At 45.0% G+C, this 72,089-nt stretch overlaps 1 protein-coding gene and 1 pseudogene across 18 annotated transcripts in view; one reads left to right on the top strand and one right to left on the bottom strand.

Annotated features, from left to right (window-relative positions):
• Nucleotides 1-310, bottom strand: part of KCNMA1 (potassium calcium-activated channel subfamily M alpha 1) — a 711,615-nt gene extending 711,305 nt beyond the window's left edge. For 8 of the 18 annotated variants that reach the window (XM_064488018.1, XM_064488017.1, XM_064488021.1 and 5 more), the window contains exon 1: nucleotides 1-106. This exon is cut by the window's left edge and continues 458 nt beyond it. The gene's annotated coding sequence lies outside the window, so the exon portion shown is untranslated. The other 10 variants (XM_064488019.1, XM_064488008.1, XM_064488009.1 and 7 more) reach the window with 4 other exon arrangements.
• Nucleotides 311-15,698: 15,388 nt separating this feature from the next.
• Nucleotides 15,699-64,507, top strand: LOC105092499 (E3 ubiquitin-protein ligase RBBP6-like; annotated as a pseudogene).
• Nucleotides 64,508-72,089: the final 7,582 nt, after the last annotated feature.

Below are 72,089 nucleotides of genomic sequence, written 5' to 3'. Positions count from 1 at the left end.
GCTGCTACTGCTGCCGCCGATACCGCCGCGGAGCGCGGGGAGGGGGGCGGGGAGGCGCCTAGGCTCGGGGCGCTGTGCGCGACCTGGCGGGGTGCGTGGAGATATATACAGCGGGCCGCCGCCGCCCGCCCTCCCCCCAGCCGCCGGCCCGCCCGCCCGCCCGGGGGGGGAGGGGGACGGGGAGCGAGGGCGACGGGGAGCGAGGGCAGTTCCCCTCCCTAGCCCGTCCCCCGCTCGCCCGGGGCTGCGCCGGCCCCGAGGGCCGAGAGCGAGGGGGCGCCGCGGACCGCCCGCGCCCGGGGTCTGCGCCGCCCCCGAGCCCGCCCTGGCTCTGCGCGCCTGCCCGGGTGCCCTCGGCGCGGCGCCGCGCCGCTCGCCGTGCGCCACGCGTGTGCGCCGCGCTCCGGCCGGGGACCCCCTCCCCGTGCGTCGCCCACGCCGCTCTGGGCTTATTAGTAGGCAACTCGTTAATAATGTCTCATCAGCCCCCTCCCGGGCGCCCCCTTGTCAGCCCTCCTCCCTCCGCTGCGCTTGGCTCCCGCTCGCCGCCCGGGTGTGCGCCGGGCCGCGGCAGGTTCACCGCGCCCGGCCCGCCGCTGCCGCCGCCGCTAGCCCATGCTCCCGGGATTCCAGAGCCGCGTCGCCACGCCGCTGAGCCTCCTCGGCCTTCGCTAGATCTTCCTCCTCGCTTCCTCAGGCTCCTCCTCGTCCCCGTCCTCGCCGACCAAGCCTCTTCTGCGCGCGACCCGCGCTCCCCGCAGCCGCCAGCAACAGCAGCTGCAGCAACTGGAGCCGGCGCGGGCTCAGGCCGCCCGAGGCAGGAGGGGAGGAGGCTCGGCGTGCTGACTCGCCTCGTCTAGGGGCTGAGCAGGGGGCCGGCAGACCCCTTGGCGGCGTCCTGGCATGCACCCCAGAGCCCGAGTGCGCCAGGTGGAGTCCCAAACCCAGGCGCAGGACCACGCACCTCTCTCCAAGATGCTGCGCCCCCAGCTGAGCTCCCTAAGGTACCCGAGGAGGATGGCCGGGCATCCGTGGCAGGCCATTTTACCCAGAGGACCCTCCAGTGGGGAGGAGCGACAGCTATTGACTGCACAGGCCAGGCGCCCCAAGATCCTCAGGCTTCTGGAATGTGGAGGACCCTTCTCCAGGAAACACTTCCTCGTTCTACCAACCCCCAGTTTGCTGTTCCCTGTCGCCTTCCTAGGTGCCCCAGTGTCCCCCGTGTGGCTGGAAGGCAGGGTCATCTGAGGGGCTGACAAGCGGTCTGTGGCCTTTGACGGTAGCAAGTGGTTTTTCTGCCTTTTCCTTACTAAGCGACAGAGGCTGAGAGTAGGCAGAGATGGGGTGTGGTGGCAGGGCGGGATGGGGGTGCAGGCTCCTATAGACAAGAGAGTTCCCTAAAGTCATATCTTTTTTATCCAGCCTCAGACTCCATCAGGTGAGAAGGGCAGTTCCAGGCTCCATTCAAACCCACATTTCCCCATTTAGGGTCTTCCCTCTCCTCCACTTAAGAGATGATGCAGGGATCTGGGTTTGTTCAGCAGCCTCTGTCCAGCACCACCAGGGGAATCCCCCTTCTGATACTATAAAACTTTGCTCCCTCTGGACACTGTCCTTCCTCATGCTACCAGCTGGACCTCAAGTTTTTCCAGCACTAATTAAAAGGAAGATGATCGCACTCTCCCCTCATTGCCCACAGTGGTTTCCCCAAAGTTTCCAGCTCATTAGTTTAAGCCTAATTGGAATTCTCAGGTTCCTTTCAGCCCTCCCTGTGGTGAAGGCCAAGTTAGCATCCTTCACTGTGTAGGCCTGTTTCTGCCTGAGCCAGAGCTCAGCCCCTCCCATTGCCCTTGGAGACCCTAGGATGCAGAGGAGGAGGGGGCAAGGGAAACCAAGCTGGGCAGAGAGGCTCAAGGGGATGTTTGAAGCTACTGTCTCCTGCTTCATTCAGGGTACATTCACTGGGCTCAAGACACACATCCATTATACACAGTAAAGAGTCAAGGCCAAGGTCAAAGGGAAATGGAATCAGGTAAGAGTGCTCCAGTGTTTAGTCCTCAAAAGTAGTATGTCAAAGGGAGCTACAGACAGTATTTTCCAGAAAATGAAGTTGTCTGTCACCCATATGGTACCTGGAGCCTGGTCCTCCGAGTTCAGAAACCACTCTGAATGCATCCCTGCCACATCAGTCCCATGCGTGCAAAGGCCCTGAGTCCTTCCCAGCACTGGGCTGGAAGAGGGGCAATCAGCCCCAGAAGTGCTGTGAGGAAGGTGACTGCAGCCTTGAGGTTCCTTCTAAATGGCTAGTTTGCTGCCTTTGGGCCTCAGCATATGCCAGGAAAATTAAGGACCAAATCTAAGATTTGAAATTTAAAAACAAAACACTCATAACATGGAAAGAGCAGCAAAGGATAGGACTGTCTCCTCAGTGGGATATGAAACCCCCAGAATGGATTCCCTCGCCCACATAATTGAGCTTCTGCAAACCAACCAATCCCCTCCAGGCTTTCCTGGACTTCCCCCACAGACTGGGCTCCCCTCAGACACCAGTGGGAGCCACTGGTTGCAATGACTTCTATCACCCCAACTGCAGAATCCCCAGCTGCATTTCTCCTCCATCATCACCATCATCTCATTATCCTTCCAGAGGATGCTGGGAGGCCCCTAAGACATCATCTCCTCTGCTCTCTCCATCAGTTGTCTCTTGGCTGATTGAAGCTTTTAGCAACTTCTGTGTTATATAAAACCAAGGCTTAGTCGGGATTCTCAGAGACCCTCACCATCAAAGTCAAGATTCCCACCATAGCTATAACCCCCAGTCCTCACCACCTCCTGGCTGGTAGGTACCAAATGAGAGAGTGCCAACATCCACCACCATCCACCAGAAACAGATCTCATCAGGCCATTACCCAAGCTCTCCCAGAACCTCAAACTTAAAAGTATCATTAGGTACCCTTCATTCATTGTGTTTTCTCATTTGTAAGTTGAAATAAAAACAGGAACTGCCCTGCCTACGTCAAAGGGTTATGTGTAAGAATGGAAAAGAAAACATACAGATCTTGTTTGTAAGTACTGCGACCCCAAAAAGACAGCCCAACTCAGACCAGAGCTTCTGACCCGCAAGCCAGTCTCATATGTATGAGTGTGTGTGCACGCACGTGTGCCATGGGGGAAATGGATGTGGGCAGGATTGTTGCTCCCTGACCCACTTCACTGTCCTCCATCCTGCGAGGCCCCTCAGTTGGGATGAGAGTTGAGGCACAGTGCTTCTGCCCTCAGCTGCAGCCATTACACAGCAACCTGTGCAGACAGACAGACAGACTGGCAGGACAGACTCCAGGGCATGGCAGAGCCGCTCCAGGCTGAATGGGCTCTTTGAACTCTGACACGCATGCCCACTCCTTGCTTCCCAGATCCCTGGGACAGCATTGGGCATGTGAAGGGTATGGAAAAGCATCTACAAATAGCCTCTGTGCATTTCATCTCTTGTTGGGTGTGTCTGCAGGCTGGGAACTTAGGACAACTGCACTGAACTGAAAGCCTATACAAAAGTAGAAATTTCAGTACCAGCCACTATTTATTTTCAATCATATTTATAAGCTTCTCAGTGAGGAGGGAAGCCTATGGCAGCTTTCAAAGCACACAAGTTTCTAAAGGATTCTAATCTGAACAATCCCAACTGATTTAAAAGAAATAAAAGTGCATAAACATACAAACTAAGAAGCAGAGCAACTAAAGTAATGACCAAAAAGAACAAAGAAGTCCATTTACTTAAATGTAGGCCCAATTTCATAAGTAATGTACACTGGATTTCATTTTGATCACGCCGGCACACACTTTTGATACTCTTGACATAATCTAGGTGATTCTTCTGTGAAGAAGCCAGGTGGACTCTGTAGGTGATCTAGCGCCCTCTGGTGGGTCTCTCTGGCACATGACATTATTTTGTGAATGTTCGAAAAGGAGGCTTTAATGAGAACTTTGAGATATGAAAATTCCAAAGAGAAAAGTCTTGCTGTAAAAATCTACAACCACAGTAATATTAATTAGCCAGCTGTCAGGGTTCTATAGCATACACACTGTTGTGATAAAGTTGGCTAACAGGGTTCACACTGTTGCCATGATCTGCTGTCAGATCGTCTAAACTGTAACTACCGTTGGTAACCTACCACTCCCTAAATTATCATTGTATTATCTTCTAAGTGGCTAATAGTACTCCTGCCTTCCTTTCTTAGTCCTTATAATCTCCTTGTGCTGTAAGAAAGGGCAGTAGCTATTCTCCCATTTTACAGGCAAAGAAACTGAGGCTTAGATCCATCAAGCTACCACAAGAGAGCATGTATCTTTGGAGAAATTTATCTCTTTATGATTTACAACAAAGGAGGAAGACCACAGCAGCATACCCCTTGACACCATGCTGAGGGCCTCTGAGTACCAGGATGGAACACTGGTCCCCAGGATGCAGAGAAGGACTCAGAAAGCAAGATTTGAGGGGGTTGTTTACTATAAACATTTTTTCTGATTATAAGAATAATTCAGACTCATAAAGTTTCATAAGAGAATATAAAAATCACCTAGAATCTCACCATCAACAGATAACTATTATTAATATTTTTATATATTTCTTTCACACTCCTTCTCGGGTGTGTATTTTTGCAAAATTAGGGTAAGACTGAACATCTAATTTTTATTCTATTTTCCCTTAACATTAAATTCTAAGCTTTTTTTTTTACCATGTCATTAAATATCATAGAAAACACTTTTTAAAAAATAACTGAATAATACTCTATTAGAAAGGGTACTGCGGACCTTTAGGTTGTTCTAAAACTTAACATCTTTTTAAGTAAGTCCTAAACCTGTGTTAATGAGTCATACTAGTCAACAAGACACCCTGAAGATTTCCACTGGTATTCGTACATCCTAGCCCTAGCGCCTGTCTTCCAGAGCAGGTGCACGTACCAGCCAACATGCCTGTGGGATACTTCCCCGCCTTTCCCCACATCAGGGGCCTCAAATCAGCCAGTTCTGAGTGAAGAATTTGGAGGCCAGGACATAGCACCCACAGAAAAATCCTCCCCTTTTCTAACACAACAAAGCCAGTGCTGCTGGGGAAAATAGTGTCTGTGGTCCCACCGCACATTCTCAGTCATTTTCTCCAGTGCTAGCCAAGATACAAGCTGAGTGAATGTAGTCTTCATTCCCCTTAATTACATCCATGGCTGGGTCAAAGTAGACCCAACTCATGGACCATCCCCTGCTTAGAATTCATCTTCCACTTCCATCCCATCGGACTTCCAGAATAACGATCCTGCAGATTCCTACCTTCATCCCTGTGATCGATGTCACCCCGCCAGAACAGCAGAACTGAGGACCTCGCCCCTGGGAGGTAGGCAGGACGAAAATCCATCCACCCACTTTTCACCAGTGGGAGAAGAATGCACCAAAAGAGATTCTCCACAGGATGCCCCACTTATTCCTCTGACTCCCAGACCAATAGACTTTCTCATCCTTTTCTTAGAGGGGCCTTGATTTGATCTTTGTGAAGACTCTGGTTCAAGATCTGGGCAGTCTAGGAGTTCATCCCTTGTGCCCCAAGGTACTCTAATGACTGCATCAGAAAAGGGATGGACTGTGTAGATGAGTCAAGGGGCTTAATCCTGCCTCTGCCTAGTAGCTCTTGCCACTTTGCAAAAAGGGACAATGCTGAGACCATCCTTCCCACTGATAAACCCTCTTGAGACTAAGGAGAGGTGAGTCAAAAGTCAGACATCTCTGTGGGTTTTGTTGACTTCTAATTTTGACTTACGCCATTGGTGTCTGCTTTTGGCATAACATGATCCAAAGCAGGATCCTTTAGTTTCACACTGACAACTGGCCCCCCTTGAAGTCACATCCTTTCTTCAACTTTAGTATCTATCCCACAGTGGCCAAGCTTCCTGCTTCCCAGAGATGAGATAATAATTTAATGGCTTAACAAATTATAAACCATGGTATTTTAATAAGAGGTAAGGCTATCTGTGTGAAACCAAAAAATTCTGCTTTTGCAATATTTTTTGCAAAAACAAACAAAATAAGACAAGAACCCAACCCAGCAATATCCTGGGAGTTGCAGAAGAATAAGTCACACAGGAAAGACAACTCCTTAAACAGACTGCCGAGTTCAAGAGGAAACTTCATTAAAAGTCTTTATGGAAGGCATTTGCCGTGTTTTGGCAGAACTCTGTTAGATTTTCAGATTATATGAAACACTGTCTTAGAAAAAGTGCCTGAGAACAAGAAGGAGAGGTAAATCCTCACCTATGGGCCACGACCTGAGTGCTTGAGTCTGCCACCAAGGGGAACTTTGCACAGTTGTCCTGCTAATCCAGAAAGAGCTATGCCAATTGCCTACAAGTCCAAACACAGAGAGAAGTGACCTCCAGTTTCTCCAGGTGCTGAAGCTGACTGGGGGCACCCACTGAGCACCTCACCAGCTCTTCCTCCCTAGGGACCTCTGACATGGGCTTATTGGAGCACAGACTTTGGATACTCTAGAAACTTCTAGAAAGATACCTTGCACTATGCAGCTCGGAGAGAGCAGACTGTTAGAGGCAGACAGTGCCGGGCACACAGCTGAGTCTTTACTTTCCAAAAGCCCCAGGGAGCCCCAGGACACAGTTCTAAATGCATTTTCTGCAAGATGGCCTCCTGGATGGGAGGCTTACAGAAACATCCCTTTGTTTATCTATAAATCTCATTCTGTTCTTCCTCACTTGTAACAGAACTGAAAGCTGTAAGTTGAACAAAGTAACGCACAAGCTGCCCTAACAGTCCTGGGAAATCCCTGGGTGATGGAGAGTCATGGACTTAACCGTTTTTGATTTCACTTGCTCTTGACTCTTCTGTCAAGATCTATCTGTCTTGCTGACACTACTGAGACATACTGGTTGGTATGCATAAGTGGCTTTGTGTTTCAGAAGGTAATAGGTATTCTGTTTAAAGTACAATGGCTCAGATGGGAATTCCAGCCCCTTCATCATTAATGTAAAAATTCAATGAGTCATAATCTGGTGGCCCATTGAAATGACTTTCTGTTAAACTCAATGGGAGAGATGATTTGACTCAGAACCAGTATAAAGACTGAACAGAATTTATCCCTACGCTGCACCACCCAGAGAGCTCGCTCCACTCTAATCCATGGCTCTTCCGGGAAGACTGGTGTCATCAGCACCACCTGGAGCTGACATGACAGGCAGAGAAATGGCCTGTGCAGGTAAGGGACCAGAGGGGACACTTTATAGGGCCCCACACTTAATGCCTCTATTCTTATATCACCTTCACAATTTTTACCATATCATCATGCTGCCTTTACTATTACTTAATAGTTGTCTCCAATTGATTCCTTTTACTTATTCAAATTTTTATCACAAGGATATTCTACAACACAACCTTCATGGAAAACCAGCGTTGCCATACAAAGAAGGTAAATCAATGATAAGAAATAAAATTTAAGTAAATAAGACAAAACACAAACATAAGGATAATAAATAGAAGGATACAATAGCCAAGACATGGAAACAACCTAAATGTCCATCAACAGATGACTGGATAAAGAAATCGTAGTGTATTTATACAATGGAATACTACTCAGCCATAAAAAATGATAAAATAATGCCATTTGCAGCAACATGTATGGACCTGGAGATTGTTATTCTAAATGAAGTAAGCCAAGAAAGAGAAAGAAGAATACCATATGATATCACTTGTAAGTGGAATCTAAAAAAAAAAAAAAAAAAAAAAGACAAACAAACTTATTTACATAACAAAAACAGACTCACAGACATAGAAAACAAACATGGTTACTGGGGGAAGGGAGTAGGAAGGGATAAATTGGGAGTTCAAAATATGCAGATACTAGCTAATATATATGTAATAGATAAACAACAAGTTCATACTGTATAGCACAGGGAACTATATTCAATACTTATAGTAATTTATGGTGAAAAAGAATATGAAAATGAATATATATATGTTCATGTATGATTGGGGCATTATGCTGCACACCAGAAATTGACACAACATTGTAAACTGATTATACCTCAATAAAAAGCATATATATATAAGTAAAACAAGAATAAGAAAAGCAAATTTAGAAAAAAAGGGAAAGTGTAAGAACAGACCTAATAAATAAAAATGGTGTTATCAAATCAGAACTTGATGTTGGCAACTGAGGGCCCTTACCCAGAGGCCTGAACGCCCTTTGTTAGAAGGAGAAACTGGTGAATGTCACACTCATGCCTACTGTCTCCGTGGCAACTGGGTTTGAGAAAGGACTGACCAGGCCTGACGTTCTCAGTGAGTGCCCGGATGGAGGATGAGCTGACGTCACCCAGTGTGCCGCCTGGGGCCACACAGCTCATCCTCCGAGGAATACAGCGCTTTCCCTCTTGGGTTAATTCTTATAGGACCCCATAAGTATTACCTTCACTCGACAGATGTGGAAACTGAGGCTCAAATAGGCTACGCACCTACCTCACCCAAAGTCACACAAAGAGCTGGTGTTTGTTCCAAGGCCTTCCTGGGGTCAGTGGACAACAGCACCTCAGTGTCACGCATCCCTCAGCCCCCTCCTTGGATCGTCATAACTCTAGTGCTGGAGGGGTTTTAGAGGTCATTTCCTCTGACTTTTACTTGTGAAATGGAGGAAAGCCAGGCCTGGAAATGTTATGTAACCTGCCCAGATCTTCGCTCACCAGTGACTGAGCTGAAGTGGGAATCCAACCCTCCCCCTTTCTTATCTGTGCCTTTCCTGCCCTCTCAAATGCCACCTGGGCAGCAGATGGGCATGCTGGGGACCTGGGGGGTGGTGAACTTCCCTCACCATCACCACCTCTGCTCCCAGCAGATCTCAGAAATCCCTTCTTGCTGACCTTTCTTTAAAATGCTGATCTGGGTCTCTGTACCCCAGGGGCCCTTTGAAGCACTGGGAGCCCACTGCCAGGTAAGCCCCCACGGTGGGTCAGCACAGAGGACCTCAGAAGTCCCCCGGACTGATGGCCGGCACCCAGGGAGTCCGTCCCCACAGCATCGGGGCTTCTGTGCACCCTGCAGGGTCTGGGCATCCCAGGGAGCCCAGGAAATGCTCCCTAGTGGGGGACTTTTAACTCAGCAGCTGCATCGGGCAGCCCAGCTCCTCGGCCTCTCCCTGGACTCCGGATGCAGCCCGCGGCCAAGAAGGGAGCTTTGAAGAATCTGGGTGGGCTGAGCCCTGGGGCTGCAGGCAAGCCAGGACCTTCTCAGGGCATGGTGGGGGAGGGAGGCAGGAAGGAGTGTCGTGCTGTGCCTTTGGAGAGAAGGAAGGCAGTGGGAGGTGGATGGAGCTATGGAGAAGTTCACAGAAACCAAAGTGTGAGGCAGGGGAGAGGAAATGGGAGAGCAGAGAAGGCCAGGGGAGAAAGGACATGAAAAGTTAAAGGAAGGAAGAGAGAGACAGGAACAGAGAGAGAGAGAGAGAAACAAAGACAGAAGGAGGGAAGGAGGGAGGGAAGAAGGAACGAAGAACAGTAAGGAGACCAGAGACACAGGGAAGACAAAGAGACACACAGCTGCCCAGTTGGTGGCGTCTTCTGGAGGCTCCGCTTCCCTGGCAAAGCTCAGACAGCTTGCAGCTGTCGTAGGAGGCTCCGCAGTAAGAAACAAGTCATTTCCCTTATAAAGGAAAAACACAGAATCCTGGGGGCAAATTCCTGGCAAGTGAACCTTCCCACTCTGGGTTTTCTCCTTTCCCAGGAGAATAAATACTTGAGATGCTCAGTCTACCTGCAAAGCACTGGTCCAGGGAGCCCCTACAGCACGGAGAATCCAACCCTCTAAAGACTAGGGGTCTATACTGGCTAGGGGTGAGCCTGGGCTGTGTGTGTAGGAGGTGAGACAAGGGAGGGCTTGCTTCATTACATGCTCTCTCATCACCAAGATGGGGACTGACCATCAGGGCTCAGCAGGATCCATATCTAGAAACTGTCATCCTGCCAGGAGAGGGTCCAAACAGCCAGGCAGCAACTCCTCGTCACCACATCAGCCTGCAGGGTGACCTGCTTCTCGAAAATCCCAGCCAGCCCAGCCTCCTCACCAGGGAAAGTGACCAGGGCACTCACTGGTCTCTCCAGCTGACTGCAGAGAAGTTGAAAGTCAAGGGAGGAGCCGGGGAGAAGAGCACCTCAACCCAACGCGTCCTATTCCGCTGCTCCAGGGCGCAGCTCCTCAACTGTACAAGGGAAAAACCACTGTCTGTTTCTTAGGCAAACATTTATTAAGCACCCAACATGTGCCAGGTGCTTTGTGCTACTGACTCCTCCATTAGCACGGTCTTCCCATCCTCAGCAGCTCTCGCCACCACCGTGTGCTCGTGGGGTCCCTGGAAGACCTGCCAAGTGTGTTAGTCTTTTGCATCCTAACCCTGAAGTGCCTACAGGCTCCTGCTCTGGAGATGGACAGAGCTGGGTTCAAATTCCAGCTTTGCTCTCCTCTCTGGCTGTGGGGTATGGGTTACATTTCTTAGCTTCTCGAATTTCAATTTCCCCACCCGTATATTAGGGAGAATAAGAGCAGCTCCTCAATAAGTCATTCTAAGGATCAAAGGAAAGACTCCAGATACCCTCCTAGCACAGTCCCTGGCACGTGGGCCGTCTTTGCCTCTCACTGTCCTCGGCCATCTTTAATACAGCAGAAAGGTGGGCGTATGTACCTCTTCCCGCTTTCTCCAAGTCCCTGTCCTCCACACAATGATGCCTCCTTCCACCACAGTGGTCCCTCACCATGTTACTCTTGTCTTCGCTCCCCTGTCTTAACCCAGGAATGATGACAGTCTTGTTTATCCCTCTTTGTTTGTTCCTCAATGTCTTCCTGCAACTGAAGGATTATTCCATCCTCTTTTCCCTGTTTTCAGAACCTTTGCTCTCTTCTCCCGAGGCCAGCTACATTCTCTTGTCCCAAGAATGTATGTCTCAACAACAGTGAAAATCTCAGACTCATAAGCAAAAATACTTAGAGGGACCACAGTGGAGAAATAGGTCCCCTTCCAATAAAAGGTGGGTAAGGAGAGTCAGCTACCTTTTTGTAAATTGTCCATTACATCAACAAAGATAAGACTTTACTAGGCATCTAATATGCACACTAAAGTATATTATGGACACAAATAAAAAAGTGTGTAAAGAAGATACACATCCTCAACTCAAGATGGGAAGGATTCCAAAAGATAAAGCTTCACTGAACAGGAACTCACCATCCAAAATTTCAAAACCCATGAAAAAACAATCACAGCAGGGGCAAATGCCAATAGATTAAAAAAAAAAAAAAAAAAAAAAGCAAGATCAGCTAGGACTGCCAAGGACTTCTGGTAAATGAATAAATGAGAGAGAATATAAAATTAGTAACTTTTAATTATTAAAGGTATAAAAGAAGGAAACAGAAAAGTGGAGGGGGGACCACAATGGAACAAAAGAGAAGCAGATTTGGGGGAAAAAAACAAAAAGAACTTATGGGGGAAAATCTTAATAGTCACTGAAATTTTAAAACTCAGTGAGTAGGATAAACAGCAGATTAGACTCAGTTGGACTATAAGAATTAGACAAATACAACTAGATCTGAGAAATACACCGAGAATGCAGTACACAAAGAGAAAAAGATACCAATAAGAGCATTGACATGACAGGCAGAGCAGATCGAAGGAGAACGTCTATCATATAGTATCTAATGAGAGTTTCAGAAAACAATCAGAGAATGAGGAGAAATAATGTTCAGAGAGACAATGGCTGAGAACTGATGAAAAATAAGACTTCGTAAATTTAGGAAGCAAAAGTTCTAGGCAGGATAAATAAAAAACCCACCCACAGAGGCTTTGTAGAGTAACCACAATTGACCGATGTCAAGCAGTAAAATCCTAAAAGCAACAAGAGAGAAAAGAGGAATCAGCTACGGAGGAGTGACAATTAGGCTTCTCAATAGCAAAGCTGAACCCAGGGACAGCAGAACAGTCTCTTCAAAGGGCTGAGTGAGAATAATAGTCAACTTAGAACTCTCTGCGCAGCTGCACTGTGACTCAACCGTGAGGTTGAAATTAAGTGTTTTTAGACAAAGGAAAACTGAAAGCCTCTGTCACCAGCATCCTCTCCCTGAAAGAAACTTTGAAGGAGGAACCTCAGGGGCAAGAAACAGAACCCGGAAGGGAGGAACGAAAAAGAAACGCTGATAAGCAAAAATACCGCCTGCCTTGTGGGTAATACGCTACAAGCGTTGGTCTCTAAAACAACTACAGTGATATCGGTGACCAGCCTGGGCAGTACCAAACCAGACGGAACCAAGACACCAGATCCAATAGCATGTTAGACAGAGAGTGTGCTTCAGGGTTAAATATATTAAGATTCTCAGATCGTATGCAAGAGGGTTAGAGGTGTGCATTAACTTTGAAGTTAAGTGAAGTAAACACATGTTAACATTTTAGGGGAAACCACGGAAAGAATAAAAATAGAATTGACAGCTCCCAGATCAAAGAGGGATGAAAGGGAAATAAAGAAAGCAGAAAAGAGAGGGGCAAGGCAGAGGCAGCATAAAGTAAGGTAAACAGAAATAAAAAAAGAAAATGGTAGAACATATTCAAATAGATCTAAAGTCACAGTCAGTGTAAACAGATTCAACCAACTGATTAGAAGAAACACTTGATTGGATTTAAATTATTGAGGAATAATTTAAATAATTTCTCAATAATAATAATTATTGAGAAACACATCTATAATTTGAAGATCCAGAAAAGCTGAAAGGTGGGGAGAGACGTGGCAGACAAATTCTAACCAAAAGAAAACAGTTTCACTGTTTTATTATCAGACAAAGTAGACTTAAAGAATAAGGAGAACTGACATAACGTAATGGTGGGTGAAGGGGGAAACCACTGCAAACAGAAAACTGCACGAGCAAAGGCACGGAGGAATGAACAGCACACTTATAAATTCCAGTAGCCCAAATTCAAGCATGGCATAAACAGAGATCCTTCTCTTCCCCCGCAACCATTATACATAACAATTTTCTTTCTTTTGAAACAGTTACAAATTCAACAGATAAGCGTAAAAATTAGCATGAACAGTTTCCATATACTTTTCACCAATCTCCAGATGTTGCCATTTGACCATATTTGTTTTACCATTCTCCCAGACAGGATTTTTTATTGAAGTATAGTTGCTGCACAACACTATATAAGTTACAGGTGTACAATATGGTGATTCACAATTTTCACAGCTTATACTCCATTTACAGTTACTATAAAATACTGGCTATATTCCCCATGTTGTACAATATATCCTTGTAGCTTACTTTATACCTAATGGTTTGCACCTCTTATTCCCCTACCCCCATATGGCCCCTCCCCTCCTCTCTCCCCACTGGTAACCACTACTTCATTAACAGAGATCCTTCTTAATTGTAACATTATGTTCTGCTGTTTTTTTAATGTATATTTTTAGTATCCTGGCGCCAGGCACCATGTTAATAATTCTGTATACATTATTTCTACTTCTTTGCTACATCTCACAATGCATGTACTTTGTTAGGACCATTTGGGTTACAGAAAACAACCCCAATTTAAATCAGTCTAAGTGGAAAGTAAGGACAGAGATGGGTCTCCCATTAGAAAAACCCTGAGGAAGGACTCTGACTGGCTCAGTCTGACTCACAGTTCTACCCGACCAAGCCCACCAGTGAGCCCAGGAGGACAGGCCACTGTGACTGGACAAGCCTTGGTCAAGTGTCCAGCCAGCCTGGGGCGTGGAGTATTACAACCAAAACCCCCAGCCAAAACCTCAAAACCTATGTAGAGAAGGGGCATTCCTCCAACAGAAGGGACTGACACACGGATGGGTTCCACAAGAGTAGATTTTATTACTATGATTTTACAAATAAAATTCTGAGACTCAGGCCAAGTGACTGACAAAGCCCCAAGCTCCTACATGGCAGAGCTGATGGGAAGCCAAGACTTTTTTCCTCTAAAAAGCTACACTTCTTCTCCAAGCAATAGACACAGAACTTCATATATGGCAGATTCTCAAGATATATACGAACTGACCCTAAAGAAGCTATCATAAATCATGACAATTGATCACTCTTCTTCATAGTCACTAAAAGTTGTGGAACAAAGAACATGAACGCCAACAACCTCACGGCACACAGGCCCTGCTGGGGTCTTCCACAGATACCGGTGAACTTGGCTTTGTAAGTGATCCTCCTGTCTAGAACCTCTTTGCACCGATAATTTGTACTCTGCAGTTCAGCCCTGAAATCATCTTTAACTGTTTCACAGCTCATCTGAGTCTAGGGCCTCCCTGTCGCCCCCACAGCGCTCAGCTGAGCCAGCAGTTATTTAGCTAAAGCAATCATTCTTAACAGTTCTGAACTCATGGATACATCTGGAAAATTGATGAAACCTATGAGATCCCACCCGCGGCAGGGGAGGGGGGAAAATCAATGCCTGTTTGCGCATATACACAAAACCTTCAGCATCTCTGCAGACCCCCTAAAGTGCATTCACGAAGAATGAACTTCATGAATCAAGAGAGTTAAGAACTGCCTCAGTGAGGGTAGAGGAGAACTTTATCCCTGCCCCCAAGAAATAGTACCGCATGATTTTTAATCAACTTGAAAAGACTGGGGCTAATTTGTGTACACCCATCTGAAGTGGCCAGAGTGTGCCAACCCTCAAGAGGGGACACAGCTCATAGTCTGCTGTTGGCTGCATGGCATCCCCTCAGTTGGGTGCCTACGATGTGCTGGGTACTCCACTGGCCACAAGGGATACAGACTAGAGCAGGACCCTGTCCTGGACCCCTGGGAGCTCAAGCAGATGTGTCAGCGATGACCACTCCAACATGGTCAACACTATGGTGGAGCCGTGCAGAGGTCCCGTGGGAACAAGGTAAGGACAGGGAGGTGAGGGAAGGATTCTTGGGAGAGAGAGTTTCAGTGGAAAGAAGATCAGGTGTCTTTCCTCTGGGGAGGAGAGAAACATCCCTGATGGAAGGAACATGAGCAAAGACCCAAATGCAGGCCAAGTGACATGCTGGGAACTCTAAGCAGGTTGGCATCACTAGAGCAGCAGTTTCCAACCAGGGTGATTTTGCCACTCAACTCCCTACCCCTCACCAGGGACGTCTGGCCAGGTCTGGAGACATTTCTGGTTGTTACATCCAGTAGGAAGGTGTATCTAGTAGGTAGAACCCAGGACTGCTGCTAAACATACTTCAGTGCCCAAAACAGCCTGTAACAACAAAGAGTGATCTGGTCCACAATGCCAATAGTGTTGAGAAGCCTGCCTCAGGGGATGGAGTGTGAATGGGGGAGCGGCAACCTGTATGGGAAACCAATATTCCTGTACCCAAGGAGCTGTTGCCATCAGGCCCTGCCGTCCCTAAAGCAGAGATACGAGACCTGTACCACCTCAGCAGAAGAAAAGAATGGGTGAGGTCTAATCCGTACAGTGAAAATATAAATATATTCTTAGAGCCAGCTTGACGTCTGCACTCACACCTCAGTTGTGTTTGCTGAGCAAGACTCTGCGGTACCTGACACCAACGGAAAGTAACCTGGAGGTCAGGCTGGAGATGATTTGCACGCCCATCTCAGGGAGCAGCAGGTCACCCCAGTTATCCACGGGATTCGGTTCACCTGGTTAGTCCACAATGGGACACAGGGAGGAGAACCGCAGCTGTTACCAAGGGCTGCCTGAGATCAGACGTGATAACCACCGACTGGTGAACTCTCTCTGCAACCCCAAGAACATTTCCTTCAGGAATAAGAAGCTCCAGGTATAAATGTGTCTCTACAGTGAGTTCCCAACTCTAGGAACAGGGGAACAAGTTCCTCAAAAGAGCTGCCAGGAAATGCAAATCAAAACCACAGTGTACAAGGATATATTGTACAAGGCGGGGAATACAGCCAATATTTTATAATAACTACAAGTGGAGTATAACCTTTAAAAATTGTGATTCACTATGTTTTACACCTATAACTTACATAATACTGTACATCAACTATATCTCAATAAAAAGAAAAGCCAAAATGAGGAGTGGCCATCATCAAAAAGTCTACAAATAATAAATGCTGGAGAGGGTGTGGAGAAAAGGGAACCCTCCTACACTGTTGGCAGGAGTGTAAACTGGTGAAGCCACCATGGAAAACGGTATGGAGGTTCCTTAAAAAACTAAAAATAGAGCTACCATATGATCCAGCAATCCCATCCCTGGGTATAGAGTCTGAAAAAACAAAACTCTAACTGAAAAAGATACACACACCTCAGTGTTCACAGCAGCAATGTTTACAATAGCCGAGACATGGAAACAACCCAAGTGACCATCAACAGACAACTGACTTAAGAAGATATGGTGTGTGTGTGTATACACACACACACACGCGTGCGCACACACACACACACATTCAGTGGAATACTACTCAGCCATTAAAAAAGAACAAAATACTGCCATTTGCAGAAACTTGGATGAATCTAGAGAATACTATGCTTAGTTAAGTCAGAGAAAGACAAATGTTATATATCACTTACATGTAGAATCTAAAAAAATAATACAAATGACTATATAAAACAGAAACAGACTTACATAGAAAACAAACTTATGGTTAATAAAGGGAAAGGTAGTGGGGAGGGAAAATTAGGAGTATGGGATTAGCAGAGTCACACTGCTGTATATAAAATAGATAAGCAACAAGGATTTACCGTACAGCACTATATTCAATATCTTGTAATAACCTCTCATGGAATATAATCTGAAAAAAATAACTGAGTCACTATGCTGTACACCTGGAAATAACACAATATAAATCAACTATAGTTCAATTAAAAAACCAAAAATGCTGCCAGGAAGCAGGGGTCACAAAATCCACAAAATCGCAGGAGCAGCATCTCACTGAGGGGTTGCTGAAAGTTGCTTGGAAAAGACACAGGCTAATGGGAGCAACCATTACCAAATGTCACCAATTCACCAGCCAGGGCTGGTGCATCTGAGAGCTGCACAGAAGTCAGTGCTTCCAAAGCCTCTGGTGGAAATCCCCGCCGACACGGCCGGACAGAGCGCCTGCTTGCAGGCACTTGTGTATCAGAGCTCTCGGACCCCACTCTAGCATGAGCCACCTTAGACATCTTTGGAAAAAACATCATGGGTTTCCAGCATGTCCACCACTGAGAGGAAAAGCCAGGTCCCCGCCAACAAATTTCACCAGGGAATGGTCTAGAAACTCTGGGTTAGCTGGGGAGACTTGAATTGTCAGCTCATGCTCAGAACCTGGGTAGAAGAGATGGCTTGGGGTGAGATGGCATTCTGAGATACCATGGCTGACAGTTATGGCAAGAAACAAACAAAACACTACCTTCTCCTCTCCCAACCCCAATGTGACACCCAGATGCGCTAGGCTGGTGTGGGAAATCAGCTGAGACAGGGAAAACAGAACACAATAAGGCCATTTCTTCTGAAACAAACTGGACCTTCAGTTTCCACTAGACATCCCCTAACTCACCCCTCCAGGGAAGCACTTGCACGTCAGTTGCCTCACTCTCTGGGCACAGAGCACCATTAACTTAAAAAATGTATAAACTGTTGTGGTAGAGACAGGTCCTCAGGCATGGTGCTAGGGAAAGGGTAGTTTGGGCTCCATTTATGGAAACACACTGGGCACTCACAGGCTGTGAACTTCCCCAGTGGAATCTTTTGAAAAGGCTTCTCCTTCCATCTGGCAATCCCACCAGCAGCAGACATGTGCCCTGGGAAATGTAGCTCGGAAATTCCATCTGCCAAATACCAGCACTATTTACATCTCAGCTTACTCTTGACTTGGGGTCCCTTCCGTGAAGTCTTTTCAGGATGGAGCCCACAGCTCTACCTCTGGACCCTATTTTTAAATATCCTGTGATCTAATTATTTTTACAACCAAATTTTCATTTGACTGTTGGGTGTCCTCTGGGACCATGTAATTACCCCGGCCCTATTTGCAGGTTTAAGTGCACGGCTCCAAGGTTGTCTGAATACAGGAAAAGGTTTTGTTGTGCGTACGTGTGCATAATGCCTTCATTGCCAAGTCATTCCTAAATCGTTAACCAGTTTAAAGACGTGTTCCATAAAAACCTTCTTCTGGGCTCCATCCAAGGCTGCGGAGCCAGCATGATCCTGGATGGATATTTCAGGAAGGTGAGGAGCAACCGCAAAGAACCGCTGTGCCTAATCATGGCACTTTTCCGGATATTGCAGGAAAATTGCGACCAAAAATACCTCTTGAGGACAGGATGACCGCACGGCCGGGGGCCGACCGGCGGTGTCAAGGTGTTTGGTTTTTCCAAGAATGGCATAGGAGACTCAGAGTTTCCCTTGGAAAGGAGAGTGGATGCCAGGGGAAGCGCTGGCGGTGTAGAAGATAAAGCAAGCTGCCGTGCAAGAACAGCTACCACGGGGCCGTGGTGTGATGGGCAGCACCGCACAGTCAAGGGCAGCATGTGGCAGCACACGGATCTGGGTTCAAACCCCAGCTCTGTGCCTTCCTGGAAGTGTGGCCTTGGACCAGCTAATGAATGCCAGTTTTCTCGCCTGTAAAAATCAAGATCCTTGTGCAGGGAACAAAGAAGACTGTAGATGTCAAGTATTTAGCACAGCAGGTAGTAAACACTTTGAGAATTGGTAGGTGTTAAAAGTATTATTATTATCATAATTGTTTTCTCATGATTAATTCCTGATATCTGCAGAGTGTTTTAGAGTTTGCAAAGGGATTTCCTATTCATTCTTTCTTCTCTTTTTTTTTTCCAGAAAATCTAACTAGGTAATTTATTCATGCAATTTAAAAAAAATCAAAGCAATATAAAAACACACCATGAGAGTCTAGCCCCATCTCTGTGTCTGTCCTCCCTTCCTCACTGCTGCCCCTTCAGGCAACCACTTTCTTTAGCTTCTCCTGTATCCTCCAGCACTCCTTTATGCACATAGAATACGCATGTATTCAGGTACTTCCCCTTCTCCTATGCAAAGGTAGAATTCTATTTACACTATTCTATTCCCTGATGTCTTTACCTTACAATAAATCTCTCACAACTACATCGTATTCCATGGTGTGGTTCTATCCTAGATCTTTTAACCAGCCCCCTCTGAGTGGACTCTTGGGCTGTTCCCAATGCCGACCTTCCATTACTCCTGACACTGCTGCAGTGAAGACCCTCATCCATCGTCATTTTGTACAAGAACAGGCACACTCTGAGAATGAACAGAATAAATAGTGAGATCATCGACTCAAAAGGCATGAGCATCTGTGATTCTGATCGATGTTGCCAACTGCTCCCCATCAGGATTGTACCATTTTGCATCCTCTCTGGCAACAGACCGGAGTTTGACAAAGGGACAGTCCTTCGGCACTCTTTTCATTGTTTCTTCTGCTGCCCACCTCCATGTCTCCAAATGTTATGCCAAGTCACCATTTCTTTTCTTTTACCATTTTAACCATCTTTAAATGTACACGTCAGCGGCATTAAGTCCATTCACAACATCGTGCAACAATCACTCCTATCCATCTCCAGAATTCTTTCATCGTCACACACTGGAGCCCTGTGCCCATTAAATAATAACTCCCCATTCTTCCTTCTTTCCATCCTGTCTGTCCAGGCACTTATCCATGTAGCATGGTTTGAAGGGAACCAAGTCCCCTGCCAAGCCCCCTGGAATACTCCCACTTGCTCTCAGAACCATAACATTCCTTCAATACTAATAGAACAAAGACTTTCATTGTATTATGAAAAAATCAGCCTGGTAGGAAAAAAAATTGCCCTGGAAGAGGAAACCAAAATCTTAAAATTACACAGAATCTGGTGCGTAACTCATTTCTATATGCAGCTTTCCATGCAGGTTGGGGTGAAGGATGCTGCAAAGGGGAGTGCTGATGGTGTAACTCATGGACAGCATGTGGGGTCCAGGGCTCAGAAAGGGAAGGCTGGGTCAAATGACACATTTATCTGCTTACTCCACTAAGGACAAGGCCTGGTTGTCAGATAGAGAAGGGTGAAGTCTATTTTTGCATCAGGCAAGCACTTTGTTTCCTAAGCCCTACAGTCCTGTAGGCATCTCCCTAGCAGGACCACCCTCACCCCAGACTCCCCAGCCTTGTCAAGATTCCTCGTTCCAAGCTCCAGACTGCCCCAAGATCACAAGCCAGAGGCGCTGGAGGGTAGAGAGAGAACAAGTGACAGTAAGCAGAAGCGGTACTAACTGAGATCATGAAGGTGAAGTGCTTAGCAAAGGGGTGGGCATGGTGCCCATCAATGTTCAGTAAACGGTGATGATGATGCAGACGATGAAGATAATGATAATGTAAATAATAGACAAGCCTCCTCCAGTACCGGCTGCTTGACTGGCAGCTCAGCTCCTAACTGCTGCAGCTGCTAACTTCCTTATTCTGACCTAGAACTTGTCCCCTCCAGTTCCCACCCATGGATCTTAGCTCTATTTCTTGAGCCACCCAAGATCTGATTGCCCTTCCTGATACACACACCACCTCGCAGTGGGCTGAAGAGAGTGGTGATGGTCCGTTCTGGCATCTCCTCTTCTTCAGCTGGAACATCCCATCATCCTTCAGACATCTTTCATAAAACTTGGTTTCTAGAGCCTCATCAAATGTTTTGACAGACTGAAACAAGGGAGGCAAGGAGAGAGCGGTTCCTGCCTCATGAAAGGGGGATGGAACACAGCTAAGAAGCAGGTAGAACTTGATGGACCCAGAGACTGACGGAACAGGATCAAAAGTGAGGGACTCCTTGAGTCAGAGACTCAAAGAAATGGGTCCTCAAGTCTCACTCCAGAGTGGAGACCCACGAGGGCACCAGAACCAGGTCAGCGCTGGGCCAACGGAATGCCAGAACTTGATTGGGTTCCAGGACTGAATCCCTGGAGATTCTGTTATTTAAGTGTGTCACTTCTGAGTTTCACCTCACGTGAGCCCATCTAAGCAGGGTATTAGGGAGGCTCACGACACCCTCTCAAGGCCACCCTCTCTATCTTTAGGTGGAGAATTCAGCTGGGATATGATGACTTTGGACGCCACATTCCAGGGGCCAAGTCTCACCTTGACCAGAATAACTCTCTCTGGCTGCCCTGTGATGAGCTGGTTGCAGGTCAGGACAAAGTAGAGGAGCAACGGGCCTTAGAACAGCAGGGAGACGCTGAGGACAGCTCTCCTCTCTTCCCCTGGAAATCCCTGCAGACTCCACAGCCCGTCGGGGAGGGACGGCATCAGCATCAAGTCCACTAATCGACAGTGGTTAATAGTTGGCAGATCCCTGGTGCTGAACTCCAATTCGATTATATGTCTGTGCCCATTTTTTCAGTCCTATGTGATTTTTCAGCTTAAATTATCCAAGTATATATTCAATGCTGCAACTCAGTAGCTTAATTTCCTAAACATTCATTCATTCCTCTCCATGGAGAAAATCTCCTCCACCCATTATCCATCCTCCCTCACATCAATCACTCTTTCCTTCTAAAAACCTCCCCAGAGCAAATGGCACACCAACATCCCCTTTTCTGTGAATCCCCGCAACAATGTCAAGAATGAAGGGAGAAGTTGTCTTTGATGCACGGAACACAGCACCAAGAAAGGAAGTTCATGGCCACTGGTGTCCTCTCTAAGGGTGTCACCACACAGCCGTGTGCAGAGAGCCATCATTGGCTCCTTACTTCTCCCAGTTCACTGACCACAGGGTCAAGCAGCCAACGGCAATATGCCTGGTCAGTGGAACAGTCTCCCATTATGTCAGCAGCATGCCAGGACAGATCCAGGTGGCACAGAGTCGGGACCAGGGAGGATTCTGCTTCACAGTGCACGGAGGTAGAGGCCAAGTTCAGGTTCTGTGTTTTGCCCTGACCCCAGCTGGAGGATATGTGCGGCTGCACATATCCAGCCTTGCTCCCTCCCAGGTTGTGGCTGTAAGTTCTTCCCAGCAAAGTAGCATCTTTATTGATGCTGCCCAATTTTTCTCCCCATCCACCTTCTCTTTTCTTTTTTGGATGGTAGCAACTGCCTGAGTTGGCTCTTATGAGTCAATTCCACCTACTTTTGGTCAAACTCCACTCCTAGCTTGGTGATCTTCCAAGACAAATGCAGAAGCCACAGGAGGCTGGAGAGGTGCCCTGGAGGAGAGTTGCCCAACAGAACTTCAATTAATTTCTCGAGATGCCATCAGGACCTCCAACATGGGAGCAGAGTTCGGTGTCCAAGCCTGGCAGGACACTTGGCTGGCATCCTGTGTAGACATTTAGGATGTCAAGGCCTCTTTACCTCTGCCTTTTAACATGAGAACCGATTCCTGATTCCAACACTTATATACACACAAGAGAGACAAAGCTTTTGACTTCCATATATCTCCTAAAGTCAAGGGGCAGAATGAAAGGAAAGTGAGAGAGGAAGTGAGGATGGCAGAGGCAGAAGCAGAGAGAAAGGTGGGTGAGGCCAACTGCAGAAGCAGAGAGCACATCGTTTCAAGTCTGGCTCTGGTCCACCTCTCATACTCAGACACTTAACTCTGCTCACCCCACATCCTCAAACGTAGGCTCTCCTTGTCCCCAGCATCCACAGTGGCTCTAGGATTTTGATATAAGAAGTTGACAACCTGGATGGAAGAGGGACAAGAGAACTTGTGTGGAGGCCGCAGTTGCTTGTTAAGCACACTGTTTTGATTCTGAATCCATATTTCTTTGGGGTGACTGATGGGCAGGGTATCCCCACTGCCTGACAGTCAGTCTCTACTCCACTTGGTGGAGTCATTCTCTTTACTCTCAACTTGTGATGTCCACACCATGTACCCAGCTTTGCTCCTCTCCCTTTCTTCCTCTTCCCCAGAGGAAAACTGCACAAACCTTCCCAGGCTCAGCTTCTCAATGAGACCCAATGAAACAGCATTCCCTGAATATTGCTCATTTACTTGGCAGCTGGGCATGGTACCCAGGTGGATGCCAGGCACTGCCTAACAAGCCCTGAATCTATTCAAGACTTTACAGTTTGCGAAGCTTTCACATGCAGTATCCTACTCAACTCTCAAAACAACTATTAGTAGCGGCAAGAAGCCAAAGGGTCATCCTCCCTCCATAAAGCTGGCAACAGAAACAGGCATGGAAGCACAGATTTTGGACACACAGACCTGAATTGAAATTTCACCTCTAATAATAATTAGCTTTGTGTGATCTGGGACAGATGCGGGTCTCAGTTTTCCCATCTATAAAATGGGACTATAACCACCCACCTTGCAAGATTTTTATTAGAACTAGAAACAAAATATTTAAGGTGCCTCACAAAGTACGTGTAATGGAGTGTACGCTCCTAAATGGTAACAATTGTGGTGAAGATGATGATGACGGATCATGAAAAGGGAAACAAGAATACTTCATTGACATTTGATTGATGGTAGGCAGCTGCTGGACATTTTGGAAAAAGGAGTGTTGGTGGTATCAGTGACGACAGTGATTATACTAACCAAGATGTTGGTAGTGGTTCTGTTATTTATCTATATTTTCTAATTTTTCTACAGATAATCATGACTAGTATCATTTAAGGAAGAAAATGACTGAAGTCCTTTCAAGTACTCCTGATGAGGGCTTTACTCTTCTACGTCAGGGTCACAGAAAACCCATTGGGAAGCCAGCAGCCAAGGGCAGGCGCTGTCTGGGTGCCCGGCCAGGGCCTTGTTCCCCCTGCTTGGTCTCACTCACCATGTAAGCAAGTCCAGGTAATTGTGCCCGGCAGCCACTGGTCCCCGTGTAATTGTCCCCAAATTGCTCCAGTGGCCTTTCTAGGCAGGAGCTCTTCACAATTAGTCCTCGAGTCAAGATGCTGAAAGACAAGTGATTATTTGGGGGAATTACTTGTCAGCAAGAAGACGCAGCTCTGATTGGACATAATAGAGGCCGTGTGTTAATTACAATCTGCAAGATGCTATCACATCGTCTCTTAATCCACAGGTCATTAGGCATTCCAGCCTCAGCTCCCTGTCGTTACTGTGGGCTTGTTACAATGTGCAAAGAAGACAGCATCTCAAATCAGGACAATTTTAGGACTGTGACGATGCCCCCATATGCAAGCGGTCAGCAAGCATCTTCTTAATGAGCTTAATCTTGCCTTGGATCCAAAGTACCACATGTACCTCTATGAGGGCAGGCATGCCCCCACACACAGAGGCAGGCATTCGCAGAACATCTTGTGAAAAATACTCAAACATGTTCTGATTACATTTCTTGTGCTTTGCCTTCTTTGAGGTTTTTTGCTTTTTGTTTTCTTTTGTTTTTAGTTTTATGTGCTTGTTTGTTTGTTTAGGGGGGTAATTAGGTTTATTTATTTACTTATTTTAATGGAAGTACTCAGGATTGAACCCAGGACCTTGTGCATGCTAAGCACATGCTCTACCACTGAGCTATACCCTCCCCACTCTGGGTTTTGTTGTTTTTTTTTTTTTTTAAGCAACTAAGAATGATTCCTTGAGATGGGAAACCAAAATTGAATAGTCAATATTTCCTGAGGGCCTACTGTGTGTCGAGCCTGTGGTAGGCACAGGAGGGTAACGGAGGAGGAGAACACAGGTCCTTGGGGAATTTGTAATCTAGCTGGATAGGAGGGCTTGCTGCCCACAGAACAAGGAACAAAAAGAGTGACAGTAGCAGGAAAAGAGTGTTGAGCCCTGTTCTAAATGTCTCCTGCATTCTGAGGACAGAAGGAGCTGTGTACCCAGGGAGACCGAGGGGAGAGGCAGACGTTGGGTTTAGCCTAGAGGAATGGATCCAATTGCAGTCTTGGGGCAGAAGCAGGGAGGACGGGCTTCTGTGAGCAGAATGGATGTGAAGGGAGGAGAGAGAGGACGCATGTCTTGATGGGAAACATGATAGGTCTTCATAGTGCTAATCTGATGTTCTTGTTCTTTGGGGCAGATTGAGGAGTTGGGGATAAAACAGACAGGGATTAGGAAGCAATGATGCCCCTGGCTTCAGAAAAGTTTAAGGGGAACTGGTTCCCGCAGTTCTGTTTTATAGCCTAGAACCCCATCTTCCAATCTGGCAGGACCCTTCCATGTCACTATTATCCTTGACTAGGGGTTCTTTGAGCCTGATGAGGGGTAGGTGTTTGGAGATCCTGTGTTAACCTACAGTTTGAGGGGGACCAAATTTCCAAGAGCAGTGGCCTCAGATTTTGTCCCGCTTTGTCCAGCTGGTAAGTGTGAGCTTCCGTTTTCATCCCACGCCACCTCCCAAGCCAAGTCATTTTAGGATCAAGCCACAGGGGCCAGTGCTGGGTCAGCTCTCAGCGACGGGCAGGAGGCTTACTGGGATTAAGGCAAGGCAGGGGACACCAGATTTGGTTTCAAAGTGATCTTCACCAGGATATTGGATTGCGTTTTAAGGAGACACTAACGGAGACAGGGGTGGGAGGTGACCAGCCCTCGGAAAAATAATAACCCCTGGAGATTTTCCACCTTGATAGTGAAATCGAGTCGCCCAATGGCGGGCCACCGCTCACTCGGAATCGCTGCTCCACTTTGCTGGGTTAGAGGGGAGTCCATGACACCAGAAGGCCTGGTACCAGGGCCAGCGAAGGAAAAAGTCACCAGCGGCGCTGTCTCTGAGGCAGCATCGTGGCAGGGAAGGAAGTTGTCCACTGAGCTCCCCAGCTTCCTGAGCCTGTGGACCCCCTTGTGGGGCAGGCAGAAGGGGTCCCCCAGACAGGAAGGGGTGCCAGGAGACCCTCCTACCAGCTTGTCCACTGCCCAAATGCCCACATTAGCAATTCCTTCTCCATAGACAGCCTGGAAGGCTTCCAGGCCTCCGAGGACCCCTTCGTGGTGTGTGTGTTGGGGGCGAGGGGGAAGGTATGGGGCAGGTGTTGGGGGCAGTGAGTGGTTGATTGAAAGGCCTCGTGGGATCAGAAGCCAGTCTGGGCTCAGGGAGGGGATGAAAAAATAGCTACACTTTATCACCATTTTCGTCAAGCTCCATGTTCAGGGAACGTGGCCTTCAGGATTGCTGACTTAGAAGTCACCCTCTCACACGGAGCCTGGGTTTGATCCCTGGGGCTCTGCTTACCGCCAGACCACACTGTTTACCCATCCCATTCAGAGCCCACTTCTGCCTTCCCTGGGTCCCGCACACCCCTCCAACTTGCCTTCCAGGCAGCCTCCCAGATCCTGTCCCCTGCTGGGACCCAGCGCTGCTACCCTGGGTTGCTCTGTCTGCGTGAGACTACACGTTCCCAAGGGAGGGCAGCGGGGAGCAACCAGAGAGCATGGTCATGGCCGACCCAGGGCTGGAATTCCAGCCCTGACACAGGTGAGCCGGGCACCTGGTAACCCTCACTCTCTGAGACTGCTTCTGGACATCTTCACAGCTCACTCTTGAGCTGTGATGACGACTAAAGGAAATATGATGCATGTGAGGTGGCCAAAGGCACACAGTAGGTGCTACATTATTTCTCTCCCTTCAGAACGTGGGCCCCTGAGGGTAAGGACTGGGTGTGCTTTTTCTCTCCTCCGAACCATCCCAAAGTGGCCACAACAGGACTGTGTGTGCAGGGAGGGCGGGTGGCCCATGCCCAGAGGTCTGCATTACTCTCCACAGAACCACCAACCCAGGGGCCAACGTAGCATCACTGTCCGGGCTCCAAGACTCAGCAGCTCAGGACTGTTCATCTGGATAACGAGTTGAGAATTGTCCAGGCTGCCACCCCTCACACCCCCCACCCCCAGCCCTAGCCCACCTTCCCAGACCCCCTCCACAAACCTACCCTTTGCTGGCAGGGGCAAAATCAACAGCATCTTCTTGGGGGCCCAACTTCCCTCAGTCACTCTCTTCCAAGGGACAGCTTTTTTCAGTCACATTTCATTATCAAGACGGAAAATCTCCAGAGCTGCTTTCCAAGGGATGGCCAGCTAAGTAGCAGCACAGCTCAACGGAAAGAACTAGAAGGCTACAACGGAATCCTGCTCTGCCACTTTTTAGCTGAGCAACCTTGAGCCAGTTGCTTAACCTCTCTGAGCCTCTTTTCCCATATCTGCAAAAAAAGGATTAAGAAGAAAAAATGGGGCAGGGTTTTCAATGAGAGGGTAAAGCAAGATAATGAATATGAGGGCTTTGTTCCTAGAAAGGACTGTAAAAACAGGAGAGGTGGTTGTTAGGAAGGACACATTTTACAGGAGACAGCCCGCAGCTATCTGCCATCGTGTCATTTCACTGCCCACGTACTGCTTATGTGTTTCCCATGTAACAGGCAGGGCACGAGGCAGGAGGAGAACAGAAAGACCTGCTTCTGCCCTGGAAAGAGGAGACAGATAGTGAGTGTATCCTATGCCGTGGGATCAGTGCTATGAGGGGTGGAGAAGGGGGAGGTTAGGGAGCTGAGGCGACCGGGGTTACTGTGGTACAGGGCATGGCCAGGGAGGGCCTTTCCAGCAGGCCTGCCTGTCCCCAGAGGCCTCCCCTAGCAAACTCCCCAACTTCCTCCGAGAGGGTTTGATGGCAGCCAATAGAGGATAAAAGACTCCCTCCTATTGGTTGGTAGATTCCTGCCACCAACATCATTGTGGAACATCATTCCTCAAGTACAAGCCAGTGCAACTAGATAAAGAGAAAAATAAGACATAAATACATTAGAAATAAGGAAGTAGATGTAATATGACTTGCAGATGGTATGATTATATATCCAAATCAATGGGAAAACTTTAGAAATAAGAAGAGAACTGAGCTGGGTGGTTTCTTCTTATACAAAAGACAGCTAGAGAATATACTGGAAGAAAAGATTCCTTTTATAACAAGAAAAAGCACAATAAAATACCTGAGAATAAATTTCACATGAACTGTGTAGAAACTAGATGAAAAAAAGCTTTAACCTCTCACTGAGGAATTTTAATAATATTTGCATAAATTAAAAGGTATATATTCTTGAATACAAATTTTCAGTGTAGTAAAAATTTCAGTTTCCTCATTTAAAGCAATGCCAGTCAAAGTATCAATATAATTTCTTTTGACAAGACAAACTTACTCAAAAGTTTATCTGCAAAACAAATATATGAGGATAGTCAGGGAAATGATGGAGGAAAATGAAGATAGACTTCCTTACTAGATAATTAAAAGTACTCATTGTCAGTCTACAGTAAGTAATACACTTTGGGACAGTGCATTAATAGACAAATCCACTGAACAGAAGAGAGTCCATATATAAACCCAAATGCATATCAGAATTTGGTATAAATAAAATGCAATTCAAATCAGTATTAAAAATTAAATCAGACTAATGGGTTGGGAACAATGGCCTAATCACGGGGTAGAGGCGATAAACTGGAGACTTAATACTTTAGGTTGAAATAAATTACAGATGGAGCAAGATTTCAACAAAAAAATGTAAATTTTTAAAGTTCTAGAAAGATACAGATGTGACTTTCAAAATAATCTTGGAGTAAGGAGATTCTCTTCAGGTAACACAAAAGCCAATAGTCAATTTAAAAAAATGCCATGTAAGAAAAATTATAAATCTGTTTGGTTAAAAAATAAATAACACAGAAAAGGTCAAAAAGCAAACACTATACATATTTAATACCTAAGTTAGAATCGGCTACTTGCTAGGTATTTTGTGTACCAGTTGGCAGAGGTTAACTACTACTATTTTCTAAAAAAAGATAGACCCTCAAATGCATAAGGGCTCAAGCTCAGTGGTTTCAATGAATGGCACAGAACAGGGCAGCTGCCCTCCTCCAAATCATCCAGAGACCAGGCTGACAGGGGTCTTACCAGCTTTGATGCCATCAAGGCAGAGGGCTGGTGGGAAATTTTCATAGGCTGGGCCCCCAGTAGCACAGATCATCCCTGCTGGAAGCCCATTGGCTAGAGCTCAGTCACATGGCCCCACCCACCCTAAAAGGGGCCAGAAAACGGAGCATCTAGCTGACAACCTCTTCCCAGGAGCAGCTTCACACATCAGAAGAGAGAGAGCACACGTCTTTGATGAACACTCAGCCATCGTAGCCTCATTGTGAATTTATGTCACACACAGAAAAGCAAAGGGCAAATATTGCTAACTTAAATAGAGTTCCACAAGTTTGTTTTAAAAGACAAGCAAAGCAAAGGATATGAACCCGCTGTTCATAGAAAAATAAGTCCCAATACTCATTGAACACATGAAAAATGCTAAAGCTCACTCAAAATTAAAGAAATTAAAATAAAAACAACAATTAGACAACACTTTTTACCTACCAGACTGGTAAAGATGAAGAAGTTTGGTAATAGTGGACACGCAATACACGTTTTTAAATACACACTTTTAAATTAGTGCAACAATTTTGGAGAACAATTTGCAATAGCAATAAAAATTTCACATACATCTATCTGTTCTTTGACTCAACAATTCCAAAGTAAGATATGTATCCTGTGGATATTCTGGTTAAAGTACGGCAAGGAGTATGAGTTAGGAAGCTCATGGGAGCATTTTGAGTAAAAAAGCAAAATGAACAGGCGAAAAACAGAAAAAACTTCTATGGCTACCAGTAAGAAACATAAGGGTTAAGACATATGGTACAATGGATACCATGCAATATAGAAGAAGGGCGATGTGGAACTATTTGTGCTAATACAAAAAGATCTTCAAGATACCCAGACGCAGCTCACTTAGTCTTTTCCTAACAGGCTTACCAAATCATTCAATGCTCTTAGTCTTTCTGTAAAAGCAACCACGTGATGAGCACGGCCCACTCTCCCACACTCCAAGACCCTCCTCCATCAAGTTGAGTAAGATGCTTAGAAGGAGTCACTTTTGTTTGTTCCCAAATCTATGTATGCCTTCACTGTTAATTCATAACTAAATACTACAAAAACTAATTAGGTATGAGTACAAAAAAGAAAAGTCAGTTTTGTGGAAGCTAAGGTGAACGCTTTGGAAATGCTCAATAAAAGGGAGCTTCTAAAAAAAAAAAAAAACCAAGATGATGTCAGAATAGGTGTGTGAGACAACTATACAAGACAGCGGGGGAGAGTAATCACTACCTGGGAGGGTTCTGTCATCATCGCTTCCAAAATATCTTCAGCTTCTCATTCCGCATTAAAGAACGGAAACTGCAAATTGTAGATCACGTATTAGGGACGTGGTTTTCGCTGAAAGGCAATACAGGACTCCAGTTAGCTGACGCACACGCGGGAGAAGAGCCTTAGCCCCACACCGTAAGTGCATCTGCTGATATCTGATGAAACGAAGGATTCAATGATACATTTTGTAGGTATGATAATGTTATTGTTGTTACGTTTGTTTGTTTTAAAGAGCCCTTATCTTTTAGAGATGCTGTTTTATTGAGCGTGGGCTGCCAGAACAAAACGCCATAGACTAGGTGGCTGGAACAACAGGAATCTTATCTTTCATAGTTTGAGAGACTGGAAATCCAAGATGATGGTACCAGCAAGGCCAGTGCCTGGTGAGAGCTCTCCCCTTGGGTTATAGACAGACGCCTTCTCACTGTGTCCTCACATGGCCTTTCCTTGATGCATGTCAGTGGCGAGAGAAGAAAGCTCCCTGGTGTCTCTTCTTACAAGGGTGCTAATCCCATCATGAGAGTCCCATCCTCATGACCTCGTCTAACCCTAACTACTTCACAAAGGACCCGTCTCCAAAAACCATCACACTGGGGGCTGGGGCTTCAACATATGAATTTTGGAGGACACTGTTCAGTCCATAGCAGATGCAGACTGAAATATTAGGGATTAAGTAAAATTCCATCTGGGATTTACTTCAAAGTAACAGCAGGTTGGAGAGACAGATACAGATGAAACAAGGTTGGCTATGATTTGATAATTTTTGGAGCTGGATGAAGGGCACATGAGGGTTCAGTATACTGTTCTGCCGATTTTGTATATGTTTTAAATTTTCTGTAATGAAAAAATTTTTAATTGCTAAATTAATATATGTTAGTGTATTGTAAATTAATACAACATTTAAAGTATGCATATATGAATTTTATAATTACCCTCTTACCTTGCCCTTTAACCAGTATCAGCTACATCATTAAAGGAAAAATAAAAGGGCATATAGATCCAGTGTTACTATATTGCACTTAACATGCTAGTACTATGCATCTGTTGTATATTTAAATTTTACCCCAACCCTCAGGCACAAGAAACTCTACTTTCTTTAGTATTTTTTTGGAAACCAAACTTAATCTGTTCCAAGTCCCCATGCCTCAAAGGTGATACAAATGTTAATTGCAGGCATTCTGGGATATCTCGCCCCACCTGGGGACATTCAGTAAATTATCATCGCTATCCTCCTCCCCACATCAGGGAGATGGTGATGAGACACTGCAACACCCTCACAGTAGCAGAGAACTCCTTTCTCCTGGTGCCAGAGGTCACTAGCATCCTCCTTCCTCAATTCAAATTCCCGAACAGCAGCCACCACTGCCCATTTCTCCCGTCCCCAGCCTTCACACAGGGCACCTGCTGGGCGCACTGAGCCCTGAGACGCTGACATGGGCAGGTCAGGACTTCCTTTCTCCCAGGTGTCTCCCAGACCTCATTCTCCCTGCTCAGGAGGCTGAGAGGCAGCCGAGAAAAAGATGCAGCGACTAAATGTGCTCAAGTCTTTAAGGGGTCTGAGGCCCTTTGGGGACAACCTGGGAAAAACCCCTCTGCTCCTACATGTCTCTCCCAGTAACATTTTTTTAACCAAATTTTGCTTTTATCATTGATAGTTTAGAAAAGTTCCTTTCAGCTTCACAGATTATTATTGGTGATGTCATGTACATCTTCAGAATTGGTACCACATTTGGGAAGACCTCTGTCAAGGTTCTTTCCTGTATCAGCTGAACAATGGTAGGGCATTTCAAGTTTTCTTAAGTGCACAAGCCAGTGGTTTTTATTAGGCTCCCAATTACCTTTTCAAATGCACTTCTTTGAGCCTCCAGAATGTGATTTCTAAGAGTCATCGGTTAAAATGCTGCTTCCTTGGGGGAAGAGGATGCAAGGCCATCATCTTTCTTGGAAGTAGACACTGGTTTGCAGGTGGGAGAGAAAAGAGAACCAACCACTGTCAAACACCTACTATGTGCTATGGACCTGAGACCATTTTCATCCCACATACTTTATCCTCTCTGCACTGTTGGGAGGTAAATGTTCTTATCCGTTTCCTTTTAGTTGTGAAAGGGACTACTACTCGGTTGCATGTGGGGGTGCTGGGATTGGAACCCAAGACGTCGTAGGTACTTAGCTTGTGCTGTGGGGCTGCAGGCTCCGGGACCACAGGCAGCCCACAGTTCAGGCAGGGGGAGCTTTGCCCACCCCTCTGCTGGGCTGAGCACTTGTCTGGGGTACCTGGGCCCATCCATAATTTTTTTCCATTCTATTTAGAAAGTTTCCATCACCTACTTAGTTTTAAGTAGCAACCAGGACCATCGGACCATGGGCAATAATATATTTTAGGAATGTTGAGGAAATAAAAATAAAACATGGAAAGAGATCCATTCACAGGGCCTGGGACTTAGTAGGTCTTTAATTAGCCATAGTCTTCAACATAACTGTCATAATTCCCTTTTTTCCGCACTCCTCTCCTTCCCCTCAAGAAAGCATTTCAAACTGCAGAGGTTAACTGGCTCCTCCTGCCTCCCCACCGTCCAATTTGGGCTGCTAATGATCAGATGTTCGTGGAGATCAGAGGGAGTGGGGAGAGGAGAGGCAGGGGACCCGTGCACAGGCTCCCTCCAGGAGAGGGCATCCCACAGGCCCGGCCACCTGGTGTCATGGAACGGACACCTCTTCTCAAGTGCACAGCCGGGGCCCGGCCTGCGTCTCTGCTAGTCTCATTTGTTGACTGTAAATGTTGGCTTAGCTGGGCTACGTCCCTTCCCTGGGCCTCAGTTCCCTTCCTGTAAAATAAAAGGGTTGGGCCAGATGGTATTTACTTTCCCTTTCAGCCCTTTCATCAAGAGCTACTCCGAGCGCCCACTGTGTGCCGCCCTGCTAGGCAGTGGAACACAGCCGAGGACAAGACTCCACAGGCACTTCCCGTGTGCTGCTTAGCTTTAGAACGCTCTCGCAGCCCGGGATCCCGGAGTCTCAGGGTCCTTGACATGTGTCTCCATTCCTATTCAGAGGCACCTTCAGCACCAGCCACTGGTCCTCTACGGGGAGAAACCAGAGGACGTTCACAGCTCACCCCACTCAGGAAGAAAATGTGACCGAACTCCAGTTAGGCCCCTGCTCCCTGCCCACCTCCCTTCTGCAGCTTCCTGGAGGCTCCCTGCCCTGCCTGGGGATGCTGACCCGGCCAGGAAAGGAAAGTAAGCTTCCTGACTCTTAAGCCCTTGCCACAGCCATGAGGTCACTCAGCAGCTGCCGGGAACGGGTGTTAAGTGCCCGCAAAGTCACCTATGGGAAGGGCAGCAAGGGGGCTGGGGGTGCTCCCTGGGAGACTCAGCTTCCAGGGCACGAGGTCACGCAGTGCAGGCTGAGGACGACCCCCGGGGACAGGAAGATGGCGAGGTGGGTCCTGAAAGACCTTCTTGCCTCTGCTCTGATGACCCGGCTAGTGTGCCACCAGTGCAAGTATCCCAGGCCTGCTCCAAGCAAAGGAGGCCTGATGAATAAAACCTGTGGCAGCCAGGAGTCAAAGCCCAGGAAGCCACCTCATGCCAAATGCATGTCTGTTTCTTGTCCACTGAGAGAGGCCACAGCCTAGTGGTCAAGCACACAAGCTCTGCAGGCACATGCCTGGGTTCAAATTCTGGCTTTCCTACCTACACACTGTGTGATTCTGGGGAGGTTACTTAACCTCTCTGTGACTCAGTTTTCTTCTCTATAAAGTGGAGATGATAGTAACTTCTATCTCATAGGGTTGTTGTGGGGATTAAATAAAGTTTTACATTTTGTTTGTGTGTGTGTGTGTGTGTGTGTGTATAAAATCCCATTTAATCCTTATATATATAATCATCTTATATGTATAAACCCCTCATGTGTATATGTATGTGTGTGTGTGTATATATATATAAAATATATATCATTTACAACAGTGACTGGCACATAGTCATTGCCACCACATATCTGTTGTGTTGCTAGTATTATTACTATTTCCTTATTTCCTTCAATATAATCCTTTATTTTATATAACATGTAAAGCTCACAAACTCCCTTCACATTCATTGTCTCACACCCAAATTTATAAACTATATTCATTCATCTGCAAGAAGGTATGCCTCATGAGAGCAAGGAATTTTTCACTGTTTTATTCACTGCTGTATCCACCAAGCCTAGAACAGAGCCTGGCACAAAGTAGATGCTGAAGGAATATTTGCTGAATGGATGGATGACTTCAACAAACAATTTTAGAAAGACTATTATATGCCAGGCACTGAAGATTGAAAGGCTAAAAATTATGGTACTTGCCTTTTGGAAAAAGACCTAAATTGACTGATAATTCACTGGTAGAGTGATGGAATGCCTGACTCCATGAAATAGCAGCCAGGACAGCATGGTTCTCGGTGCTGGTTTTGCCCCAGCATCCCTGAGGGACCAGACCCCGCCCAAGCAGAGATGATGGCTCTATAGCTCAGGGAGCCTCCAGGGAAGGGTTGAGGGGAGGGAGGGAGTTGTAGGCACACACTGTGCCCAGTCTCTTGGGAACTATTATAGTTTTGTTTTATTTTTTACTATTACATCTTAAATGAACTGGTTCCACATTTCCATGGAGTCCTCTCTGCCCTTGCCTTCTTAAGTCTATTTTGGTTTGAGTTTTTTGCATCATCTAAAACAGACTGTCCCCTCTTCCTGTTGTGCTCAATAGTTTTCATACAGGAGCCTGAACAAATCCACCTCCCTAGACACAGTAGGAGGAATGGTGGAACAACATGCTTTTCTTCCCTCAAGTCATTGCTCCTCATCTTTGTCCTTGATATTGTGGATAAAGCAGCGATTTGGGAATTGAGGGACTTGGAGTTAAACCCCAGGTGTGCACCAGGGAAATTCAAATCAAAGTCAAAAGGAGATACCACTTTAGGTAGATACCATTCATTAGGATGGCTAAAACAAAAACACAGACAATGACAAGTGTTGGCAAGGATACTGGGAAACTGGAACCCTCTTACATTGCTCTTGGGAATGCAAAATGGTGCAGCTGTTGAGGAAAACTGTCAGTTCCTCAAAAGATTAAATAGAGAGGTATCATATGACTCGGCAATGCACTTCTAGGTATATACCTAGGACAAATGAAAACATAGGTCCACACAGAAACTTGTATGCAAATGTTCACAGCAGCATTATTCACAATAACCAAAAAGTGGAACCAATCCAAATATTGACCAACTAAAGAATGGATGAATAAAACTCGGCACATCCACACAATGGAATTGTAAAAAGGAATGCAGTTCTGATAGATGCTACAACATGCATGGACCTTGAAAATGTTATGCCAAGTTAAAGAAGCCAGACACAAAAGACCACATAGCATATGATTCTGTTTCTGTGAAATGCCCAGAACAGGCAAATCCATAGAGACGGAAAGGAGATTAACGGTTTCCAGGAGGAAATCCATTCCTAAAATGCAGCTAGTTGAAACATGGTCATCTTATTAAGTCCTTACCACACTCTGAGAAGAAACAAAACTTTATTTAAAAGCCACCAGGGATTGCCTGTTTAAAGGATTCCTTATAGAAACCCTTTCTGTGTAAAGAGCATAATCACCTACTAATTTACGTTTCCTTCCTCCGCCCAAGTTTTCACATCGTGAACTTGCTTTGAGCCAGGTGTTGCTGTATTCTGGCTTAGGTGCTGAGCTTAACAGGGCATCATCCTGTCGATTGCCTGCTGGTGAAAATATTTCAAAGCACTTTTCCAATTATAAACAAAGCCCCAAATGAAACCTGCTTCTCTGACTCTCACTCTCAGTGATAAATTGGCTCCCCCACCACCATCCCTTCTTTTGAAAGTGCCCCTGGACCAAATCAAATAAGGACGGGCTCCATCTCAGAGCACTGAGTAAGGAGCCAGACAATAATCTTTTCATGGAACTCTGTTTTTTAAACTGACATTTAGCTTACGTGAAGCTCCCAAAGCAGCCAGACTTGGAAAGGAGGAAGCTGGGGTTGGGGGGGCCACGGAGAGGCTCTAAGGAGTTCGGAGACAGAAGCCTAGCAGGAGAGGAGGCTTCTCCCACAGGGCCAGCAGATGCTTACGGTGGATCCCATCTCCCTCCCTGGATGACGGCTGTTGAAAGCCCACCCTGAGAAATGATACAGGAGGTGAAGAATCCTGTGAGAATGAAGGTGGAAAGAACGTTAGAGCTGTAAGGGACCCTCACAATGGTTCTCCAGCCAAGCACCTCGTTTTACAGATGGCAGAACGGGGGTGAGGGGCATCTTTCCCCCCGCCACGTGAGGCTGTAGGGGGAAGGAAACAACCAAGGGGCACGGGGTCCAGGTGATTGGGGGTGATGCCCCCGTGAGCAGGCATTAGATGGAACCACTCAGGGAGCAGCATGCTCACTTTTCAGTTCATCCCCAATGCTTCTAATGATCTTAAGGGAAAGCCTTTTGAGGAGCAGTTCTCCCTTTAGCATTTCTCTAACTTCCATTCTGACCTAGACAACAAGGCAGGCGACAGTACCCAGCTAGGATTTGGTAATAGTTTGTGGTGGTGGTGATTTCGAGCATTATTCTCCATCTATACTACAAGATTCTGGCTTTCTTTTATAGAAACTGATTTCAAGTTTTCTTTAAACATTTATTTATTTGTGTCCAAAAGAGTGAATTATTTAAAGAAAAAATAATATATAAATACATAAATATTTAAATGGGTCCCAGATATGTCAAAAATCTGGAAGATGATACATGGATGGTAAGTATTAATCTCGTACAAACCTACAACAGTTGTATAAATTGAATTCCTCCTCTGAATTACACACACACACACACACACACACACACACACACACATGATCCCTGACAAGTGTTTATCCAGTCTCAGCTTGGATATCACCAGTGATGGAACGTTTACTAGCTTTCCAGTGAGTTTCTACAATCTACGGTAGGAGAGCTCCAGCTATTCAAAATTTAAAGTGTTTATTTAATGCTTCTCAGCAACAGCAAATCTCACCCCCTCCCCTCCCCTAGCAGCCCTATTCCCGCCCCTTGTTGAATGGACAGGATTTGGCCGTCTGCCTGGCATATCTAGGGCCAAGCTCTGTGGGTCACTGGTGCCCAACACAGGGCAAACCTGAACTTGGGGACAGGTGCTTGATAATAACTCTGAGGTCCCAGCTGGAAGAAAAGAGCTTTCTCTCTGCATTTGTGTTTGGTGGAGGGAAGGGAAAGGCCACGTGGCCTCCCACACAGCCCTTGCAGGCAGCAACCTGGCTGTGTGCTTCGAGTTCTGGGGCCGCAGAGAGGCTGTAACCTCCCTGAACACAGATCTCTAGAACCTCCTAAACTTTTGTGGAAGCCTCTCATACAGAGGGAACGTGAAGATCCTGGGTCAGCCCCTCAAGGTTCTCACTGACCCACCCCCCCGCAACACACACACACACACACACACACACACACACACACACACACTGACTCACTCATGGGGCCCTGAAACAGGGAGCGAAATAGCCTTCCTTTCCACACCTGACTCCTGGCCCATCATCTTCTAGCCTGGCCACCATGCCTTTTCAGGGATACCTGTGACCCTCCTGCTGCCAGGTGAGTCCTTCGACCCCTCCCCATCCTGGGCCTGCTTCCTTCCTGTCAGCTTCAGGGAGTCCTCAGGGCAGCTCCCAGCTGCAACCTTCCTTCCTCCCTGGCCCTAGTGTCCCCAGCTGCCTTCTCCCCTCCTGTAATCAGGTCACAGGCTGCTTTCTTTCATCCTGGCTTAGCTGCCAATCAGTACACACCCCAGTGAGCACGACCGACAGACAGAGGAGGTAAGAGTTTCCAGGCCTTGCATAGAGGTCCCGCCTGCTGGGCGCTGGAGCCATCCACCATCCCCTCCATGGTTCAGGAAGTCTTCGGCTGGGCTGTGACATTCATCCTTGCACTTCCCTCCCCCTCCCCCGTTGCAGGGCCTCTTCCCTCACTCAGGAAAAAGTGATTAAGGTCAGTCGTGTCATCCTGCGCCAGCTCAGGAGTCCCTGGAATCATAGCTCCCATCCTCCCAGCTGGCTTTCAGCTCATGGACACCTTCTGGGGCCATCCTCCCTCAATGGCAGGCACTGGGAGGTCCTGGCCTGGGGGCAGGCTGTGAACACCTGGGAATTTTCCAAACCTTGGGGATAATATCTATACAAAGAGTTCAGTTTGGTTTTTCTTCTTGAGCCTTTTTTCAACTGACCTGAAGCAAAAAGGTAAAATGCGGCTCCTTACCCTTTACCCAGAATTTGAAGCCAAAAGTAATTTATAGAGCTCACATTCCAACTCAGAGTTGATTCAAATCTCCTGGACCCCACCCCCCACCACAGGATCAGAGCCACCAGCCATCAACTGGCTGGTGTAGCCTGGAGCAATGTCCTCTGGGCCAATTCCCTCTCTGACAGTCCTTAGAAGGTGACAGCCTCTGCTGTCCTAGCCCACTCCCGTCCACCTGGCAATCCTGCACATGGTGGCAGAAAGCCTGCATTGGGAGTGCCGATCAGACACTCCTAGAAAGGGACACAGCGGGAAGCATGTCCAGCCCAGTCCGCAAGGCAGGCAGAACGGAGCAAACTCCCCGAAGTCAGCCCACCTTCAGATTCCCAGAGAAGCTGTGCTGCCCCTCGGACAAAGGCGAAGCCGAGAAGCGAGGAGGAGAGAAGATGGACGTTGTTAATCCCAAGACTCTCTCCTTCTCCTGAGCAGTGTGAAAAATGGTGCAATCTTTCAGGGGACACTTGGCAATGCCAATCAAAGGCTTTCACATACAGGCAAAACTAATTTATATTTAAAATAAGTTATCAAAACAGCAGTTACTGGGATTGGGGGTGGACTGACTGGGATGGGGCCTGAGGGAATTTACTGGAGTGATAAGATTCATTGTATGCAAGTTTTACCTCAAAACTGAAAACAAATATTAAACTCTGAAGCAGCACTGTTCGATAGAACATTCTCAGGGATGGAAATTCCCTGCATCTGTCTTGTCCAGTACAGCCCCTAGCAGTCATGGTGGCTACAGAGCACCTGAAATTAGGCAGCTGAATCAGGTGCTGTGACACACGGCTCTCAGGCATCCTCCCAGCCCTGCAGCTGGTGGCGCAGGGCAACCTCCTCACTAGAGACAAAAGTGGCCGTGGATACGGAGCAGTGAAGGGACACACCCAAGGTCTGGCACAGAGCAATGAGATGGCCAAGGGCAGCAAGTTCCAAATCCCCCAATTTAGGGCTGCACACCTGGGCCCCTCACATCCCAGTGGGAGAGAAAAGCCTTAGAGCTGGGGGTAAGGACAGAGCTGGAGGACCAAAAAGCCCTGGGGGTCTCAGCCAGATGCAGAGGTGCCGAAGGCCCAGCTCAGAGAAGACAAACTTCTTTCTGAAGGGGACAACCTTTGAGCTAACAATGACAATGCTCTAGTCCATTTTAACACTTTAAAAGTATAAAGGTGCTTTCACAGAGTCTCTCATTCCTTCCTCACAACTTGGAAGATAATCATCCATCCTGCCTGCCTGCCTGCCTGCCTGCCTTTCCTTCCTTTCTCCCTTCCTCTCTTCCTTCCTTCCATCCATCCCTCCCATCCAGATGGTGGCAGCACATAAGATGCAGGGGTCAAAAGTCTGGGCTTTGGAGTCAGACCGCCAGGGTCTGAATTCTGACTTATCAGCACACGACTCTGTGACATGGCTTTGTAAAGAACAAGGCTGGAACTGGGGTTGAGGAGGGAACAGTTCAGAAGCCCGGAGGAGGGAGAGAACGAGAGCTGAGTGGAGCTGGCCACACCCCACAGGACGGGGAGGACGGCGTCATCAGCGGGCACTTCTCTCTCAGAGCGAGCACCTGAGCTTCGGTCCACACTCGCCTCCGAGCTGTGTGCCCTTAGGGACAGATTACCTTTAGCTCATGAATCTCCCACCTGAAAAATGTCGCCTTCCTGAGCCGAACGGGGTGATGAATCAGTAGGATCATGACCACCATATTAATGATCCATCTCCTGCCGCCCAGCGAGCAGCATGCCACCCCTTCTTTCTGGAGGCTGCAGTTGACAGCGGAGCTTTCCAGGATCAAATCAATGTAGGGAAAAGGGACTTCTGGGCCCCCCGATCTTCCCACCAGCCTGTCAGGGTGGGAAGATGGAAAGCCAACCGCTGGTAAACCAGGTGTGTGTCTCTGTGTGTGAGAGAGAGACAGAGAGTCTTTACATTACACTTATGAGCTACTTGGATTCTTACAAAACCCTACAAGGGCAGATATTTTCACTCCTATTTTTTGAGATGAGAATTAAGTCAGAAGGGGCTAAATGACCTGCCCAGGATAAGCTGTGTTAAAGCGCGCTGTGTGCTATTAGCGTGCGTCAAGTAAGACGTGCCTGGAAAGTCCCCTGAAAGCACTGCTTTTAATCAGAAGGGGCATCGCTGAAGTCACAGCCAGGTGTCTGCCGGACAGAGTCCTCCTGGCTTCACTACCTTTGGCCCCAGACCCAGGCACTGCCGTCGTACTGTCTCTCTGGAACAACTCCCCCACCTGATGGCTGGCACACTCAGCTCTGGTGGGCAGACATTATGGAGATGCCCACCATGCCAAGCACCACACCTGGGGCAGGGTGGGAGGGGGTGGGAGCTAGGAGATAAAGACGCACGAGATGCAGAAGCTGGCTTCCAGAAGGTAAAAGGCATCCAGCTTAGACACCAGGGCTCCAGACTGAGCTATCATTCATGTCCACAACTGGGGAGAACGATTTGTTACTTGGGCTGCAAAGATAATGCTTTGTAAGTTTAAGTGAGACTCTGTGTCTTAATTATGGTAATAGCTATCATTACGGAGCACCTCCTGTTCGCCAGACCCTGTGCTAAGTGCTTTCTACAGCACAGCCTCAATTAAGCCTCATCTGAATCGACAGAACCTTGCGAAACAGACACCGCTATCACCACCGACTTACACACGAGGAAGCTGATGCCTGCCAGAAAGCCACTCATCTCAGTGCGTAAATGGTAAACTCAGGATTTGAACCCAGGCAACGTGATTCCAAAGCCTCATGCTGAACTGTCAGTGTAGATTTCACACACTAGAAGACTTTTTCCTGAGCCTGTGTGCATCTAACACATATGAAAATTCAAGTGCCTTTTCAGAGGCAGTACATGGCAAGTGGAACATCTCAGTAAAAAACCTGTATGAACAAAATAAAGCAAAGCAAAACAAAACAAAACAAAACAAAGTGTGGAGGGTATAGCTCGTGGTAGAGTGCATGCCTAGCATGCACAAGGTCCTGGGTTCAATCCCCAGTGCCTCCAATAAAATAAATAAGTAAATAAATAAACCTAATTACCTGCTCCCAAAACAAAAAACAAACAAAAACCTGTAATGATTAGCTTTAGCCACAAAAGTGTAAAAAAGGTCTTCATTGGTTTACTGATCCCCTGCCCAAGCCCAAATGAACAATTTAGCCACATTTTTGTCCACAGCAGTGACATAAATCAACCAAAACAAATCCTTGTGTATCTGAGCATACAGGGGTCCCAGGCTGCCCTCTGGGTCCTGAACTTCATTGTTCCATTTCCTGGTCAGTTCAGAGGGCCCCTAGGCTGGATATCCCGCCATGCCCAGGACATATTACACAGTGTAGGGGGGACAAGGGCTTGAAAATAGGACTCTGTCCTTTAGCAGCCGTGTGTCTTGGAGTAGTCACTTCCACTCCCTGCAGCCTAGTCATATCTGTCAAATAAGTTCTAGAACGCTGCCCGTCCCTCAGTGCAGCAGAGATGACACCATGACAGGTAACTCTGTCACTGGCTGATCACCTGCTAAGTGCCAGGCACTGTTCCTGCCTTACCTAATTTGGTCCACACAGCAACCCTGGAAGGCAGATACTACAACAAACTGCACTTTACAGGTGAGGAAGGTGAGACCCAGGGGGATAAATGATTTGTGCAGTTAGACAACCAGCAAGTGGCATACCCACGTTCATTCTCCTCAAGGCCTTGCCCTTGAACCACTGCCAGGTCTGCGGGCACCCCGCAGAGCTCTGCAGAAGATAAGGGCCGTGCAGGTGAATGGAATGGCTCCCAGCACCTGGTCTCACTGGGCAGCCTGGTTCCCACCTAATCCTGTCCTCTTGGTCTTAAGCTGACTCACTCAGAGGCATAGAACAATCCATCTCTTCCAGCTTTAAAAGTCCACTTCTGCCTGATGGTACTCATCTCTGGAAACCTACACAGACTCCTCGACTTGGTAGCCAGCTTTACGCAGCCCTCAACGCAGGGTAGGTGTATGACAGATGTGGATACAGCAACTCATTAATGTTCTGCTCCCCTGGCAGTGGAATCCTGCCGCTGCCGGTGTGTGGAGGCCCCATCAGATGCTGGTTCTCCAGGCGCCAGGGCAGAATGTGTCCACTTTCCCCGGCTCACACTGGCAGGTCTGTGCAATCACCTGAAACCAAGCAAGTCCTGAAACATCAGACAGATCGATTGTTGAGCTGCACTGGCAGGAGCTCATTAAGGATCTGCTTCCTCAGAGAGTCTCCTCTCCCCAGCCCTCAGCCCATTCTCTCCCTTAACCATCCTCACCCCAAACACACTTAGAAGTGCACGTATGGAGTGCCAGGCCCTGTTCTAAATGCTTGACATGTATTCACTCATTCATCCTTATGACTGTTCTTGATCACTGTGCTAGGTTTGCTGGGAAAGCTCTGGTTTATATCATTACATCATGTCCCATCATATTGTTGAATCAGTGAAACAACTACATGGTAAAAAACACAAAAGAGATAAAAGGATTTAAGTCAGCCCATATCCAGGATGGGCTACAACAGCTTTTATACACGGACCAGAATGGGCTCCTGCTTTCTCCCTGCAGCCCAGCCAGCTCTGCACTGGCTGCCGGCAGTGACCCCGACCAGAGCCAGAGACTTGCAGCCCCTGGGGCAGGACGGGAGGGCCGGGACTAAGATGGTGTTTCCCAAACTTGGATTGCCAGGACCACTGCCTCAGTTTTTGTCCTCTTCACCTAGCACTTCTAATTTTTAATGGTTTGCTTAAAAATTATATTTAAATTAGTTCATTTTAATTTAAATAATTTTTAAAGGAAACTTAGTATGACTATCCCAAAGGAGACAGTATGTAGTTGCAAAGAACACTGGCTCTGGATGGAATCCAAGCTCGGCCCTTCCCTCCCTGTTACTCTTTGAGTATTTACTAAAATTCTCTGGACCTCAGTTTCTGTATCTGAAAAAATGGGGGCCCTAGGACCTCTGTCACAGGGTTATTGGTGAGGAGTAATTCACAACACTGCTTGGAATTTGACGTTGGCTGCTACTTAGGAGACAACTGCAAAAATAAACACAAAGAAAAGCAAACAATTTATTAAATTAACCAGATGCTGCCTTTCTGAAGCCCAGTTTTCTCTTTATCAGAGATAGAGATAAACAAAGGTTAGAGAAGTTTTGAAAACTTATAAACACTAAACGAGACTTTCTTCTTAATGTGGTCAGAAGTATGGAAGAGAATTGAAAGGGGAGTAACGGTCTTGCCTTGTGAGACACTGTCATCAGAGCCACTCCTGTGTCCCACCTAGAATCGTCTTGTGTACTGTCTGTCACTTGGTCCACACTGGGAAACGCTGGGTCAAGCAGTCATTTCCTCGGGCGGGCTCAGGGGAGGCACCCGTCTCTAGCAGAGAGGTTTGCTGACTCTTCCAGCTCCTCCATCACACTACCCCTGTTCGGCTGTGCCCATCTTCCCCAGGTGAGAATTTCGATGTTTAATGAGAGCTATTATTTGTCGGGGAATGTTGGCATGTGGACAGTCTAGAGGCAAGGAACGGGGTTGCAACCAGCCTGCGAAGGGGCAGCTTTGCCAATTTAGCCGATCGGTATTAAAGGTGGAACCTTAGTGGTCCTTTGCACACACTGTGGCATTTCAGAGGAGGATTTCATATTCACTTTCTTACTGAGTTCACCAACCTGGTGAAAAATTCAGGCAGAAAATGATAAAACTAAGACAAACCACAATCAGCTTAAACTGGGCAAGGAAGTAGATGACATTAAGGAATTAAGAGTTAATACAGCTGGATATGATGATCTAATGGCTATGCTTTTTTAAAGTCCCTATCTATTAGAGAAATATAGTAATGTTTCAGGTTTGACTTTTTTTTCCTTTTTTCAATTTTTATTTTATATATTTGAGGCTGTCATTAAATGCATATAAATTTGAACTGCTTCAGTTTTCAAATTTGCCTTCTATATGGAGTTTAAACATTTAAAAAGAAATAACACTCATCTTTTACTATAAATTTTTCCAGAAATTAGGAAAAAAAGAAACACAATCCAACTCATATTATGAGGCCTACGAATACTTATACCAAAACTGACCCAAAAAGTAGTATGACAAAGGAAAACTGTAGGCCAAATCTTGTTCTTGAGATTTAATATTTTATTAATGCAAAATTCATTAATAAAATATTAGCAACTATTAATGTCAAGAGTCTATAAAAAGGATAATATACCAAGATGACACTGAGTTTATTCCAAGAATATGAAGATGATTTAACATTGTGCCATATACTATATTAACAAAATAAAGGATAAAAATCATGTTATCACCTCAATAGATTGAGAAAAAGCATTTGAGAAAATTCAACATTGATTCATACTTAAAAAAAAAAAGCCTCAGCCAAAAAGAAATAGAAGGAAACTCCCTTATCAGATAAAGGCAATCTACATAAAAATGCACAATAAACTTCAACTGTTTTAGACACCCAGCAGAAAGCAAATAAAACACTCAGATGGGGTGATCTGAAGAGAGATTTATACAGTAACTGTTTACAGAGATGGGGTAGAATTTAAAGAAACTGACAATGGATAATGTATTATCCTGGGGCTAGTAATGGATGGAAGAACTTAGAGGCAAGAGAAGGGAGCAATTACTATAAAATGAAACAAGGGGCTGTACACAGAGGGCTATATGACATAAGCTTTGGCCTTTGGCAGAAGGACACACCTGAACTGTAGGACATGGCAGTGAGGTGGTCGCAGATATAAATACCGCAGTTCAATTCTCCTCCCCTCTACCCTACCTCACGTCAGTGTCTTTAATTGGCCCCAAGCAATCTAAAGCAAAAAGGCAATGGGGTCCACTGGCGGTCTGCAAACTGCCTCCTGGGGCACCGCACAGATGGAAAAGTTTGGAGAATGAATCTAGGGCCGTGAAGTACACAGCACAGCGTAATTTACTAGTAAAATACGGAAAGTTTGCCATTTGAGATTTGGAACAAAACAAATACATTCACTTTTATTTTCAACACTGTACAGGAAGTAGTCAGCGCAGTAAGACAAACAGAAGAAATAAAAGGTACAAGGATTAAAAAGGAAGAAATAAAACAATCAGGAACAGATTATTTGATTGTATACAGAGAAAATCCAAAATAATGTGCAAATAAATTGTCAGAATTAATAATGGGTTTAGATAAACAATTTCATACTGTACAGCACAGGGAACTATATTCAATATCATATAGTAACCTATAGTGACAAAGAATGTGAAAATAAATATGTGAATGTTCATGTATGACTGAAGCATTATGCAGTACACTAGAAATTGACACAACATTGTAAATTGACTATACTTCAATAAAAAAATACATATATATACAAAGATTTTTTTAAAAATGAGTTTAGGTAGATTGCTCAATGAAAGGTCAATATACAAGAATCAACTGCATTTGTCCATACTAGCAACAAAGAGGAAAAAATATCAAATATCTAGGAATTAATCTAACTATAAGTAAGACCTTACAGAAAATGATGACACACTATGAAGATAAATAAAAGAAGATGAAATTAAACAAAGCTGTATACCAGGTTTATGAATTGGGAGACTTATATTTTAAAGATAATTCTTCCCAAGCTGATCTGTAGATCTAATATAATCTTGATTAAATCCTAATAGGGAAACTTTTAGAAGATGTTTTCCAAACCTGTGTGAAGTAGATCTGCCCATCATGGGGTAAACTGTGCTAGCCATGAGCGTATCTTACAGACCTTCAACTACAGAGAGAGCAGCTGACCAAGGTCCTCAGCTACTGTTCTGAAATTCATCATCGAGTTTGTGCTAAGGCCACACCTCTCACGGGCTGCTCCTGGTCAATGACTGAAATCATTTAGGGATACTGAAACAGACCTTTTCTTGGGAGGCATAGGACCCTTCTGATGGCCAGCTTTGGCTCTGGGAATCCCCAGTAATCTTGTCAAACCTTTCTTTGACTGCGCAGTGGCCTAGAAAGATTCCATCCAATCTTGCCTTATCCCCTTTACTTGGAATCAGACTTGTGTTGCAGTCTGACATTTCTCCCAGCCTTAGCAAGCTCCCTCTCTATTTTCTCCCACATAAGCTTCTCCCTTAATAAAATGTATTTATTAATGTTAATACCATCTTGGTGTCTTCTTCTTGGAGGACCCAATAACACAATAGCCAAGAAGTTTAAGAAGAAATTGGGGGAACACACTCTACTTAATATCAAGATTTGTTATAAAAGCACAGTAATTAAAACAGTGTTTTGACACAGGTTTAAAGAAATTGATCCAAAGAATAGAACAGAGAGCCTAGAAACCTTGCAATGCACGCACATACACAGACAATTTAACAAATGTGGCTCTAAAGGAGAGCGGGAAAGAGACAATATTATAATAAATAATGCTGGAATATTGGATTTCTGTATGAGGGGGGAATGAAACAACACCTATTTCACACTTCATACAAAAGTCAATTCCAGGTGTACTGTAAACCTGAATGTAAAAGAAAACAATAAAGCTTCTAGAAAATAATACAGGAAACCGTCTTCACAACCCAGTGCAGGAAAAATCTTCCTAATCAGGACACAAAAAGCACTAACCAATAAGGAAAAGATTGCTATTCAGACCTCGTTAAATTAAGAACATTTTCACAAAACAACCATTTAAAGGTTGGAAAGGCAAACCACAGAGAGGGAGAAGATCTTTGCAATACATACAACTGATGATGGCATCATACCCAAAACATAAAAAGAACTCCTATGAAATTGCAAGAAACAAACACTCCAAAAGAGAAAAATGGCAAGAATCTTGAACAAGCAATTCACAGGAGGAGCCCCGCTCCATTCAATATCAGAGAACGGCAAATTAAAATCACAGTGAGACATCACTATATACCCATCAGAATGTACAGGAAGTGCAAAAGTACCAAGACTGAAAAATATACAGGAGTTACAAAAACGGGCAAATGTATACTGTTTGAACTGATGAATCCAAGTGTGGGTGAGGATGTGAAGCGACAGGAACTCTCACATTGAGAGCAGGAGTATAATTTTGGTAGGACACTTTGGAAAACAGGTTGGCACGACATACTATAGTTGAAGATAGGCATACCCTAGAATTCAGCAATTCTACTTCTAGGTGGAACAAAATGCATATTCAGAGAAACATGATTCTTACAGTCCCAAAATGGAAATTACTCAGATGTCTATTAATAGCAGAATGGATAAAACACATGGTAATGCATGGTAACTTCATGCAACGGACTATACCAAAATGAAAATGTGGCAGACTACTACTGCTCTAAGTATATGCATGAATTTCTCAAACATAATGTTAGGACACACATTTCAAAAAAAAAAAACAGTAAGATTCTATTTATTAAAAAATCAGAATTAAGCAACACTGTATCATTCAGAGGTGAGTACATACATGGTAGAATTATGAAGAAAAGCATGATTACCGTGAAGTCAGGGTAGTGGTATCCTCGAGGGGAAAGGGAGTGTGGTGTGAGTGGGAAGAGGCATGAGGTGGGGTTTACCGAGACGCTGACAAAGAGCAATAATTACACGTGTGTTTGCTTTTTTTGTTATTTATTGACCCATAAAGTTTTGCGTCGTGAACTTTTCTCAATGTTTGTCTCACTTCAAAATAAATAAGCTTGACTTGGTTAATTGGTTTGGCAATGAGAACTAGCTTTCTCATCTAGGATATCTGGGGAATATTTCCCAAGGTTTGGATGAAAATATGTTTAAAGCATTCATTGAGACAAAAGCATTTCATCAAAAATATTATGTTAGTAAGAATAAACTGAAATTTGTGTTTGGATTTTTCCCAGATCTTTTTCAGAATATCAGTTCAAACAAATGTCTCTCTGTAAAGGAATGAGAGGGCAATTAATAGTCATTTGATAGGTCTTAGTACAAGCCTTTTTGATATACTTCCCAGAAACTGAAAACATGAATTACTCCAATGATTGGGTTGCAAATCCTTTGTGAATCAATGATTTCTAATTCTTTGCTTTCAACAAAACTTGACAACTTAAACTAGTAGCTGATACAATGTTTAAAATGACTTTTGATGACATATCATTATGTGATTTTTAAGCATGTAACTCACAAAAAGTTCAAAGAATTTTATGACAATGTTATAATAAAATATGTTCCATCCCTATTTACTGTTTATGTGAACAAGGTTTCCTAGTGCTTATCTCTATAAAAATAATCAATAGGGAGAGAAATTAGCTGTGCTCTGTCTCATCCTAGCAACAAGAAATATTCAACCATGAATAAATGAACCAATTAATTTTTAAATGTTATTAAGATGTGGATTTCCATTTTTCTTATGTTTATGCTTGTTATGTATAAAAATTTTAATTCATTCATATTGTTTACTCAACTGTATATTCGTTAAGATTGTAATATAGCTCAATCCAGGACACATATTCAATCTTTGAAGATATATGATCACAAGAAATAATAAAAGATTTTAATTTGTGTGTGTGTGTGTGTTTAATTTTATTGCAGAGACACAAAATAATCTACAAAAACTGCCAAGCATAAAAAACATGTTCGAAGGAAATTCTGTAAGCTGCACAGAATAGAAACAAGAGTTCAAGAAGAAAAATGAATCATCTAAAATTTGACTGTTAAAGAGTTTGTTCATGTATTTTTCAAAAAAAATTTTAATAGAGGTACTGGGGACTGAACCCAGGACCTCGTGCATGCTAAGCACACACTCTTCCACTGAGCTATACCCTCACCCTGTTCATGTGTTTCTAAAAGGATGATAATTAAGTATAAGCATACTATGAAATTTAATTTCTTCAAATACATTTTAAAGTGACATGACAGTTTTAGAATGTTAAGAGTTTCATTAAGTCAGAATTTGCAACTACTTAAACTTATCAAAAATTTCCAATGTCAACTTAAAAATGTGCACCAAGGTACATAGTGCTGGGTTCTGGCAAGTGCTTCCAGGCAGAAAGCCAGGCAATCGGAGGGCTCAACTCTCAGTTAAACCAGGCCTAAGCTAACTACTGGTGCGTGATATTCCCCTGGCCATGTGGTTCTGAAATGGGAATTTAAGGGGCGAGGAGGAGGGGAATGTATCTTCCCCTCTCCTAATGTTTCCCTCCCTTGGAGGAAAATCTATTAATGTGGTTGCTGACCTCTCTCTACCCCTTTACTCATTTTGCCTTGGGAGAAGCAGTCTCCTATCTAAGAGGAAGTCAGGGAAGATGACGCAGGGCGTGCTCAGCTCAGCTCATCTCCTCTCCACAGCGAGCCGCCCAGGGAGAGCGCACTCTGCCTTCTCCACACCAGGAGATGCCTGCCGTGGCAGGCTTCCCATATCAGAGACCTCAGCTGTGTAAATCGGCCTAAGTCGGGGGTTCTGGAAGCAGGTCTGTTGTGTTTTACACTCAGTTATAGCCTCCAAGAGTACATTTTACCCTTCAGTTTTATGTACCAACATTCGTATGACTCAGAAGGAATGCTGCCTCCTGAGGGGAGGGGTGCTCCTCAGAGACCATTACACACACGACCCAGTTCAGACCTGGGACACACAAGGGCAGGTGTCGTGGATGATCTGGGGAAACTCTTCCCTCCTCAAGAATCTTTTTCTGTGGTTGTAGTGAGAACAGGGCATCCTGCAGCCACCTCAGCCCAAGCCTCAGGGTGAAGCCAGCACCGGAAGGAGGACAGAGCCGAGAGCAGCACAGAGAAACCTCGGTGCCAATGCCTGTCCAGGCTTTGGACTTTGCAATTACAGGAGCCAGTATGTCTCCTTTATGATTTAAGTCAGTTTGAATTTTGCTTTCTTTCACTCGGTCACTAAAAGCACCCTAGGAGACACAGTTCTTATTCAGATTAAAAGTACTTTTTACTTTTATTACCTCATTTGATTCTCTCGAAGTGGTCAAGGGTTATGGCAGATGAGGAAACTGAGAGCTAGAAACGTAAATGACTTGCTTAAGATCACATGGTAGAAAAATAGTAACAAGGATGGGACCCAAACCCAGGCTGTGGCCCTTTGTGATTGGGGGCCTGGGTCCCAGAGCCCTCTCCCCACCCACACCCGCCCCTGTACACACACACACCCGCAGCCCTGGGCTGGGACAGGCCTCAGTTATTACTTCTGACTGTCCATGTTCAGGGTGCAGGCTGTGCTCAGAAAAGTCCTGATGCCTAGCCCAGGGTGCCCAGCCCACTGAGTCCTGCAGGGCAGCAGGGGTTGCACGGCCATCCTGGCCGTCCCCAGGGAAGAACGGACCCTAAGGCCTCAGTGGTTTAGGGCGAGGCTCACAAACCACCACACTCCCTGCTACAGTTTTGCTGCTCCCCTGGGCTTTTCTCCTGGCCACTAGCCCCAAAGATAATGCCAATAACTGGTGCTTCTCCAGACGGGCTTCTCCGGGCTGCCAGGGACGGCAGCTCCGGGAGCCTGGCCTGGCCTGTAGACTAGCGCCATCGCCTGGTGGGGAGCGGGAGTGACATGCTCCTTTTCAACTCTCCTCCATCCAAGTCCCCAGAGCCAGGGGCCTTTCCCAGAGCCCTTGCTGTGACCCCTGACCTCTGGGAGTATGTGAAGGGGACAGAGACGTGAGGCACAATATCCACACACAGAGCCTATCGTCTGGTTGGGGAAAAGTGTCAGGCCAAAGGAGGGCAAAGGTGCTCAAGACGAAACACCAGCCAGCGGAGGTAAGCTTCTGTGCAAACAGGTCTGCTGACTCGGGAGGAGGTGAGGAGAGGCAGATGCCGGGGCCCGGCTCAGCCTCCGGCAGAAGGTGCCTCTAACACAGGAGTGAGTGTACGTGTGCGCTTTGGAGCTGGACAAGCTAGGTTTGAATCTCAGCTTATCCATAAGCCAGGAGTGTGTGTGGGGCCTCTAGCAAGTTACTGTTCTTCTCGCAGGCACATTTCCCGAGTCGGTAAGAGAGGGTAAGAACACTTGCCATCACAACTTGTGTTGTTGTGGGGACTAAATTAAACACTGGACGTGGAGCACTCGACATGGTGCTCAGAACAGAATCTGTTCTTAAAAGAAACCCATTAATAATAGGGAACCAGAGATCAAGAATGATTACTTTTAAAAATACAAATTAGAACAGATTCCATTTCATTTCTATAAGAACATCCCTCTTGGTTCTTACTCGTGTTCTTGAGTAGCAGAGAAAGGAGCAGAGTGGCCAGAGCGGAGGAGGGGCTGGCCCGGCGCTCTGCACCTATTTTACTTAAGCCGCAGCCTTGGAGAGAGCCTGTAGAAATGCCACCGAGCGCTGTGGAGGGGGCAAGGACCAGGCGCACGAGCACTGCCGGCTTGGGAGAGGCCCTCCCTGTTCCCTGTTATCTAGGCGCGCCATCTCCTGTAATCCTCACAACGCCCGCGAGTAAGTGCTATTACTGTCTCTACTTTAGAGGTGCGGAAGCTGGGGCACCCAGAGACTAGGGGACCAGCGCAAGGTCACACTGCTTCGAAGTAGTGAAACTGGGATTGGAGCAGAGCAGTCTGGTCCCAGAGCTGCTCTACTCCCAAACAATAGACAAGAACTGCCTCTGTGACCTGGGAAGTGTTCATTCCCATTTCTAATAAAAAATAAAAAATAAAATAATTTTAAAAATAATAAATCTTTTAAAAATCCCCATTTCTCAGATGAGAAAACTGCTGTTCAGAGAGGTGACATAACTTTTGCAAGTTCACACAGCAGTCACTGGCAGAGAGAGGATAGTCCTATTGGCAGAGATAGGATAGGAGTTTAAGCTGTGATTTTTAGGCAACTGAGTCTCCTATTTAATTAAACTTGGGATCCAGAAAGTAAAAGCCAGCCCCTCCCCAGTAGTGGGAACTGTAAAAGGTGAGCCGAGGGCCCTGTCAGCAGCCATATTTCCCACAATGCAGCAGAAGCTGGTGTCTGGTGAGAGACAGTAAAACCACACAGAGAGAGGCAAAAACAAGGCTCTGCTGCCAGACTCAGGTCCTGGTTCCAGCCATTTCTGAAGTCCAGCTGCACCTTGCCCTTTCAAAGATTTGGCTGTTCAAATTCAGAATTTGATTCCAAGAGCCAATAAAGCCTCTCTGTGTCCCCAAGTTGTTGTGAGTTGGGTGTCAGGCATTTGCTCAACCAAAATGAGTTCTTGAAGAGAAGGTGGCATTTAGAAACAAGCTGAAACCAGAAGGCTGGGGCACCGGGAAGAATGACAGAGGGGCAAAGAGAAGGTGAGCGAGGCAGAGTACCGATGGGCACAAAGCTAGGAGGGCCATTAGCTCACCCTCCTCAACCCCAGTGCTGCCCGGTTCCTAAGCCTGGCTCTTAGCCCCCAGACTGCCCCCAAACAGCCATGAAAACATTGCGAACTGGCGCTTTTGAACATTTCCTGTTCCAAACGCACATGAGTTTCACAGCCCTTCTGAATTCCATGTGTAGACACTCATTTATCCAGTTTCTCCTTAGAAAAGGCCCACTTCCAATAAATTTTCATACCAGCTAGAAAAACACCCCCTCTTCCAGAACCCCTGTGTACTCTCCCTGAACATCTGCTCCTCCGGCCCCCCAGGCTACCGCACCAGCCTGGCAGGGTGCTTCTCGGAAGGCAGATGGTACCAGCCCAGAGCTGACCCCCGCCCGGCCCTCAGGAAGGCAGGGCTGCTGATGAGTTTGCCGGGTCTGCGCTGAAGCACCTGGCCCACGCGACCAAGATGGAGTCTGCTTCGTCAAACCGTTCACAGACCAACAGGCAGCCCTCCACACAGGCCACCCCAAGGCTGCTGTTAGTCACCCGGGCATTTAAGTTTTGCTACAGATGAGGAATGAGCCAAGAACATGGAATAATCCTTTCCTTTAGAGAGAGAAAAATGGGACCTGGGGGTGTTACTTGACTTGCCTAAGGTCACCAGCCAGTTGACAAAGAAGCTCTCGCTGGGGCAGGTTTCCTGGTGTTGGTGGCCGTCCTGGTCCAGGCAGCATGCTTGGCATTCTGGCTGTAATCAGTGTCGAGTCACACTCCCCACCTTCTCTTCCCCTCCACCACCCTAATGTCACTTTCCCTCTGAGCCCAAACTAGAGATCTGGTTTAATCCCATCAATCTGTCATTTATTGACTCATTCATTCAATGTGTGGCAGGGACGTGGGTCATCTGACCAAATCCTTCCTGTCCGGTTTCAATGGGCTCTTTGATTCTAAGGAACAGAAAGTGGCTCTAGCTAACTGAAGCAAAAATTTTTTAAAAAGAAAGAAAGAAAGATCTTTTTTGGAGATGGGGAAATTCACAGAATTGAAGAAAAACTGAAGACTTGGGTCCCTCACAGGGCAGGTTCCAGAGATCTTAGGAGCAAGAACCCCTGGGCAGTGTCTTGAGGGTCACACACCCCTATCTCCCACAGCCCCGCTCCCCGCTGGCAGAAAATTAGGTGCCGACTGTTGTCAGTGTTTTGGTGGAATCAAGAGTCAACCCCCAGATAACGCTGAGACCCACTTCAGCACAGAACGCCCTGGAGGGCTTGCTAAACACAGACTGCTGGGCCCTACACCCGAAGTTTCTGATTCTGACATAGGACTCCAGAACTTTGCATTTCTAACAAGCTTCTAAGCAAGCCTGGTGCTGCCGGTTCAGAGACTACACTGTGAGAGCCATCGGTCTAGAGAAACCCAGCCTGAGGTTGTGTGTCACTCTTAGACGAGGAACCCAAGGCTCCTTGAGAAACAGTCCCACCACGGCTGTACTCAGTGCGATCAGCCAAGTCCCACAGGGCTGGACTCAGTGAGATTTCCAAAATAAAGTCAGGACACTGTGACTAAAAGGGAGAATGGATGTCAGTTAGGCAGGAGAAAACACAGACGTGCGTTATTCACACATTTGGGGAAGACTCTCAGGCTTTGCTGTGTCGCTGGGTTTAACAGCCCCCAATTACGCCCACTGCTATTCCCAAGGTTGAGGACTCTCCTTGCAATCTTGAAGGAGAACAAGATCTCCCCCTCAGGCAGGCAACAGGTTTACTGCATGCCTGTTATCCGACAGGCCCAATGTTTTTACTGGCAAAACAGCAGCAAAAAAGGCAAACATCAGCTCTCAAGGAGCTTTAGTGGGTAATCAAAATGAAACTTAGTTCTACAGATAGATCTCTATAGCATGCAACAGTGAGGTTATCACCTCCCCCATTCTAGTTAACATGCTTCTATTAATATGGCCTGAGAAGATCTTAGGTTTCTCAGTAGCCACATCCAACCACTGACATGTTACCATTATTCAAAACCATTTAGTGAACATTTACAGTATATCCAGCCCCATGCCATACATCCTGGGAGTCTCGGTGTCTTACGGGCTGCCATTAGTCTCACTGAAATGTTGATTAACTGGAAAGCAGACAAGATCCCCAGATCCTAAATTGGACACCCAATAATCATCACCTATCCCATTGGGAACACTCAGATCCTCTGCACTAGCAGAACCCAGACTGGGAGGCAGGACCCACAGGTTGAGCAGTCTGGCTTCACATCTCTATGTTGTAATATGGAGTCTGCTGCTCTGGAGCCTCCCCCAACCACAGAAGACAGGGCTCCCTACCCCCCACTTTCTCTAAGGGCTTTATGAATGGTCAGCTCTGAGTTGGGAGTCAGGAGAAGAGCTGAAGCATTGAAGACTCCTGCACTGGAAGAGCCTTAACAATCACCTTAGCCTGATCATCTCATTCAACAAAAGACCTTTGGTGTGCTCAGGTTCACACAATTGATAGATGACAATCAGATTCCAGAACCCAGGTCCTCCCCTGCCTTAAAATCCAGTGTTCTCTCTAGCACACCACGAGAAGAGGAGGTAGTGAAGCAAGGGAGAGACAGAGAGAAGGCATCACATTTACACATGAACTAGTCCACTCAGGAGACATGGATGGAAAAGGGCAAGAAAAGACACTTACATGTCATTAAGCAGTTGATGCAATTTAAGCAGCATATCAGGGGAGAACCTTTGGTGCCTATAACAAAAGAGTCTGAGACAGAGCATTCCTCAGCTGGCCCAGCCACAGAAACAGTGGGCAAACACAGCTCAAAGCTCAGAAAGCTTTTGTTCTTAAACTTGCAATTGGCAAGGGAGCAAGACAAGGAGCAAAATCTCAGGGAGTCAGGGCACTGGGGCCAGTTGCATTAAGGTGATCTGTTGGTCAGAGGGTCCAGATACAGTTACTCTGAGAGGAAAGAAGGCTTGTTAACCAGCTCTGCGGGAGAAAGGAAATGAGGACTGTCTCTTTCCACGCCAGAGCTCCATTTAACACGTGCAAAAGGAATGTAGAGACTGTGTGTGCACGGGTGTGGAGCATCTGGGTGGATAAAAGGAAGGAAGGCGCTTCTGTCCTGGAGCACCTGATCTTCTGGTGCCCGGTTTTCCCAAGAGAAACGCTGAATTTCCTGGGCTGGTCATCGTAAGAGCTAATACGTGTGCAGTGCTTACTACTTGCCAGACATTGTTCTGAGCACTCTGTAGACATTAACTCCTCACAATAACACTCTGAGGGTACAATTACTATCCCCATTTTACATCCGAGTAAATTTTGCCACAGAGAGGCTGAGGAGGTTGTCCAAGGTCACACAACCAGTGCACCTAAGCTGGGACTGAAGCCAGGCCGTCTGGCTAGCAGAGCTGGCGAGTTGCTGCTGATGCGGCGTGCCCATACAAATCCTCAGGGCGCCCCACTGCTCGGGCTTCTGACCTGCCTAAACTCTCCAACTTGAACTATCGCTGATATCACCACAAAGCACCTCAACACATTCTGGCGATGATAAAATGTTTTGATGGTTTTGCTTGTTGCTTAGAGAGCTCTTACATAGAGCCCAAATGCAATGTTTTAAGGTTTCTTAAAAGACGTAGAATTGGCACATCAGTATAGTGTATGAACAGTCATTTATTTTCTTCCTGTTTCACACAACCCATGATGTAATGAGGAGTTGCATTTGACCCTCAACTCAAGGAGCGACCACCTCTGAATCCTAAATCAGCCCCAAAGATGATGTGTCTCACCCAGCAACACTTCCTAACCTGGTGCCATGCCGGCCACTCAGGGGATACCAGTGGATCAGATATGATCTCTGTCCTCAATGAATTCACAGTCTCCTGGAACCAGAGTGCAAACAACAGTTACAACACAGTGAGTGGTACCACAGAAAGGTCCAAATGCTTCAGCTACAGAGAGAGAGAGAACCTAGCTCTTTGGAGAGGAGCAGGAAAAGAAGCTGAGGAGCCTGGGGTTTGACTGTACACAGCTAAACAGTCTGGACAGTCTCGCAGGAGGTGGGCAGACACTGAGAGGCTTGAGGTGGGGGCACAGTTTAAAAAGGCCACCCTTCTAGATGTATGGAGGGCAGACTGGAAGGGAGAAGGACCAGGAGGAGCAAAACCAGTTAGGTGATGACTGCAGGTAAGAGGCAGACGCACTGGAGATAGAAAAGAAACCATGGATCAAGGACAAAAAATTAGAGGTGATAAAAATAGGGCCTTTTTCTCCTGTGGGGTTCACTTCAGCTTCAGCTTCATTCATTCCGATCATAGCTGAAGAATCACAGAGACCTCGTTTTTAGGTTAGGTAATTTCAAGCTTCCAGGAAACACCTGATTTCCAGGAAATCAGATCAGAGGACCAGAGTTCAAATCATGTCCATAAAATCATACAACATGCCCTTGGGGAAATCACTTTCTTTCTCCGAAGCTTGGTTGCATCATCTGCAAAGTGGGAATCATGACCTCTGCCCCCAGCCTGTCATGGCATCAGCTCACTTGGGTGCCAAAACCATCTCATCTCTTTTGATCTTTCCTAACAGTAATAATATCAACCTGAACAATTTCCTGAGCACTTACTATGTGCCAGGCACTATTCTAGCATGCATTAACTCATTTGATCCTCACAACAACCTCAGGAAATAGGTAGTTACTATTCTCATTCTGCAGATAAAGAAACTGAGGCAGAAAGAGATGCAGTAACTTGTCAACTCCTCTTAGCGGCAGAACAAGGATGTGAACCCAGTAGAGCCACCTATCATACTGCCTAAGCACTTGCCCTCCCTTCTGTACAGGAAGTCTAGGCTCTCCCTCGGAGCCCTCCCTTCTCCCCGGCATCCTCTAAGAATACTTCAGTCCGGCTATCTGGCAGCCCTCTGCTGCCACTGTTGGGTGCCGTCACAAGGTGTCACTCTCGAAAGCCACTCCCACAAGGTCGGTTCAGGTGGTGTGTTGGTTCCTGTCTGAGCTACAGTGGGGTCCCACACTGGGGCTCTGAGACTTCACTTCTTCCCTACTTCTCAACTACGTGCTTAGATATTGTTCCTCAAGTCACGCTGGGGGTGGGGGGCTCTGAATCCAACAGGTTTTTCAGACTCCCTTTTCCTTTCTGGCTGGTCTCTTTTGGATCCTGGGGGGTCCTTTCCTACCAGAATGCCGTGAGCAGAGCCATGTCATTTGACCTCACCTAACTTCAAGGTTCAGGGAGCCACTGAACTTGAGGGTGAAATACCTTTACACACAGGAGACCCCCCCTCCCCAGGCAACTTGTATAACCTGGTTCATGCCCTCTGAGACTGACTACTAAAGGGGAAAGCAGCATTTTCTTTTCTTTTTTTTTTTTTTAACATTTTTTTATTGAGAAAAGCTGCATTTTCTAAACACACACACATACACACACACTCAAAAAACAAAACAAAACAAAACAAACAATATGCCCTGTTGTACTCCTTTAATGGGTGTAAATTGCCCTTGTCTACACACAGCTAACGGGCTCCACAGCACATGTTCTGCTCACTGACAGGTAGACACGCTAGAAGATTCCTTCTCTATTCACATCTAACGAGGCGATTACATACTTTATAGCCATTAGGAACCCTCCTCTGTACCAGTAAAAGCTTCCCACAACAGATGTTAGGACATTCCAAGGGGCCACCAAGATCTTACGGAGTGTGTTGAAAGTGTGGGCTCAATTTAGAAGGCTGAACACAGTTTTCTGCCCCGGGCAGAGAGAGCCTGAGGTTGAAGTCTGTTATAACCCTCTGCGGAAAACAGTCCCAACAGCAATTCTCGGCCCGAGCAGGGGATGCCACAGAAAACCAGATGCATCCTGAGGTGTCACTATGATGAGTGCAGCTAGATTTAGCAAATAAAAACAGAAAATACCCAGTTAAACTTGAATATCAGATAAACAACCAATAATTTTTTAAATAAACATGCCACCTGCAATACTTGGGACATACTTTCTCTAAAAAAAAGTATTGGCTGTTTATCTGAAACTCAAATGTGACTGATCATCTTGTATTTTTTCAGTCTGAAGTCTGAAGTATAACCATGATCAGAAGCAAATCCAAGTCCTAAGAAAGCAAAGGTCAAAAGTACTTAACAGGTCAACACTTAAAATTTCATGTGTCTACTAAACACTGGTCGAACTTTTTAAAATTTTAAAACAGTGGTTCTTTGAGACTGGCTACCCGTTGGAATTAGCTGAGAATTTCTAAAAATATATATATAGATGCCCATGTCTATCCCTGAGGATTCATATTAAACTGAATCCATATTAATTCACATTAAAGCATTTAATAATTCACATTTTAAGAATTAATAATATTCCTATGAAACAGGCAATGGTAATGCACAAAGGGGATTGAGAACCACTCCCTTAAACTGAAGAGTTGTCTGTACCTGCCTCTTCAGCAGAAGACTTTTCAGAAGTGGTGAAGGAGAGAAGACTGATGTACTTTATTTGCTGTCATAAGCTTCCGTTAAACCCATCACTCACAGTAAGTTCACACTGAAAAGAGCCCTAAATGTATCAGGGAAAAATAGGCACAGAGATAGACCAATTACTGGTAGTTCCTGTTGTAAAAAATAACATTTCTAACCATATTCTTTGTCCTTGTAATTCTACTTTAGAGAATAAATTCTAAGGAAATATTCGGAAGTCCAGACAAATAATTATATGCAAAGATGCTAATTATATTATAATGAGGGGAAGTTGTACTTCCTGTAAATATCATTTCCCTTTAGCCTGAGAACTCTTGTATGATTTCTTGTAATGAAAGCCTACTAGAGCCAAGTTCTCTCAACTTTTTTTTCTGTGGGAAAATGTCTTTAATTTTTTTTTCATTTTTGAATGATTTTTCTTTCCTTTAGCATTTTAAGAAGCAATTCCAATGTCTTCTGGATTCTGCTGTTTTTTATTAGAAGTCAGCCATCATTCTTCTTATTATTATATCCTTAAATGTACATGTCCCTTTTCTCTGACAGTGCTTAAGATACTCTCTTTAACTTTGGTTTCAACAATTTGACTGTGATGTGCCTTGGTATGGTTTTCTTTGTATTTATTCTACTTCGGTTTTCCTGAACTTCTAAGATCTGTGAATATATTAGTATCTTCATTAATTTTTGAAAATTCTCAAGCATAATCCCTTCAAATATCCCTTCTGCCCCACTTTCCCTCTCCTCTCTTTCAAGGATTCTAAATACGTATATACTGTAGTGTTTTATATCGTCCTACAGTTCTCTGAAACTGTGTTGTAATTTTTTAAATTTAATTTAAATTCAATTTAATTTTTCTCTCCTTAGTCATTAGTTTGGATAAATTTTATTAACCTGTCTTCAAGTTCCTGATCTTTCCTTCTGTTGTATCTAGTCTGATGTTAAGTCCTTTAAATAAAATTTCCACTTCCGTTCTAGAATTTCCATTTTATTCTTTTATAGAGTTTCAGATTCTCTGTGGAAATTTCCCATCCTTTCATTTATTTTGCCCATCTTTTCCACTGAACACTTTAATAGAGTTATAATTCTTTGTCTCCTGATTCCAACATCTGGGTCCTTCCTGGTTCTGCTTCTAATGGCTATTTTTCCCTCTTGATTATGGGTCACATCTTCCTGCATTTTTACATGTTTTCTTTGACTGTGTGCTCATTGGTAAAGAACTGGTGGGCACGTGTGTGGGGTTCTCTTCCTTCCTGTCCCTGCTGCTGCTGTGTACTCAGTGAAGACTTAGAAAGAAGCAATGAGTTCTCCAAGGGAAATCTCTCTCTACCTTCATTCTCTGTCCTTTACCTTCATCAGGCCAGGGCCATGCAGTGGGTGAAGCCCTACAGATAAGAACTGGCAGGTAGATGCCATTTTGCATACAGTACGTCATCCCAGCTCATGGAAATGTCAGCCTGCTCAGCTAGTTTCTCAATGCATCTTCAAAACCACCCCATCTACCATGGGTCTGCTCTCCTATCCACCATACCCCTTTGATGAAAGCAGCCTTATGTCTCATTCTCCTAGTAAGGGCTCTTTCCACTCTGGAATTTATTTCATTTTAAATTCTGGCTTAAAAACCAGCTCAGTGGGGCAGGGAGAGGGGAGGCGGGGTATAGCTCAGTGGTAGAGTGTGTGCTTAGCATGCATAAGGTCCTGGGTTCAATCCCTAGTACCGCCAATGAAAAATAAATAAATAAATGAACCTAATTACCTCTCCCTACCTGCAAAAAAAATATATATATATATAAAATAAATTCTAAAGGGTTTTTAACAACTATGATTTTATAGTGCATTCGAGTTACTCACATTGTTACAATGAGAGTCAGAAGTGGTCTCTTACAAATTTCTATATCCTGGAAATGGAAGTCCAAAAGTTTTTCAAAAAGACTTATGAATTGAAAATATGGAGAGAAAGGGTGAGAAGGAAGCCTCTGACATCAGTAGACTATGAGATTATCCATTTCCTCTCCATATCTGAGACCAAATTTAATGCTAAACTGACTCAGGGAAAACACCCCAGGTCACTTGGCTAGGTCTGTATCCCTGCTGAGAAAGCCCAAGAAGGCCAATGTATCAAATGCTCACTGCAACAAAAACACCTGTCTTTAAAAGGCCACGTGTCTTAAAATGGAATGTGGGAAAAATGGAGCAAAAACTAATTTACTCTTATTTCACCAAACAGGATTTCCAATATCATTTAAAATGCCCTTTATCCCCATTCCAATATATTTCCACTTCTTAATCCTGCTAAACTAGAACCAAATCCAGAAGCCCATTTCTCTAACAAACCCGCCAAATACAAAGAGACAGTTTATCTTTACACATGCCAAAAAAACTTGGATCTGCTAGTATTTTTAGCATAAACTATTTCACATGAAGGAAAACAGAAGAGAAAAAAGGAGTCTTACACAAGAGGCCCTTTGTAGCAACAAGTTTTCTGAGCAGGAGAGAGAACACAAAATCTGAAACGAAGACCTTCTTCCCCCAGAATATTCAGGCAACTGTTCTGGGTCTTACTATGTAGAAGGATACAGCTGGTAGAATCAGTAGGAAATTACCTAAAAATCCCCACTTCATTGGTTTTAAACAGTCTAGAAATTTATGGACACAAAAACCTTTTTAAAATCGGATGAGGAGGCACAATGGATGGGGCTACAGCCACATGAGCTTTGACATCCCCAGTGCCCTTCCATCAACAGACACGATTAGAACTGCAAAGATAAAAAAAAAAAACTGTCCAATAGGTGAAGCAGTGCTTAGAGGGAAGATCTAAAAGCAATCACCTAAGTTTCCATATTAAGAAAGTAAAAAGAAAAGATCAGCTTCAACCCAAAATAAATAAAGTGGAAAATGAAGACTAGAATAAGAATACTGAAATAGAAAATGGACAAACAGTAGCAATGAACCAATTAAACCAAAAGCTGTCTTTAAAAAATGTGATAAAACTGATAAACTTCTAAACTTACCAAGCAAAAGCACAAACTACCCATGTCAGAAGTTACAGAGAAGATATAACTACAAGTCCTACAAATATTAACATAATAAAAAGGAATAACATAAACAAATTTATGCCCCAAAACCCATTAACATAATGAAATTACCTATCCTTAAAAAGGGCAAATAACAAAAACTGACATAAGAGAGATCATCTAATGATCAACAGGCACGTGAAAAGATGCTCGTTAATGCTAATTATCAGAGAAATGCAAATCAAAACTGCAGTGAGGTATCACCTCACACCAGTCCAAATGGCCATCATTAAAGTCCACAAACAATAAATGCTGGAGAGAGTGCGAGAAAGGGAAACCCTCCTACACTGCTGGTGGGAAATGTAATTTGGTGTAGCCATTATGGAAAACAGTATGGAGACTCCTTTAAAAACTAGAAACAGACTTACCATATGATCCAGCAATCCCACTCCTGGGCATATATCCGGAGAGAACACTAATTCGAAAAGATACACGAATCCCAATGTTCAGAGCAGCACTATTTACAATAGCCAAGACATAAAGCGACCTAAGTGTCTATCGACAGATGATGGGATAAAGAAGCTGTGTTTTATATATTACAGACACACACTACTCAGCCATAAAAAAGAATGAAATAATGCTATTTGCAGCAACATGGATTAACTAGAGATTATCATACCAAGTGAAGTAAGTCAGACAGAGAAAGACAAACATCATATGATATCACTTATATGTGGAATATAAAAATGATACAAATGAACTTATTTACAAAACAGAAACATACTCAGAGAAATAGAAAACAAATTTATAGTTATCAAATGAGGGGAGAGGGCTAAAATGGGAGTTTGGGATTAGCAGATACAAACTACTATATATAAAACAATAAACAACAAGGTCCTACTGTCTAGCACAGGGAACTACATTCAATAGTTGGTACTAACCTACAATGAAAAAGAATACAAATATATATATAAAACTGAATCACTACGCTGTACACCAGAACCTAACACAACATTGTAAATCAACTTTACGTCAATAAAAAAAGAGATCATCTAAATGATATACTATACTTATAAAAAAAATTCAATTTATTTGAAAAAAAAAAAGAAAATAATAGCCCAGATGGCTTCACTGGTGAAATTTATCAAACATTTAAGGAAGAAATAGCACCAATCTTACACTAAAATTTTCATAATAGAGGTGAAGGGAGCACTTCCCACATCATTTTACGATGCCAACATTATCCTGAAAAGGAAAACAAAGTTATTACAAGAAAAATAAACTACAAATATCTCTCATGAACATAAATTCTTAACAAAATACTAGCAAATTGAATCCAGCAAAGTATAAAAAGGATACTTCTACATGGGATACTACATGGCTTTTTCCCAGCGATGCAGAATTGGCTTAACATTTGGGAAAAAAATCAGTGTAATTCATGACATTAACAGAATAAAAGAGAAAAATCATGATCACCACAAGATACACAAAAAAAAACTTAAACAACTGTTTGTGATTTAAAAACACTCTCAGCAAAACACTGGAACAGAAGGGGACTTTCTCAGCCTAATAAAGGTACCTAGAGGAAAAGACCCTAAAGCTTCTGCATGGGAACAGAAAAATGCACCAAGGGAGGAGAGAGAGTTGCCTAAGAAAAGAACAGGACATTCCAAAAAGAGTAATTCTAGTCCCACAAGAGACAAAAACCCTTCATGATTATAAAGCCGCTTATGACACTACATGCTCAAGGGGAGAGACAAAATCTGTGGATAAAAATCCTTGTAGGGATCATGAGAAGCATATCCAAGAAGCAAGGAACAGCCAAGAATCAAGCAGCAAAACATAACAGTATACATATCCTTAACCCACTAGACACACAGATTGGAAAACTGCAGTTTCATGGGCAAACTGACAGGGATGATCTCCAGCCGAAACCCCAGTTAAGCCACTCCTCCTGACCTTGCCCTGACTTATCAGAGGAACTGGTGAAGCTGCTTCTGACCCAGACTATGAAGAAGGTGGCAGCGAAAGTAACGTTATCTGTAAAAGAAGAGGAAGCTTCAGGGAAAAATGTCTAAGGAACTGAACAGTAACGTGATGGAGCAAGCAAAAGAGTCCGGACACAGCAGCAGTCGGCCAGGCGGGCTTAGCAGGAGTCGGAGCTGAGGCAGCCCCAGTGTCAGCCCAAGTACAAGTCAGAGCCCTTCTGCAAGCCAAGCCCGAGGTCCCAGGAGCAACAGCATCACAAACCACACGATCATTAGGAACGAATTTAACAAAACAGGTACACAAGACCTGTGTACCAAAAAACTGCAAAACACTGCTAAGAGAGAGTCAGGGGGACTTAAGTAAAGAGACGGATATGCCACGTGCACGGAGACTCAATATTGTTAAGATGTCAGTTTTCTCAGAATTCACCTACAGAATCAAAATGATCCCATTCACATTCCAGCAGGCTTTTGGGTAGAAATTGACAAACTTATTTTAAAAGTTACACGGAAATGCAAAGAATTTAGAACAGCCAGGACAATTTTTAAGAGAACAAAGTAAGAGCACATCAAACACTACCTGATTTCAAGACTTCCTAGGAAGTTACGGTAACCAAGGCAATGTGGCAGCCAGTGATTTCCATGAGCCCGAGCTCACTGCTCTACTTCATTTGCTGTAAAATGAGTTCCTTGGTCAGATGTAATGCAAAGTGGAATAACAGCTTTGTGAATAAGGTATTCTGTCAGTGCATGGATGCTAGTTTTGGAAAAAAAAAAATACTACAGGCAGGAAAAGCAAATCCACATCAAGAGTAGGTGTCTATGTCAGTGAGATCAAAATACTGCCCCTTACAGGCTGAAGGTGGCTCACTGATTCTCCCCAAGAATGGTGCTGTGGTAGGGGTTCTCAGTGTTGGCCTCTGCTGTTGGCAGGTTGGCCATTTAGCAGGGACTGTCGACAGAGAGGCTGCAGGAAGTGGACATCCATGTCGTTGAGCCTACGCACAGGCTCCATCACTGCTTCCCTGGCCACTTTGACACTCAGGCTCTCAGGCAAGGACAGACGTTGCTAGGGAAAGAAGCTAACTGCCATCCAGGGAGTAGATCATTTTACTCTCCTGACTATCAAAATCTGCTATAATCACTCTTAGGTGACTACTGGGACAGATCTTCCCATTCTTTGGCCAAAGAGATCTATTCACACACCTCTTCCCCTGAACCTTCCCATTGTGACCATTTAATTGTGTCCCTTCCAAGTCCCTGACCAGCCAGCCAAACCATAGCCACTGTCCATGAACCAGGGTAGACCAATCCCTCTGGTCATGTCCAATTTCAGGCAAATGAATGGCCAGTTGCACTGGGTGAAGTTTTGCCCAGTGGGAGCAATTTCCTCCACTACTGTGCTTTAGGACCAATTAGAATGGCTTCTTGTTCAGATCTCAATACAAACAAACCAACTGCAAAAAAGACATTCATGAGCGATCAGTTACATCCCTAGGGGAAAAAATGAACCTTGACCTAAACTTCACACCTTACATGAAAATTAACTCAAAATGGGTCATAGATTTAAAATGTAAAACTATAAGACTTCTAGAAGAAAGCAGGAGAAAATCTTCTGCACTTAGGGCTTTGTGAAGAGTTCTTAGACATGACACCAAGAGTCCTTAGACATGGCAATCCATACAAGAAAAAAAACTGATAAATAGGACTTCATCAAAATGAAAAACTTTTGCTCTGTAAAAGACCTTAAGAGGATGGAAAGGCAAGCTAGAGACTGAGATTTTTGCAAATCGCATCTGACAAAGGTCTCATCTCTAGAATATATAAAGAATGCTCAAAATTCAACAATAAAAAATCCAAATATTCCAATTAGAAAATGGACAAAAGACATGAAGAAATGTTGCAGCGAAGGGCACATAAAGATGATAAGCACGTGAAAAGATGTCCAACATCAGTAGCCATCCAAGAAATGCAAATTAATACTATGATGAGCTTTTACTACACGGAGAGGCTGAAGCAGAATTTACAAGGCAGAGTCCTCGAGAGGACGGAGCTGTGCAGAGAAAGAGCTCCAAAAATCTGCAAGAGGGGTCTGAATCTTTGGCTGAATATAAATCTAAGCATGCAGACAGAAAAACTCGATGAGCCTGGACAGGAACTACAGGGAAAGGAAATTTTCCAGGGAGCTCTAAGCAAACAATTCTCAGAGCTCACACGGAGCAGGGAATCATTTTATCTCCTATAAGCCAGGGTGGAGAAACTCTGTTGCATACATAGGGGATTTAATATAAATCACCTAAGTGCCATGCCTTAGTAGTATGGCTGAAATAACCCTAGAGGATAGGATAGTCTAGACCTGCTCTTTAAAACTTAGAAAGTAAGTTTCAAAAGAACTGAGATGAACCATGAGTATCTTACCTGCCTACCGAAACAAATCCAAGCACTCTTTAAAATAACGCAACAAAATACAGCACTTCTAATATAAGACTTAAACTTACAAACGTAAGATTTAAAATGCGATGCACAGTTAAAGTAATTGGGTATATGAAGAAGAAAGAAAGTGCTACCTAGAACTAGGGGGAAAATCAGTTAACGGGGAAAAAAAAAATCCAAGTCACATGTATAATGGGAGCATGTCAGCAGCCAACTTAAAGGAGCCCCCAAGGGCCAGGTCAGGGATGATCTGAACAAGGAAATGTAACAATACTAATGGAGTATAACCCACAGGCTAAAATAAACATCCGTGAGTCCACACTGTTATAAATAGTGAATAATGAAGAAGAGAGAGTTCTTCCTTTTAGTAAAATTCCAATTTATACATGTAGAAGAAATGAAGATAGAAAATCACCATTTGGGGAACACCATGGTACTAATTATTGCTGGCAAAACTCCTCAATTGATGCCAAAATCAGTGGGCAAAAAGTATGACAAAAAGGAAATATTTGACTAGTCTCAAAATATGTCCCCAGAAGATACTTAATTGTAAAAGAGAAATGGTAACTTTACAGTCAACAAACCTGGCAGAAAACACTTAAGGAAATGCTGAAAGTAACAATACAATAAGATACATTGACATCCTGTACCTTCTGATAAAATGCACTGAGAGGGCACAACTGACTTCGGCAGTGTTCTTGGCAAAATTGCATCACCTCAACCTAATCATGAGAAAATATCAGACAAAGCCAAATTAAGGAAATACTGTGCAAAATAACACTTTACAGAAGTGCCAAAGTCACGAGCTGCCTCAAATTGGGGGAGACTAAGGGAACAGGACCATGAAATGCAAAGTAGGGTCCTGGATTGTATTTAGGACAGAAAAAAACATCAGATTGGTGAAGTCTGAACAAGGTATGCAGATTCACTAATAGTATTGGATCTATGTCAATTTCTTGGCTCAGATAATTATACTGTGGTTATGTAACATGTTACAAAAATCCCACAGACACCATCACACAGAAGGATGAAAGATCAAATGCTTTCTCCCCTAAGATTAAGAGAATGCCTTTACCAGTTTTATTTAATATTTTACTGAGGACTCTACCCGTTATAATAAAGCAAAAAGAGAGAAATAAGAAGATAAACAGATTGGAAAGGAAGAAGTAAAACTATCCTTATTTACCATTGATGTGATCCTATATGTAGAAAATCCTTAAGAATATATCACAAAGCTACTAGAGGTAATAAGGGCTTAGCAAGGTTGCAGGATACAAGGTTAATAAACAAAAATCAATAGTATTTTCATATACTACATACCAGCAAAGAATGACTGGAAAATGATATAATAGTAGCCAAAAATACGAAATATTTAGGAATAAATTAAAATACATGCAAGATCTGCATACTGAAAGCCTTCAAAGAATTCCTAAAATTTAAAAAGACTGGAATAAATAGATATATCATATTTACTGACTAAAAGACTTGGTAAGGTCAAATGTCAATTTTCCCCAAATGTATCTACACATTCAATATAACCACTATCAATCTCCCAGCAGTCTTTTTGTAGAAATTGATATACTGACTCTAAAATTTACATGGAAATGCAAAGAACCTATAATAGAATTTGGAGGACTCATACTACCCAATTTTAGGTTTTATTATAAAGCTACAGTAATCAGCAGTGTGGGAAACTGGCTTAAGGGTAAGCCACGCAGGTTAATGGAACATAAAGTTTAGAAATGAACTCCATACAAAAACGGTCAGTTGACTTTGAATGGGGGAAAGGAGAGTCTTTTCAATAAATGGTGCTGGAACAACTACATACCTTTAATCCTTACTTCATACCATACACAAAAACTAACTTTGGATGGGTTGTACAATGTTTATAACAATTTTATTCATAATAGCCCAAATTTGGAAACAACCCAAACCAAATCAAGTGAATGCATAAACAAAGTCTTGATATCCACATAATGGGCTATCACTCAGCAATAAAAAGGAGCAAACCACTGATAAATTCAACATGAATGAATCTCAAAAACATCATGCTAGATGGGGTGTGGGTTATAGCTTAGCGGTAGAGTGTGTGTTTGGCATGCACAAAGTCCTGGGTTCAATCCTCATTCCCTCCATTAAAGGGGTAAAAATTCAAACAAACAAAACATCATGCTAAGCAAAGAAGTCAGACACAAAAGAGGACATACTGCATAATTCTATTTATGTGAAGCTCTAGAAAGGGTAACTCTAATTTGTGGTACCAGAAAGCAGATCAGTAGGTCTGAGGGTGAATGGTGGGGATTGACTGCATGAGGGAAAAAGTTCTTTATCTGAATTGTGATGATGGTTACAAAAATGTAAACATTTGTCAAAGCCCTTCAAACTGCACATCTTAAATAGGCATATTTTATTGTATTAAACTATGCCTCAATAAAGTTGATTTTTAAAAACTGTAAATATAATTTTCTGCTCATCCTTGCATATCTATATATGCAGATATATCATCCCCCATATCTGTGGTCCTCAAAATATCAGTCACCTGGGAGGTGTGTTTAAAAATTCATCTTCTCAGGCCCATCCCCTGGGAGTAAGTAGGTAGGGGGCCTGAGACTTGACATTTGAATCAAGCATCCTAGACAATTCTGATTCAGGCATCCTCAGTCCACCTTTGCAAACTTGCCATAAATGGACTATGGCATTAGATTTTTCTCCTGGATCAGAATCAGGCCATGTTTGGCCATCTAGTAAGAGCATCTCTGAGATGCACTCAGGCGCGGCATCTCTAATTTAGAGCAGGAGGTGACACTGGAGCTATCATGGCACATAGCGTGATATCCTCTGTTTAGAGAGAGGACACTGGGTTTTAGTCCCAGCTTCATTGACTCTGATCAAGCCACGCCCCTCATCTGTGAAATGCAGTTAGTCACTGCCCTCCCCCGCCTTCCATCAACCCTTCTAGCTAGTGAAGACCAACTGTACCTCTTGAATAACTGTCATCCGTTGGCAGACTTAGCCCCACCCATGTTGCCAGGGCAACCAAGCCTGCTGAGACTGGCCCCGCCTCCCAGGTCCAAGTTGCTAGAGTGACTGGGTCCAGAAGAGAGAGGAAGGCAAGGAAGAAGAGCTTACAAAGAAGCCCTCAGGGCTGCTGTTCCTCTCCCTACGTTAGGAAAGAAGTTGGAAGATGGGGAGAAAGGGAAACAAGTAGTCCTTTCAAGGGGTTAGGGAGCCAGGGCCTAACACGGGTCCCGTAAACACAAAAGCCTCCTAAAGCTGTTTTTCAGAAGCTGGGTCGGAAGGAGGCCTCGGAGCTGTTGTCAGGCCTGGGAGGAGCCGCCATCAGAGGCCACTGCTGAGGAGAAAACCCTTCTGCTCAGTCCTGAAAGGAAGGAAGCTACACCACCATGGGTCCCTAGCTGGGGGCGGACCCAGGTTTCTCATAAAGGGAGAAGATGAAAAGGCATGGGAAACGGTGAAATGAGGGTTCAGCAAAAGCTTCAAACTGACCTATATAAATCTATTTAAATATAATAGAACCAAAGCTTAACACAAAGTAGGGGGGTAGGGGGAGCCAGGTGGTAGACGAGGAGTAGAGCAATATAATCCCAAAGAATTAGCCTCAGGAGGCGGGTGTTAATTAACTGTGCACAAAATGTAGCTCTTAGCTTCTTGGCAGTGAAAGCAGAGAAAGCAGCAGATGGGTGACATTAGACTCTTTGACTCGGAGAAGGAAGCATCAGTACCAATTTTTCAGGAAAGGAAATTGATTTCCTGACTCCTGATCCAGACAGCAAGCTATGGCTTCTCCTTATATGTCCTTACACTTGAAACAGGGAACTCTTCAAAGAGATGATCGTGAGGGGTTCCAAATCAAGGAAACTGAGGAATAGTTTAGCTCAAAAGGAAGAACAAGGTTGACCAGATGCTATGGCCTTGAAGCTAATGAAACTTAACTTCAAGAACCCTCTATTCCCCAGACTCAAGGCCTCTCCTCCAGTTTTCTCCCCTTTTTCTGTCTATCCAATGCAAATTATATAGATTTAGTTTTTTGCTTTCATTGATTTTACACACTCAGACTGATTCATGGGCACAGGGGATTTAGAAACAGAAGTGGAAGCAGTGAAGGGCTCTCCCAGAAGACTCGCACATTGGAAAGCATGCCTGAGAAGCACGCCTCCCTCCTTCTCGGCCACAAGTTGCTGGGGAAGGCAGGAAGGAGCTGACAGGCAGGATGAGGAACACCCGGCCTCATCAGCTACTGCGGAGGGGTCTGGGATGGAGGGTGGGGGTCCAGGCACAGGAAGCAGCTCAACCTCCTCCTACTACCTGACTGTCAATCTTGAGGCCCAGCTGCTGACTGGCCCCCTCCCAGCATATCAGGATGTCCTGTTGGGATGTAGGGACACTGAGGGTACAATACCAGGCCTAGAAATGCACTGCGTGTACTTCTCGTATGGTACCTACCCTGCCCTCCTCCTTCCACAGCCATTTGTACTTAATTTTCCCAACAGTACATCCCTTGATGCCAAGGGCAAAATCTTCCCTGTCTCTGCTCTAGCCAGGAGCTCTTAAATTTTGCCCCAAATATATGTCAACACCCACTTGGGAATTTGATCCAAATGGAAAAGAAATGGAAAACTACGTGTGAGCTCTGAGTTTCCAGAAATTCCATTCCTATTGTAATAAGACACCTGTAAGCAAACTCAGCCCCACAGATCAGCTAAACAGCAAATGAGCTACCCATGGGCAGAAACAGAGATGGACACAAGTTTTATGATGGGCTGGAAGTTTATAAAATTGGGAGATCTTTTCTAAGAAAAATAATGCAAAGTCACACATATAAAATAAGGCCCAGAGCTTGGTAGTGTGGGGTCCTGAAGTTTAAGCTTCAAGACCTTCAAGGGTAAATAGCCTGTGGTCTTTGCAAGTGGCTGGCACTGAAGGGGTTAAAGAAATGGGACTTGAACTTGTTGAGCTTGGGGCAACATTTGGAAAGACCCAACAAAAAGGGCAGGATGATCAAAGAGATGTAGGAATCTCAGAGACCTTCTGGGGAGCCAGTGAGGGAACCAGTCCAGCTGGACAGGAACTTTGCAAAGTGCGGGTGGAGAGAGGCAGGCCAGGAACTGGCAGTCAGACTAGGGAGGCCCCGAGCGCAGGCTAAGGCATCTGAATGGTATTCTGCTGGTTACAGGAGCCATGGCTGTTTTTATTTTTTAAATGTCATTGAGTGACCTGAACCAGGAATGTTTTAGGAAGATGAGCCCAGTTGAATTGCACAAAGCAATGAAGCAGAAGCCTTTTTTCAAGAGTCCACGCTTGGGTGATAAATTAAGGTTGTCGCTATGTGGAAGTAAAAGAAAATAACCAACTCGATGGGTTTTGGTGATTCAGGTACCAAGAGAGGAAGGATTCCAAAATGATTGAGGTTTCTGCTGGGAATGTCAGGAAGGAGGGCCGATTTGAAGGAGAAAAGAAAAAAGGACAATTTTAGGCATTTTGGATTTGAGGTG

Source organism: Camelus dromedarius, chromosome 8, assembly GCF_036321535.1.
Source record: "Camelus dromedarius isolate mCamDro1 chromosome 8, mCamDro1.pat, whole genome shotgun sequence".
Lineage (NCBI taxonomy): Eukaryota > Metazoa > Chordata > Mammalia > Artiodactyla > Camelidae > Camelus > Camelus dromedarius.
This window is presented reverse-complemented; position numbering and strand designations above follow the sequence as displayed.